This window comes from Coregonus lavaretus (genome assembly GCF_964263955.1).
Source record: "Coregonus lavaretus genome assembly, chromosome: 20".
NCBI classification, from domain to species: Eukaryota; Metazoa; Chordata; class Actinopteri; order Salmoniformes; family Salmonidae; genus Coregonus; species Coregonus lavaretus.
Window position 1 is genome coordinate 29,627,899 of NC_140007.1, and position 72,089 is coordinate 29,699,987.

Consider the following 72,089-nt stretch of genomic DNA (forward strand, 5'->3'; position numbering starts at 1 on the left):
CAAGTTGATTGTGATCGTTGTGCTTTCTGATATCTGTGCACTATGGATGCAATTATCATCACTTGTTATGATAAGCTGATTTGTTGATACTTCAAACAGCCAATGCAAAATAGATATTTAATTACATGACACACCGTAGTTTAATTTAATATTTATGCACAATGCAATGGTAGATTTTTTATGTTGTTGAAGAAGTTGACACACATAAGGCATCTAAAAGAGTAAAAAAAAAACAATGTAAGCCTACTGTGTTTTTTGGTGAACAATCAACCGTTTGATGGATAACTGAACTATAAAAGGAAGCAACAGAGATGACCTAAGGAATTCAAATACAAAAACAGTTTTGATAACAAAAACATGTCTTGATATTGGCCAAATTTTTCATTTTAACAGTCAATGTACAGTTTCATCCTCACATGATCTACACCTATAGGTTATTGTATGTTTAAGAAACACTAGACCTTTGGCTGTGGTCTGGAATCTGGAACACATGGACAAGAACAGAACAGATCAGGGTTTGGAATCATTTACATTTCACCACCATCATACTGTAGACAATGTTCTTGTTCACATGAAGAGACTGAAACATGGTATATACAGAATCCTGAGTCCCCACAGAAAGTACTTGCTCAAAGTAACCCAGAAATGTCTCTCTCTCTCTCTCTCTCGCAGAGTCTGTCTGTTTGCTGATACCAGAGAACGGAGAGCTGGGACAGTGGAGGCAGTAGATTCTCAGACGAATATCAGACGCAGTTCAGATGTGCTGTACATCCAAATGCAGTGTTCCATCAAATTACAAAATTGTGAAATCACTGGGTTTCCCATTGATATCCTTCAGCTGCATCATTCCTCAGTGCCCTTGAGCAGCAGTTTCTTTGATAATTCACACCTTTCTATACAGGAAAGTTCACACTTATAACTGTAAGGTAAACTGAATGTCTGTTGGGTCCTTGGATTGATCTGAAACAAATAAAAGGGAGAGCACTCAGATATTGCGATACAGTATATTGCAGTGCAGCTATAATGTTAGTCTTGATTATTAGATGGTTTATGATAAGATGGTATACAGTAACAGCTCCATGGAAGATGGAACATGTCAAAGCTGACCTTTGCAGTTGGTCCATCTAAAGTTAGAGGTATCCTTTGCTTGCAGGTTGTTGGGTGTTCTAAAAAAGAAAAGAGAAAGTATCGCTCATATTCTTGAGTCAAAACCTTGTGCCTTTGTCTGTCAATAAAACACTCTATATTGTTCTGTTGGTGCAAATCTCCCATGACTGTACCTATCCCTCCTCCAATATAACTCTGATTCAAATTGTAATGAGAGGTTATCTTACCCGGGTGGTTTTGATCTTGTTCCCAGCGTAACACATCCAGCCTGAGTTGTCAGGCAGCGTCTTGCACTCTTCTTCCTCCAGGCAGGGCTCCATCTCACACCACCACTTACCAATCACTATGGATGCTGCAGGCAACAAAACCATAATGTGACCTGAGTATTTCTTACCCAGTGGAAACTGAGGCAATATGAGATAGCAGTATATGACTTGAAGATGGATTGGTGACTAGCACTAAAGCAACCTTAGGTGTATTTAAAGCATTTCTTACATGCATTTTAAATCAAAGAGAAAGACAGATGTCTAGACATGTTAAGTGAAAGAGGGGGCATAGCTGTGACTAATGCAGACCGTATTCTTGCTCTGGGAAGAGAAAATTGCCTTAAATACAGGGTAAATGTCCACCACATCTTGAACATCTGACAGAGGAAAATACCCTGTCAGTCCTGACAGAAAAAAGAGACCTAAAATTCCCTCACTCTGTCTGTGTACTCTGCTCAGTAATTGTGGAAACATTTCCTAATGGTTAGAATCTAAAGAAGCATACAAGCAGGTGAGAAGTGATGTCTACTGTCAGGGCTGGCCCCAGGCATAAGCGACATAAGTGACCCCAAAAAAGAACAGTGTACAAAACATTAAGGACACCTTCCTAATATTGAGTTGCACCCCCCCCCCCTTTTGCCCTCAGAACGGCCTCAATTTGTCGGGCCATGGACTCTACAAGGTGTTGAAAGCGTTCCACAGGGATGCTGGCCCATGTTGACTCCAAATGCTTCCCACAGTTGTGTCAAATTGACTGGATGTCACTTGGGTGGTGGACCATTCTTGATACACACAGGAAACTGTTGAGCGTGAAAAACCTGGGTAGAAACCCTAGATTTGTGTCGGGACTATATCTCGTGGAAGGATGAAATAGTATCAAAATGACGTTTTTAATGAAAATATGTCAATCATCATTTGAATATGTTGGTAACCCATTGTATAAAAGTGATAATGCCCTCGAAGCTTGTGTTTGGAGGATATATTGGCACGGTTTGCCGGCCCGAGACGAAACAACACCCGTGCCGATATATCCTCCAAAACTGGCTTCTCGGGTGTTATCACTTAATTATAGTAATTATGGCCGAATACCGACTCGGTATGATTTTGTTAGTCACTCTCACTCAGATATCATTAACATGGCATAAGTCATGACAAAATGTGCAGAATTGCAAAAGATTAGCTTTAAAACTGCCAACATTTTTGCTTCACCCCATGTCAAAATGAGTAGAATTGCATGAAATTTGTTATAATATTGCAGCATTTTCTCTCTGCTGCACAGCATAGGAAGAAATACAGTATATAGTGAGTGACATAGGTTACTACTGTCTTCTGTTGGATCTCTACTAGAGATGGTAAAATTGTGCCTCATCTGTCAAAAAGCCAATACATACAATTCATAAAGCAACAGTACATTTCCACAGTACAAAATTAGGTAGTTGAGTATGGCCACAACTTCAGTAAATGTTTTGTTTGAGTGTTCTTGTCTGTCCTAGTCTAAGTGGTTTTCCAGCCATACATATTCAACACCCAAGAGGACCTCATTTTGACCTGTTCCTTACGGTAAAGAGGGTTACCGTGGTTTGTTGCCAGGAGTCGGATCGAACCAAGGTTATAGTGCATCTATTAAGCAACAACTCCTTAGGCTACTCTGCCTTAGACCTGACACGAATCAAAACAAACTGCATAATACATAAAGAACCATTGCTACTTCTCTAGGGAATGTATGCCATTGATGAATTGCGTATGTCTGCAGTGAGCTAATCAAAAGAAAGGGATGGGGCATCTCCATCTCTACTGGCCACCTGCTGTCCCAGATCTATTGGGAAAGGATGAAGCATCATATACAGTCAAAGTTATATATTGGATCACTTTTATGCAACCCTGAAAAAAAATATTCAAGAACTGGTGAATATGGGTTCTATAAGCAGCACCTGTGTGTGTGAGTCCAATCAGTGATAGGGCACACACTTCCCTTGCGCCTGCAATACCAATGGGGGTTGGGATGGTAGTCCTCCTCTACTCACCGTCGACACACGAGGGTCTGTTCCTGGTGGTCCCTGCCACCTTCCCTGGTAGACAGGAACACTTGACCGTCTGAGACCGCTCCTCAATCTTGTTCTTATTACAACATCTGTGAGCCGCAATCACCTCACACGTTCCTCCCTCTAGGAAAAGATAAACAACAGCAAACAAGTAAAAACTGTTCAGAATAACTTCTTAGGTTAGTCAATGGCAAAGTCAGCACAATCAACAATGATTTATGTAGCTATATTGGTAGACCCATTGTTGGCCTGTTAAATTCCTGTGTATGTTCTAGGCTGTATCTCTATATCAACATACTGTAGATGGTATCTCTTTATGCAAGATATCACAAGTGTATTACATGTGACAGCGATTAATATGTTTGCCTTAAACAAGAGTAATGGCTGTCGTGCGTTTTGTGCTTTGATTGAGTGAGGCCCCAGAGGCCCCTAATGTGTGTGATGGCTTGATGAAGATGCTGAAGAGAGAGTAGATAAAGCCATATCTATTAGCAGGATGAGAAGGCCTGCAGGGGCCCTCCCTCCGTCTCAGTCTGAATAATGTCCCTTCATGTAATTATCAGGAGGTTGGTTCACATTGCCTACAGGACACTGTCCCCCGCCATCAGGCTGGCTGTCTTACTCAGCCTACGGAACAGAGACTATCTCCTTATCAGGATGCCGCACCTGCTGTCCTCAACGGTCTGCCCTTACACCTAACAACACAACAAGTATGACCCATCCAGTAATTAGGCCTGTCTGTCGACCAAAGACAAGGAAAATGTATATGTGAATAAGGAGGAAAATATGAAATGTTTCCCATTTGGAGGAGTTTGTAGAGAGAAATGTATATGCCATTACGTTTTCAAAATGTGTTATGACTAGAGAATGTAATTGCAGAGCCGCAATGGTTATCACCTGCTGATGAAAGTAATACTATGGAACATATAGCCCATGAGACTTGGTTGAATAATAATGCTATCGCCTTACCCTGTGCAATATCCAAAGATTAATCAAATACAGCCAAAGGACTTTTTTCCAACTAGATAGAAATTAGATTTGTCTTCTAAGATTTCAAGTGAGACCCATATTCAGAGTCAAACCCAGATAGACATTTAAAAGAGTTTAAATTCAGGTTGGAGAGGAGTCGGTGTCAGCTTCATGCTATAATTCAGCCATCATGTTAAAGCCTGGAGAGATTATCTACCACGACCTCTCCTGAACGCTGGATGACCTCCTGACCCCTGATTGAAAGGAGACCACACAGCCCATACTCCTCTCCTACTGACTGACTCACTCATTCCACCACCTCATCTCATTAGCAAGAGGATTTCGTTTACACATTTTCAATACAACATGCAAAGAATTGTAGAGACTTTACCATTATTAGTTAGGGTTTAATTAGGACTTTTGATATACTTCACTCACACACTGCCTTTATGCATAACAATGTGTTTTTCAGAGTGTGCATTGTACATCACCCTGTCAGCTATCTGAAGTATTGTATGAGCCTAGCTCGACTGAGAAGTGACAGCAAATAACAGCAATAGAGATTGGAAGCTCCGTTGGAGACAGCCTAGAGGTTTAATTGGCAGAAATAATTGTAATAGAGTAATTAAACAATGGTAATTGACTAAGTTTAATTGAGGGGGAGGAAATAAATTAAAAACCATCGCTTTCCAAATCTCTCTGTCTGACCAGATTTCCCAGTGGTTTCAGTGGGGTTTTTGTGACTCAAGGCTGGTGGTTGAGAAAACATCAACAGCCTTTGGCAGGAGTTGAGGAGAGACATAAACTGTGTCTCTGAACCTGTATAACAACGGGACATGTTTGCACAATGATAATCCTGATTTTATTTAGCAGTGGAAGCAGTAGGCCATCAGTTAAAACATCAACAGCCCACAGGGCTTTGTTCTCTTTAATGCATCTTCTTAATTGCATAAAACAAGACCCAGATTAATCCTTTGATCTATTAAAAACCACACTACTCAACAGAATCCACTTTGTTCGTTGCTTACGTTGCTTGCTGAGATGAGCAGTAACGAGAACAGAAGAAGTTTGAGTCTGGATATACTCTATATTTGGAAATCGTCACCTATGAAGAATATATTAAAATCAAATAAAAATGCAAATAGGCTTGGTTATTTCCAGCAGGTAGGTGTATTCGGTGGCTTTAAACAAAAGTAATGTGAAACTGATGAGCGTTCTTTAAGCTCAGTCGGCGTGGCTCAGTTTGTGACTGCCACACTCTTAATGCTCCGAGATGCCATCTCTACACACACACACACACAGGCTGCATGCTCAGAGACCATATCTCTGCATCATGAATATATCAGGGAGAGATGGAGAATAACATGGCTGGAGATGAATAGTGCCTCATCAGGTGACGGCTGCTGGAGCCATGCCAGGATGTAATTGTTTTCTGTATTTCCATTCCCTTTTCCATTATCAATCACTGAGAACAAAGTCAGCTGTCCTAATGACAAATGGCTTCAGAACTTGTGTGTGTGTGTTTGTGTAGTTATATGGCTCATGGAATTGTATGAAGGTTGGGTGGGTTTGTGTGTTTTCTGAAAAGCACAATAATATCCTATCTCTCCCTGAAAAGCACATGGTGTTAAGCAGGTCATGAGCCAGTTCCTGATCTCTTTCCTCATTGTTTCTCCCTCTGTTCTGTTGACTGACAGAGAACAGGAATCCTACTGAGACAGTCGTTCCAGGGGGTCGGGGGTAATGCAGGCAGGAACAGGAGGGGCTCTGCTAGTAACGCACTATTTTAGTTGCCATGCCATGCCATGTTTCTGCCAGTGCCCTCTTCCTGTCTATACAGTCATCTAAACATTGGGTTTGTCATAGGTGCCAACACACAATCTGCCACCCAAACATTTATTTAGCTAGAGACATTGACCTTTTGAAAGCACCTGCAAGTTTGCTGAGGTTATAGACTATTTTTCACTGCATATTGAGGAAAGATAAGGTACTGTCCTGATATTTGACAATGTACTTTTTGTGGCATTCAGGGGAAATAGTTGTAACACTTCAAACCAGTGTAAAAGGGGCTTGGGAGCTCTGGTTTGTGGGAGCTGCAGAGAAAGGCGTTTGTGTGAGCTCTTAATATTTTAGGAACTCATGATTTGGACAGGTCACAACACCTGGTGTCCACAGTAAATTCGTTTCTGAGGCGTAACAGAGGAGTAAATCAGTTTCTGGGGAGTAACAGAGGAGTAAATCAGTTTCTGAAGAGTAACAGGGTAAATCAGTTTCTGAGGAGTAACAGGGTAAATCCGTTTCTGAGGAGTAACAGAGGAGTAAATACGTTTCTGAGGAGTAAATCAGATTCTGAGGAGTAACAGAGGAGTAAATCAGTTTCTGAGGAGTAACATAGGAGTACAACCCAGGGAAAGCCAGCAGAAATCAGAAATTAGGACTTATTACCCCTGCTATAGAGGTTCATACTGTATTGTCAACCCATGTATGATAATACACACAACACTGACATTCTACAATCTACATCTGATCATCTCTGTGCCTAATGGATGTGAACAGGGGCCATATGGGACCAATAAATGGCTATTCACCAGTGATGAAGCTGCTATTGCTCAGAGGCAAATGTTTGCTACATCTCACTAGAAATGTCACTATATGCCATAAGCATGCCATGATTTGCTGTCTACTGTATTAAACACGTGTGAAGTAGTCTCCGGAGGATCTGAACGCATGTATTCTATCTCAATGGGTAGTGGGTACACTCTTTCCCTCTCCAGCAATCTGTGCTGTGTGTGTGTGTGTTGTGGTGTGTGTGTGTGTGTGTGTGTGTGTGTGTGTGTGTGTGTGTGTGTGGTGGTGGTGTGTGTGTGTGTGTGGTGGTGTGTGTGTGCGTGTGTGTGTGTGTGTGTGTGTGTGTGGTGGTAGTGTGTGTGTGTGTGTGTGGTGGTGCGTGTGCATGCGTGCGTGCATGCGCTGTGCTTGTCTAAAACGAAACATGAAACTGCAATTGAATGTACTGTGCTATCTCTGCTGTGTTTCACACTGCCATCCACTGATATTTGGCAATGTACTTTCTGTGGCATTCAGGGAAGATGGTTGTAACACTTCAGACCAGTGTAAAAGGGACTTGGGAGCCTTGGTTCGTGGGGGCTGCAGAGAAAGATGTTTGTGTGAGCTCTTAATATTTTAGGAACCCATGATTTGGACAGGTCACAACACCAGGTTTCCACAGTAAATTAGTTTCTAAAAAGAAATATGAAACTGCAATTGAATGTAATGTGCTATCTCTGCTGTGTTTCACACTGTCATCCACTTGGAAAGCCTTAGATGCTCAATTTAGCAGGTAACATGGCTCTTTTGCGAGGTTCTGTGAATGCACACGTACTACGTTGTGAATGTATCCTTCCCATATACACACACATCTCCAAGAGTTCTGGCAAACCACAGCCCATGTTTGGAAGGGAAGTAGCCAGCCTGTCACCATTAAATAGAAGATTCGCTCAAGGTGACCTGTAATAGGCAGCTCTTATGGTTCATCCTCTGTGTCCATGCCAGCAGGCTACCACAGCCCTCTCAATGGCAGGAAATGACACAACCAGATTAGAAAATGTCAAATTAATGCAGATGGAAGACAGTGAGAGTCACAAAACATAAGCCTGCATGGTGTAAAATTGAAAGACTAGGTTTTTCCACCCAGTGAAGTCCTTGCAGTGCGGTATTCTGGTCTCAAATGCTTGGGGAAAACATGGAGACAAATATTGCATGATAAATTGTGTGCCGATCATGACAAATTTGTTTCTGCAAAAAAGAAAAACGGATGACAGTATGATATGATTGCCAATCATAACTTTGTCTTTTGCAATTCAAAAGACAAAATGACATCTAGATAAATCGTGTGAGTCAAGGGAGAGAAAACAAAAACTGAATAGCTGAATGTTATGAACAATGTAAAATCAACGTTTCCTTTTCTCTCTTAGAGCAAATAACATGGCTTTGAAAAGCACTGAGAAGTCCTGATAATGCACTGATCAAGAAGGCTAAACTTGGAATTGACAGTCCCTTCTTGAGTGTGTGTGTGGTGTGTAAGTGTGTGTGTGGTGTGCGGTGTGTAAGTGCGTGTGTGTTGTGTAAGTGTGTGTGTGGTGTGTAAGTGTGTGTGTGGTGTGTAAGTGTGTGTGTGTGTTTACTTTTACCCTCGCAGACCAGAAAGAATTACTCTCCCCTCTCCCGCTCTGAATTGGATTTAGCAAAGTCCTTTTTCACAGCATGCACAATTTACACATGGCTGAAGAAAAATATAAATTGCTACTCAGAAAAAGTACGGCCCATGAGAAAATTAATATAAGCAAGGACATTTATGAAATATATGACAGGCAGCACTGTCACATAAAACAGCAGCAGCAGCTCCCTCCTCTTAGTAGTTATTTTGCATTTTAATAAAGTATTGTCCATTCTCAGTGGCCCGTTGCACAGGACCATATCTTTCACCCTCCTGTGTTAAAGATCTATGAACACAGCATGGAAGAGAGGAATCAGAGAGAGGAAGGGAAGAGAAGAACCAGAGAGAGAAGGGGAGGAATCAGAGAGAGAAAGGGAAGAGAGGAACCAGAGAGAGGACGGGAGGAGAGGAACCAGAGAGAGAAAGGGAAGAGAGGAACCAGAGAGAGGAAGGGAGGAGAGGAATCTGAGAGAGAGGAAGGGAGGAGAGGAACCAGAGAGAGGAAGGGAGGAGAGGAATCCGAGAGAGGAAGGGAGGAGAGGAACCAGAGAGAGGAAGGGATGAGAGGAAACCGAGAGAGAGGACAGGGGGAGAGGAATCCGAGAGAGAAAGGGAAGAGAGGAACCAGAGAGAGGAAGGGAAGAGAGGAACCAGAGAGAGGAAGGGAGGAGAGGAACCAGAGAGAGAAAGGGAAGGGAGGAACCAGAGAGAGAAAGGGAATGGGTTTTTTCCATTTGCATCGGAGCCTCAAAACCTGTCTCCACAGCTGTCACACAGGGACTCAAAGGCTGCTGTAAAACTGGTATTGATCAAGGGCATGAAATCATATTCCCAGTCTTGAGGAGGAGGATCCTTATGTGACAAAATGTCCATGGTGATTTCGTTTTGCTGTGGATATACTATATGTGTTGTTGGGCGTGACAACAAACTACAGTAGCAACCATGCAATGAAACAAAAATCTGCCATTTGGTAAAAATAGGACAAGAAACATGGAACATTCTTCTTTATTCTCGTTTCAAAAATGTTATGTCAATGCTTTGTCTGCCTGTCTATCCATCTTGCCCTAGCTCTCTCTGTCTGCTACGTTTCCAGGTATTTAATATCAGTATGTAGCCTTCCCAGATGAAAGACTTTGTCTGCATGAAAAAGAAAGAGGGAAGATGAAAGGCGGGTACTATTCAAAGAGTCGTCAGAAAGCTGCTCAGCTTGGATCTGTAGCTACACTCTTAGAAAAAAGGTTCCAAAACGGTTCTTCGGCTGTCCCCATAGGAGAACCCTTTTTGGTTCCAGGTAAATCCTTCTGGGTTCCATGTAGAACCAATCTGTGGAAAGGGTTCTACATTGAACTAAAAAGGGTTCTTCAAAGTGTTCTCCTATGGGGACAGCCGAAGAACCCTTTTAGGTTCTTGATAGCACCTTTTTTGTATGAGTTTAGGTACTCTCCTCTCAGGGCTGGACGGACGGTGCAGGGTACGAGTGTGTCTGGCTTCCCTTCTACTGCACTCTGCTGCAACATGTGCTCTGTGTAAATAATGTACAGCATAATAGAATGCTTAAATTACCTATTATACAATAAGACATGTACTCTCCTGGGTTGGATAGCAATGATTACCTAAGTTTCGCAGGGTGACGGGGCTGGTAATGGGAGTTGAAGGAAATGGTTAATTACTAATCCAATATGCTTGTGTTGTGCAGAGATGTCTTAGGTAATAAGTACTTTCAATTATCTTAATTGTGCATTGAGAATAGACTAGATATGTGGGTGTTGGTGACGTATGTCGCCTATTGTATGAAAAGTACAATAATTGTACTCTTTACGCTTGCTATTAGTATACCACTTGGTTAGAGTGAGGGGACAGTACACCATTCATCATCCCTATTAACATTGTGTTGGTGTTTTCCTATCACATGTCCCATGTGAGAACAACACACACTACTCATTCTCTGCCCCAATTGATTCTCTCTAGGCTAACTCCATCACTCTTCCTATGATAGGGTTCTCGTTATTGCAACAGAGCAGTCATTTCTATCATACCACACCACTCTATCTCGGCATGCTGCATGCTTATCACCAACTCTGAACCTGCTGCTATTGGATCTGTGGTTTGAATATGCAAAGTTATTTGTGGCACACCAAGGAGGTATTAGAGGCATAAGAAGCTGAAATCTGCAATAGAGTCTGATACTCACAGTATTAATTACCTTGATTATTTATCATACCAACCCTCCCCCTTGGACCCAATTAGGAATTCAAGATGCTATTTTACTAGCTAATGAGGTTTAAGTCATGATAATGAATTGCATATCGCTGTCGAGCATTTGAAATAAATAAGAATGGAGGGTAACAACTCAGTAAGGGATCAACCTGCAGAAATACTGTAGGTGTACTGGACATATAGTTTCCTTTACTGACAAGTCATGAATTTTTATGAAAGGGTTAGGGTTATGTCTCGGGTTAGGGTTGAACCGTGGTGTGGACATGAAGCTAGGGTAAGAGTTAGGGTTAGGGTAATGGTTAGGGTTGTGGCTAGGTTTACGGTTGAACCTTGGTGTGGACATGAAGCTAGGGTTAGGGTTAGGGTAAGGGTAAGGGTGTCAAGGGGTGCTGAAGGTGGGTGTGGTGCATGAATCAAGCGCAGGACGCAGAAGCTCAGTCCAAAAGACTTTAGTGCAATATTCACGTAGAAAATAAGCACAATAAGCCCGAAGGCGAAATAACGGCGCACACAGGCGTCAATCAAACGGCGCACTAACATGTGCGAAAAACCTCTCCAAAACACTGGAGGGAAGTACGTAGCTCCAACACGAAACAGAAGAGCAATCACACACAAAGACAAACACACACAACGAGAACTAAATAGGACACTAACGAGGACTAACAAGACACAGGTGTACAACATCAAGACAAAACCAAACGAACATGAAACATAGATCGGTGGCAGCTAGTACTCCGGGGACGACGACCGCCGAAGCCTGCCCGAACCAGGAGGAGGAGCAGCCTCGGCCGAAACCGTGACAGTACCCCCCCCTTGACGCGCGGCTCCAGCCGTGCGCCGACCCCGGCCTCGGGGACGACCAGGAGGACGCGGAGCAGGGCGCGCGGGATGGTCCCGGTGGAACTCCGACAGGAGAGATGGGTCTAGGATGTCCCTCCGCGGCACCCAGCACCGCTCCTCCGGGCCGTACCCCTCCCACTCCACGAGATACTGGAGACCCCCCATCCGGCGTCTTGAGTCCAAGATGGACCGAACGGTGTACGCCGGAGCCCCCTCGATGTCCAGTGGGGGCGGAGGAGTCTCCCCTATCTCATTGTCCTGGAGTGGACCAGCTACCACCGGCCTGAGAAGAGACACATGGAACGAGGGGTTAATATTCTTATACTCAGCAGGTAGATATAACCTATAACACACCTCGTTCAATCTTCTCAGGACTTTAAAGGGCCCCACAAACCGCCGACCCAGCTTCCGGCAGGGCAGGCGGAGGGGTAGGTTTCTGGTAGAGAGCCAGACTCGATCTCCGGGTGCGTACACCGGCCCCTCACTGCGGTGGAGATCGGCGCTCGCCTTGTGACGAAGGACGGCCCGCTGCAGGTGGACGTGGGCAGCGTTCCACGTCTCTTCCGAGCGCCTCATCCAATCATCCACCGCAGGGGCCTCGATCTGGCTCTGCTGCCAAGGTGCCAGAACCGGCTGGTAACCTAACACACATTGGAAGGGGGTTAGGTTGGTAGAGGAGTGGCGGAGAGAATTCTGGGCCATCTCGGCCCAGGGAATGTACCGTGCCCACTCCTCCGGCCGGCCCTGGCAATACGACCTCAGAAACCTACCCACATCCTGGTTGACACGTTCTACCTGCCCGTTACTCTCCGGGTGGTACCCTAAGGTAAGGCTAACCGAGACCCCCAAACGCTCCATGAACGCTCTCCAAACACGGGAGGTAAACTGGGGGCCTCGATCAGACACTATATCCTCGGGTACCCCGTAATGCCGGAAGACGTGGGTAAATAGGGCCTCAGCGGTCTGTAGGGCAGTAGGAAGACCCGACATAGGGAGAAGACGACAGGCCTTAGAGAACCGGTCCACAACGACCAGGATGGTGGTATTCCCCTGAGAGAGGGGAAGGTCTGTCACAAAATCCACCGAGAGGCGGGACCATGGTCGTTGTGGAACGGGCAGGGGTTGTAACTTACCCCTGGGCAGATGTTGGGGCGCCTTACACTGGGCGCACACCGAGCAGGAGGAGACATAAACCCTCACATCCCTAGCCAAAGTGGGCCACCAGTATTTAGTGCTAAGGCAATGCACTGTCCAGCCAATACCCGGATGTCCAGAGGAGGGTGACGTGTGAGCCCAGTAAATGAGTCGATCCCGAATCTCGAGCGGAACGTACTTCCGACCCTCAGGACACTGTGGAGGGCTGGGGTCGGTACGCAATGCTCGCTCGATTTCGGCATCGACCTCCCACACCACCGGTGCCACAAGGCAAGACTCCGGTAGTATGGGAGTAGGCTCAACGGACCTCTCCTCCGTGTCATACCGCCGGGACAGCGCATCTGCCTTACCATTCTGGGACCCAGGGATGTACGTGATTTTAAATACGAACCTGGTGAGAAACATACTCCATCGAGCCTGGCGAGGGTTCAGTCTCCTCACTGCCCGGATGTACTCCAGGTTCCGATAGTCAGTCAAAATGAGGAAAGGGTGTTGAGCCCCCTCAAGCCAATGCCTCCACACCTTAAGGGCTTGAACTACAGCTAACAGCTCCCTGTCCCCAACGTCATAGTTACGCTCCGCCGGGCTGAGCTTTTTTGAGTAAAAAGCACAGGGGCGGAGTTTAGGTGGCGTGCCGGACCGTTGAGAGAGAACGGCCCCTATACCAGCCTCAGACGCGTCTACCTCAACCTGAAAGGGTAATGCGGGATCCGGATGCGCCAGCACCGGAGCCGACGTAAACAGGTCCTTCAGTCTCCTAAAGGCCCTGTCCGCATCAGCTGACCACTGCAGGCGCACCGGACCCCCTTTCAGAAGGGACGTGATGGGAGCTGCCACCTGTCCAAAACCCCGGATAAACCTCCGGTAGTAATTCGCAAAGCCCAAGAACTGCTGCACCTCTTTTACAGTGGTTGGAGTTTGCCAATTACGCACAGCGGACACACGATCCACCTCCATTCTCACCCCTGACGCGGACAACCGATAACCCAAAAAGGAGACCGACTCCTGGAAAAACAGACATTTCTCTGGCTTGACATATAGGTCGTGCTCCAACAGCCTCCTCAATACACGACGCACCAGGGTTATATGCTCGGCTCGGGTAGACGAGTACACCAGAATGTCATCAATGTACACGACCACCCCTTGTCCCTGCATATCCCGGAAAATGTCATCTACGAAGGATTGGAAGACTGATGGAGCATTCATCAACCCATATGGCATGACGAGATATTCGAAATGACCTGGTGTGGTACTAAACGCTGTCTTCCATTCGTCGCCCTCCCTAATGTGCACCAAGTTATACGCGCTCCTGAGATCCAATTTTGTGAAAAACCGCGCTCCATGCAATGACTCTGTCATGGTCGCAATCAGAGGGAGTGGATAACTGTATTTCACAGTAATCTGATTGAGACCACGGTAATCAATGCACGGGCGCAACCCTCCATCTTTCTTCTTCACAAAAAAGAAACTTGAGGAGGCGGGAGAAGTGGAGGGCCGAATGTATCCCTGTCTCAAAGATTCGGCTATGTAAGTCTCCATAGCTTTTCTCTCCTCTTGAGACAAAGGATACACGTGGCTCCGTGGGAGCGCTGCTCCTGCCTGGAGATCAATCGCACAATCCCCCTGTCTATGAGGAGGCAACTGCGTCGCCCTAGTTTTACTAAACACGAGAGCTAAATCCCCATATTCAGGCGGAATGTGCAGTGCGGGCACTTGGTTTGGACTTTCCACCGAAGTCGCCCCCACAGAAACACCCAGACATCGCCCCTCGCACTGAGCAGACCACCCATCGAGAGCCCTCTGTTGCCACGAAATAGCAGGGTTATGGGTGCTTAACCAGGGAATTCCCAGCACCACTGGGTACGCAGGAGAGTCGATCAGATACAGCTGTATAGTCTCTTCATGACCCCCCTGCGCACACATCCTAAGTGGTGCTGTGATCTCCCTAATCAACCCCGACCCCAACGGGCGGCTATCTAAGGCATGAACGGGAAAAGGTTTGTCAACAGGTAGGAGAGGGATCCCTAAATCTAAACAAAACTTCCGATCAACAAAATTCCCAGCTGCGCCTGAATCTACTAGCGCCTTATGCTGGGAATGAGGTGCAACCTGTGGAAAACACACAGGTTTACAAAAGTGCGCAACAGAAAGCTCTGGGTAAGTGGGACGTCTACTCACCTGGGAGGCCCCCCCAGTGCGTGGCCTGTTGTCTTCTCCCCCGGAGAACCCTCCCCAGCACCTGGCCGCAGTGTGCCCTCCACGACCGCACTTGGTGCAGGAGACAGGCCCCCTCGGGCTCCTCCTCCTCCTTTCTCTAGCGCCGGCACCCCCGAGCTCCATAGGGCTCGGCTCGGAGGTGCCGGAGGGCGGAATGGACGGACCCCCCTCGGGACGTCCACGGGTGGCCAGCAGGGTGTCCAGACGGATGGACATATCGACCAACTGGTCGAAGGTGAGATGGGTATCCCTGCAGGCCAACTCACGTTGAACGTCCTCCCGTAGGCTACATCGAAAATGGTCGATGAGGGCCCGTTCATTCCACCCTGCGTCCGCCGCTAGAGTCCGGAACTCTAGAGCAAACGCCTGTGCGCTCCTCCTCCCCTGTCTCAGGTGGACTAGACGCTCCCCCGAGAACTCGGCGTAGGAGATGGTGTTGGCGTCCATCTTCCTCCACTCGGCGTTAGCCCACTCCAACGCCTTGCCCGTGAGACAGGAGATGAGGGCGGAAACGCTCTCATGTCCCGAGGGCACCGGGTGTACAGTGACCAGGTAGAGCTCCACCTGCAGGAGGAACCCCTGACACCCGGCAGCTGTTCCGTCATACGCCCTCGGGAGCGAGAGCCGAATCCCCCTGGGTTCCAGACCTGGGACTGGTGGACCGGCCGATGGGGTTGGCAGGGTAGGTGGAGGTGTGGGTACCCCGCTGGCCTCCCATCGGTGCAGGGTGTTGATGACGTCCTGTAGAGCGGTCCCCAGTTGTCGTATCTGGTCATCTTGGCCGCGAACATGCTCCTCGAGCGACTCAGGCGTAACTGCAGATCCTGCTGATTCCATTTTGGTGTGTGATTCTGTCAAGGGGTGCTGAAGGTGGGTGTGGTGCATGAATCAAGCGCAGGACGCAGAAGCTCAGTCCAAAAGACTTTAGTGCAATATTCACGTAGAAAATAAGCACAATAAGCCCGAAGGCGAAATAACGGCGCACACAGGCGTCAATCAAACGGCGCACTAACATGTGCGAAAAACCTCTCCAAAACACTGGAGGGAAGTACGTAGCTCCAACACGAAACAGAAGAGCAATCACACACAAAGACAAACATACACAACGAGAACTAAATAGGACACTAACGAGGACTAACAAGACACAGGTGTACAACATCAAGACAAAACCAAACGAACATGAAACATAGATCGGTGGCAGCTAGTACTCCGGGGACGACGACCGCCGAAGCCTGCCCGAACCAGGAGGAGGAGCAGCCTCGGCCGAAACCGTGACAAAGGGTCACATGCTGACACCTCATGTGTCGCGTGCGCGAGCGTTGCAAAATAAATGTACACATGTTATTCAATCATTGCACCCACACTGCTCGCGCGCGTCAACGAGCGTCTGTGTGGCCAGGCGCTAAAATAGAACTTGGTTCTATTTGTGACGCTTAACACGCTGCAAGTCCTTCCTCTCCCATCTCCTCATTGGTTTTTAGGAGCATCTACCCACGTGGGTGATTGAAAGATGAACTAAGGTCTACGCTCCAGTCCAGTTGGTTGTGGTAATGCACCATAAAGTTGGTTGCCAACCGCCATATAAAGTCCAGGAGTCCAAGCCTGAAGGAGGAGAGATTACTAGAAAACTAACTTTTACCGTTTTATCTGTGGATTAATTGTCGGAGTACAGGACCTTGTGCATTTCAGGTAAAATAACAACCCAATGTTTATATCCCAGGACAAATTAACTAGCAACAGCAAGCTAGCTAGCTAAATTGCCATAAATGTTTAATGCTTTTCGACCTGTCCCGAAATTAATATAATTGGTTCAGAGTTTGTTTTGATATTTCAACCTGCGTGTCCTGATTGTGTCTGGTGTGTGGGGACAAAATCAACTTGCGCCCGATGGCGCATGCGCGCGTGCGGTCTGGGTAGCATGTTAGGGTTATGTCTAGGGTTAGGGTTGAACCGTGGTGTGGACATGAAGCAAGGGTAAGAGTTAGGGTCAGGTTTACGGTTAGGGTTAGGGTTATGGCCATGGTTGGGGTTGAGCCGGGGTCTGGACATGAAGCTAGGTTACGGTTGGGGTTAGGGTTAAATGGCTTAACACCTTTTTTGCAATGGATAGGCATCATTAACTAGGACAAGAAAATACACTGCAGATTAAAAATTATATAAGAAAATCCCAAATTCATTTGTTTTGGGGTTGTTACAGCTATATCCCAAACATAATCTGATGGGGGGGATCTTTTTTGAGGAAGGCCTAAGAGTCCTGACTTCTCACTGAGATACACACCAGACTCACAACATTAAAATTGGAATACTGATTAGAGCCACCCCCAGGTGGTGAGGGTGGGCATCAACACATCCGCAACGCTGACTCTCAACACGGGGGTCCTCATGGGTGCGTGTTTAGTCTCCTCCTATCATTAAGTTTGCAGACGAGGCCTCCCGAGTGACGCAGCGGTCTAAGGGACTACATCGCAGTGCTTGAGGCGTCAGATCCGGGTTCGATCCTAGTCTGTGTCACAACCGGCCGTGACCGGGTGTCCCATAGGGCGGCACACAATTGGCCCAGTGTCGTCCGGGTTAGGGGAGGGTTTGGCCAGAGGGGCTTTACTTGGCTCATCGCGCTCTAGCGACTCCTTGTGGCGGGCCAGGTGCCTACAGGCTGACTTCGGTCGTCAGTTTCCTCCGACACATTGGTCTCCTTCCCGGATTCAGATCAGGTTGTAGGCACTCCTCAGGTCCAACTTGGTAAAGTACCAGTCCCTTGTAGCTGCTCGATGGCCGACGGAACCAGAGGGAGGGGGTATCGGTACTTGGTGACTGCGTTCAACCCCCTGTAGTCAATGCATGGTCTCAGTCCTCCATCTTTTTTAGCCACGAAGAAGAAGCTGGCAGAGGCAGGAGAGGTAGAGCATCTGATGAACCTGTGTCAGGGTCTCCGCCACATACTTCTCCATGGCCTCAGTCTCCGCCATGGAAAGGGGGTAAATGCGACTCTTTGAGGGGTGTTGTCCCTCCAGCAGGTCAATGGCGCAGTCCCAGGGCCTGTGAGGAGGGAGACACATAGCCTTAGATGAAGAGAAGATATCGGAGAGATCTGCGTACTCACGTGGAATGTTGGGCTGGAGGGCGGACTCTGGACTCTCCACTGACGTGGAACAACAAACCACCAGCAGGCAGGTCTTCCGGCATGAGGTGGACCAGGCTGTGATCCTCTTGGTGATCCAATTGATGGTGGGGTTGTGTAGTCTGAGCCAGGGCAATCCCAAGACGATCCGGTGAAGGGGTGACGTGACGATGTGGAATGACAGTGTGACGTCATCTCCTATCACAACATGGTTAAAACTATACTGTACATTCGATATAATGGACGGTCAGTCCTTGCATCCATAGCATTGTCTATGGATTTGAGAGTGGTTGCATTTCTCCAGCCCCATTCCTCAGCTTTTTACCGCAACTGTGGCGGGGAGGCCACTTTGTTAATGTTTCAATTAAGGATTGCCGCTTTAAACACCTTTAATAGAGTAATAGTGTTATTATATGCTGCAATCCTCTAGTGAGTGAGTTACTGTTGTGCCATTAATATCCAGCATAACTTTGAGAATGAAAATCTTAGCATTACTAACAAAAAGAATGAAATTGAAAGCAAAACATAGACTCAAAAGTAGTAGAAAACCCAAATATTGCAAGGAAATATTTTTTTTATGTGAGAGCAAATTAATTGTAAATTGACTTTTCAGAGATTTTTTTTTTCCTGCAATTTTCCCTATATTTTTTTATGTTACCCTGGACTTTGCTTTCACTACCTTTTTCCAGGTGCAAGTTTTGGCACATTCATCCCAAATCATTTTCTTTTTTTTAATGTCACATGGTTCGTAAACAATTGGTGTGGACTAACAGTGAAATGCTTACTTACGGGCACTTCCCAACAATATACAGAAATAATTGAAAAGTAAAACACGGAATAATAAAAGTAATAATAAATACACAATGAGTAACGATAACTTGACCATATACATGGGGTACCAGTACCGAGTCGATGTGCAGGGGTACGAGGTAATTGAGGTAGTGTGACACTCTGGCTCTAGGACTTGTATATGTGAGCCAGGGTGTATCTCATTTGGTGGTGTTGGGGATGGGTGAGTTTCATTTTGTTTGTATTTAGTGGTGATTGGTTAATGACTCCCAATCGGAGGTAACGAGTGTCAGCTGTCGGCTCGTTATCTCTGATTGGGAGCCATATATATTCTGTGTGTTTTCACCTTTGTTTTGTGGGTTATTGTTTCCGTGTTGCTGTTAGTCTGTATCAGTATTTTGAACTTCACGTATCGTCTTTTGTTTTGTTTTCGTGAGTACGTTATTTAATAAATATCATGTTCACTCGCAACGCTGCGCATTGGTCTCCTCCTTCAGACGATCGTGACAGAATAACCCACCAAACAAGGACCAAGCAGCGCGTCCAGGAGCAAAGGGTCTGGACACAGGAGTTATGGACGCCTCCTAAGGATTTTTGGACATGGGAGGAGATTCGGGCTGGAAAGGGTCCTTGGGCACAACCGGAGGAATATCACCGCCCTCGTGAAGAGCTGGAGGCAGCCAAAGCCGAGAGGAGGTGGTACGAGGAGGCAGCGCGAAGGCGAGGCTGGAAGCCCGTGGAAGAGAGGCAACCCCAATAAATTTTTGGGGGGGGGCACATGGCTTGGGCGACGGAGCAGCAGGAGGCTGCCACAGGGAGAAAAGGAGAGAAGGCTAACGGAGTACGGGAGTCATTGGCGAGTAGAAGGAGGGAAGTTGTTGTGGCACGGCATGAGAGACTGAAGTGTGTTACCAGTCCGGTCCGGCCCGTTCCTGATCCCCAGTTAAGGCCAGTGGTGTGTGTTCCCGGTACGGACCGGCCTGTTCCTACTCCACGCACCAGGTCCACGATGTGCGTCGCCAGCCCGGCCCGGCCTGTTCCGGCCACTCGCACCAGGGATACGGTGCGCGTCGCCAGCCCAGCCCGGCCTGTTCCTGCTCCACGCACGAATCCTACGGGGTGCGTCACCAGTCGGCCAGAGTCTGCCGTCTGCCCAACGGCGCCTGAACTGGCCGTCTGCCCAACGGCGCCTGAACTGGCCGTCTGCCCAACGGCGCCTGAACTGCCCGTCGGCCCTATGGCGTCTGAACTGCCCGTCTGTCAAGCGCTGCATAAGCCGCCCGTCTGTACTGAGCCTGCAAAGCCGCCCGTCTGCCATGAGCCTTCAGAGCCGTCCGCCAGATCGGAGCCGCTAGAGCCTTCCGCCAGACAGGAGCCGCTAGAGCCTTCCGCCAGACAGAATCATACACCTGCTATGGAATCAGCAGGAGCCGACGCAACCCATACTAGACTGGAAGCTCAGGTTCGGGACCAGAAAGAGCAGCTCCTGCAGATGGGAGCCGCCCTGCTGGAGGTGATGACTGCAATCCGAGGCTGGGGTCCGCCTCCACCGCCAGCCTCCCAGCCAGCACCATCAGCCAGCCATGAGCAGCCAGATCTGTCAACCAGCCATGAGCAGCCAGATCCGTCAGCCAGCCATGAGCAGCCAGATCCGTCAGCCGGCCATGAGCAGCCAGATCCGTCAGCCAGCCATGAGCAGCCAGATCCGTCAGCCAGCCATGAGCAGCCAGATCCGTCAGCCAGCCATGAGCAGCCAGATCCGTCAGCCAGCCATGAGCAGCCAGATCCGTCAGCCAGCCATGAGCAGCCAGATCCGTCAGCCAGCCATGAGCAGCCAGACCCGTCAGCCAGCCATGAGCAGCCAGACCCGTCAGCCAGCCATGAGCAGCCAGATCCGTCAGCCAGCCATGAGCAGCCAGATCCGTCAGCCAGCCATGAGCAGCCAGATCCGTCAGCCAGCCATGAGCAGCCAGATCCGTCAGCCAGCCATGAGCAGCCAGATCCGTCAGCCAGCCAGGATCCGCCAGAGCCGTCCAGCCAGGATCCGCCAGAGTCGTCCAGCCAGGATCCGCCAGAGCCGTCTAGCCAGGATCCACCAGAGCCGTCCAGCCAGGATCCGCCAGAGCCGTCCAGCCAGGATCCGCCAGAGCCGTCCAGCCAGGATCCGCCAGAGCCGTCCAGCCAGGATCCGCCAGAGCCGTCCAGCCAGGATCCGCCAGAGCCGTCCAGCCTGGATCCGCCAGAGCCGTCCCGCCGGGATCCGCCAGAGCCGTCCCGCCGGGATCCGCCAGAGCCGTCCCGCCAGGATCCGCCAGAGCCGTCCCGCCAGGATCCGCCAGAGCCGTCCCGCCAGGATCCGCCAGAGCCGTCCCGCCAGGATCCGCCAGAGCCGTCCCGCCAGGATCCGCGAGAGCCAGCCAGCCAGGATCCGCCATCTAGTCAGGTGCTGCCCCTTAGCCCGGTGCTGCCCCTTAGTCCGGTGCTGCCCCTTAGCCCGGTGCGGCCCCTTAGTCCGGTGCTGCCCCTTAGCCCGGTGCTGCCCCTTGTTCCGGTGCTGCCCCTTATCCCGGTGCTGCCCCTTATCCCGGTGCTGCCCCTTAGGCCGATGCTGCCCCTTAGTCCGGTGTTGCCCCTTAGTCCAGGTGGGGTTAGTTGGAGGGTGGTCATTGGGAGGAGGCTACCGAAGCAGGTTGTGACTGTGGTGGGGTGGGGATCACGACCGGGGCCAGAACCGCCACCATGGACAGACGCCCACCCAGACCCTCCCCTAGTCCTGATGTTGGTGCGCCCGGAGTTCGCACCTTTAGGGGGGGGTACTGTGACACTCTGGCTCTAGGACTTGTATATGTGAGCCAGGGTGTATCTCATTTGGTGGTGTTGGGGATGGGTGAGTTTCATTTTGTTTGTATTTAGTGGTGATTGGTTAATGACTCCCAATCGGAGGTAACGAGTGTCAGCTGTCGGCTCGTTATCTCTGATTGGGAGCCATATATATTCTGTGTGTTTTCACCTTTGTTTTGTGGGTTATTGTTTCCGTGTTGCTGTTAGTCTGTATCAGTATTTTGAACTTCACGTATCGTCTTTTGTTTTGTTTTCGTGAGTACGTTATTTAATAAATATCATGTTCACTCGCAACGCTGCGCATTGGTCTCCTCCTTCAGACGATCGTGACAGGTAGATACACTACATGACCAAAAGTATGTGGACACCTGCTCATCAAATATCTAATTCCTAAATCATGGGCATTAATATGGAGTTGGTCCCCCATTTGCTGCTACAACAGCCTCCACTCTTCTGGGAAGGCTTTCCACTAGATGTTGGAACATTGCTGCGGGGACTTCCATTTAGCCAGAAGAGGTTAGGCCTGGCTCGCAGTCAACGTTCCAATTCATCGCAAATGTGTTTGACGGGGTTGAGGTCAGGGCTCTGTGTAGGCCAGTCAGGTTCTTCCACACCGATCTCGACAAACAATTTCTGTATGGACCTCGCTTTGTGCATGGGGGCATTGTCATACTGAAACAGGGAACGGCCTTCCCTAAACTGTTGCCACAAAGTTGGAAGCACACAATCGTCTAGAATGTCATTGTATGCTGTAGCGTTACGATTTCCCTTCACTGGAACTAAGGGCCTAGCCCGAACCATGAGAAACAGCCCCAGACCATTGTTCCTCCTACAGTTGGCACTATGCATTTGGGCAGGTAGCATTCTCCTGGCATCCGCCAAACCCAGATTTGTCTGTTGGACTGCCAGATGGAAAAGCATGATTCATCACTCCAGAGAACGCATTTCCACTGCTCTAGAGTCCAAGCTTCACACCACTCCAGCCGACGCTTGGCATTGTGCATGGTGATCTTAGGCTTGTGTACGGCTGCTCGGCCATGGAAAACCCATTTCATGAAGCTCCCGACAAACACTTATTGTGCTGACGTTGCTTCCAGAGGCAGTTTGGAACACGGTAGTGAGTATTGCAACCGAGGACAGACAATTTTTACGCGCTACAGCACTCGGCGGTCCCATTCTGTGAGATTGTGTGGCCTACCACTTCGCGGCTGAGCCGTTGTTGCTCCTAGATGTTTCCACTTCACAATAACAGCACTTCCTGTTGACCGGGGCAGCTCTAGCAGGGCAGAAATTTGACGAACTGACTTGTTGGAAAGGTGGCATCCTATTACGGTGCCACATTGAAAGTCACTAAGCTCTTCAGTAAGGCCATTCTACAGCCAATGTTTGTCTATGGAGATTGCATGGCGGTGTGCTCAATATTATACACCTGTCAGCAACGGGTGTGGCTGAAATAGCAAAATCTACTAATTTAAACCCCTACAACTTATCCAGAACGCTGCAGCCCGTCTGGTGTTCAACCTTCCCAAGTTCTCTCATGTCAACCCGCTCCTCCGCACACTCCACTGGCTTCCAGTTGAGGCTCGCATCTACTACAAGACCATGGTGCTTGCCGACGGAGCTGTGAGGGGAACGGCACCTCCTTACCTTCAGGCTCTGATCCTACTCCCAAACGAGGGCACTACGTTCATCCACCTCTGGCCTGCTAGCTCCCCTACCTCTACGGAAGCACAGTTCCCGCTCAGCCCAGTCAAAGCTATTCGCTGCTCTGGCACCCCAATGGTGGAACAAGCTCCCCCACGACGCCAGGACAGCGGAGTCACTGACCACCTTCCGGAGACACTTGAATCCCTACCTCTTTAAGGAATACCTGGAATAGTATAAAGTAATCCTTCTACCCCCCCCCCCCCCCCCACCCCCCCATAAAAAAAGAAGAAAAGTGGTTGTCCCACTGGCTATCATAAGTTGAATGCACCAATTTGTAAGTCGCTCTGGATAAGAGCGTCTGCTAAATAATGTAAATGTAAATGTAAAGTGTGTCCACATACTTTGTATATATAGTGTATGTACATATAACTAGGAATAAAGTGAGATAATGAACAGTCGCAGAAGCGTATGAGTTATAAAATTTAGTGCAAAAAGGGTCAATGCAGATAGTCCGGGCAGCGCCTTGTGAGCTAAAGGGTAGAGCTGCCGCCTTCAAGGAGCGGGACTCTAACCCGGACGCTTATAAGAAATCCCCCTATGCTCTCCGACGAGCCATCAAACAGGCAAAGAGTCAATACAGGACTAAGATTGAATCGTACTACACCGGCTCTGACGCTCGTCGGATGTGACAGGGCTTGAAAACTATTACAGACTACAAAGGGAGAACACTAAGATAACCTCTCTAAATGACTACCGACCCGTAGCACTCACTTCTGTAGCCATGAAGTGCTTTGAAAGGCTGGTCATGGCTCACATCAACACCATTATCCCAGAAACCCTAGACCCACTCCAATTTGCTTACCGCCCCAACAGATCCACAAATGATGCAATCTCTATTGCACTCCACACTGCCCTTTCCCACCTGGACAAGAGGAACACCTATGTGAGAATGCTATTCATTGACTACAGCTCAGCGTTCAACACCATAGTGCCCTCAAAGCTCATCACTAAGCTAAGGATCCTGGGACTAAACACCTCCCTCTGCAACTGGATCCTGGACTTCCTGACGGGCCGCCCCCAGGTGGTAAGGGTAGGTAACAACACATCTGCCACACTGATCCTCAACACGGGGGCCCCTCAGGGGTGCGTGCTCAGTCCCCTCCTGTACTCCCTGTTCACCCATGACTGCATGGCCAGGCACAACTCCAATACCATCATTAAGTTTGCAGACGATACTACAGTGGTAGGCCTGATCACCGACAATGATGAGACAGCCTATAGGGAGGAGGTCAGAGACCTGGCCGTGTGGTACCAGGATTACAACCGCTCCCTCAACGTGCTCAAGACAAAGGAGATGATTGTGGACTACAGGGAAAAAAAAGAGGACTGAGCACGGCCCCATTCTCATCGACAGGGCTGTAGTGGAACAGGTTGAGAGCTTCAAGTTCCTTGGTGTCCACATCACCAACAAATTATCATGGTCCAAACACACCAAGACAGTTGTGAAGAGGGCACGACAAAGCCTATTCCCCCTCAGGAGACTGAAAAGATTTGGCATGGGTCATCAGATCCTCAAAAGTTATACAGCTGCACCATCGAGAGCATCCTGACTGGTTGCGTCACCGTCTGGTATGGCAACTGCTCGTCCTCCGACCGCAAGGCACTACAGAGGGTAGTGCGTACGGCCCAGTACATCACTGGGGCCAAGCTTCCTGCCATTCAGGACCTCTATACCAGGCGGTGTCGGAGGAAGGCCCTAAAAATTATCAAAGACTCCTGCCACCCTAGTCATAGACTGTTCTCTCTGCTACCGCACGGCAAGCGGTACCGGAGCACCAAGTCTAGGTCCAAAAGGCTTCTTAACAGCTTCTACCCCCAAGCCATAAGACTCCTGAACAGCTTATCATGGCTACCCGGACTATTTGGGGGGGACATACAGACGTTTTCATGAGAAGACCGATTTCTGGGATGTCTCATGGTCTGACAAACACCGCTGTAGCTCGCCCACCTTCCACCGCAGATGCGGAAGGCCAACATAGGCGGCGGATGAGGTGGATTGAGTCGCAGCCCATGCAAAACACCTGATATCTCTAGCTTAAACTGACGGTATTTGATGGTGATTTTTTTATTATGTTACTTAGATTGACGCACGGGTGACTCTCAAGGACTTTGAAACACTTCTACATTAATGTGGATGCTACCATGATTACAGATAGTCCTGAATTAATCGTGAATAATTATGAGTGAGAATGTTACAGATGCACAAATATCCTACCCCCAAGACATGCTAACCTCTCACCATTACAATAACGGGGGAGGTTAGCATTTTTGGGGGGGTATGAAGTTTATACCTCTGTAACTTTCTCCCTCATCATTATTCAAGATTCATTCAGGATTATCCGTAATCATGGTAGCATCCACATTAATGTAGAAGTGTTTACAAACACATTCTATTCTTTTTTACAATAAAAGTGACTCCAAAATGACACAATACATTATTTACCATGAATTTCTATTGGGCACAAAATAATCTCAAACACAACCAAAACAAACAGCAAATGCATCCAACACGTTTATAGAGTCACAAGCTTGATGTAATCATTGCGTGCTATGAATATGGGACCAATTACTTTACTTTTTACTACTTTAATGCACAAATAAATGGATTTGTCCCAATACTTTTGCTCCCCTAAAATGGGGGGACTATGTACAAAAAGTGCAGTAATTTCTAAATGGTTCACCTGATATGGATGAAAATATACTCAAATTATAACGACACAGGATGAGACCCAGATGCAGACACAGGGGGCAGATGGTTCGATTCTCTGATATTTATTAAAATACAAGGGGCAGGCAAGAGGTAGTTCGAGGACAGGCAGAAGTTCGTAAACCAGGTCTGAGTCCGAAAGGTACAGGGCGGCAGGCAGGCTCGAGGTCAGGGCAGGCTGAATGGTATGGCAGGCGGGCTCAGTGTCAGGGCAGGCTGAATGGTATGGCAGGCGGGCTCAGTGTCAGGGCAGGCAGAAAAGGTCGGAACCGGGAGGACTAGAAAACAGGAACTAGGAAAAAAAACAGGAGTACGGAACACCACGCTGGTAGACTTGACGAGACAAGACGAACTGGCAACAGGCAGAATAAAACACCGGGGGATAATGGGAACAAATGGGAGACACCTGGTGGGGGGTGGAGACAAGCACAAGACAGGTGAAAAAGATCAGGGTGTAACACAAATTAAAGCTGACAATCTGCACTTTAACCTCATAGTCATTGTATAATTTCAAATCCAAAGTGCTAGAGTACAGAGCCAAAACAACAACAAAATGTGTCACTGTCCCAATACTTTTGGAGCTCACTGTAGGTGTTCCTCTTGTCCAGGTGAGAGAGGGCAGTATGGAGTCCAATAGAGATTACGTCATCTGTGGATCTGTTGGGGCGGTGTGCGAATTGGAGTGGGTCCAGGGTTTCTGGGATGATGGTGTTGATGTGAGCCATGACCAGCCTTTCAAAGGATTTCATGGCTACAGATGTGAGTGCTATGGGGCGATAGTAATGTAGACAGGTTCCCTTGGCGTTATTGGGTACAAGGACTATGGTGGTCTGCTTGAAACATGTAGGTATTACAGACTGGGTCAGGGACAGGTTGAAAATGTCAGTGAAGACACTTACCAGCTGGTCAGCGCATGTTCTGAGTATGCGTCCTGGTAATCCGTCTGGCCCTGCGGCCTTGTGAATGTTAACCTGTTTAAACACCTACTCATTCCAGGGTTTTTCTTAATTTTTACTATTTTCTACATTGTAGAATAATAGTGAAGACATCAAAACTATGAAAAAACACATATGAGATCATGTAGTAACCAAAAAAGTGTTAAACAAATCAAAATATATTTTATATTTGAGATTCTTCAAGTAGCCACCATTTGCCTTGATGACAGCTTTGCACACTCTTGGCATTCTCTCAACCAGCTTCACCTGGAATGCTTTTCCAACAGTCCACATATGCTGAGCACTTGTTGACTACTTTTCCTTCACTCTGCCCAAACCATCTCAATTGGTTTGAGGTCGGGTGATTGAGAGGCCAAGTAATCTGATGCAGCACTCCATCACTCTCCTTCTTGGTCAAATAGCCCTTATACGGCCTGCAGGTGTGTTGGGTCATTGTCCTGTTGAAAAACAAATGATAGTCCCACTAAGTGCAAACCAGATGGGATGGCGTATCACTGCAGAACGCTGTGGTAGCCATGCTGGTTAAGTGTGCCTTGAATGCTAAATAAATTACAGCCAGTGTCACCAGCAAAGCACCCCCACACCATCACACCTCCTCCTCCATGCTTCACAGTGGGAACCACACATGCAGAGATCATCCGTTCACCTACACTGCCTCTCACAAAGACACGGCAGTTGGAACCCAAAATCTCCAATTTGGACTCATCAGACTAAAGGACAGATTTCTACCAGTCTAATGTCCATTGCTCGTGTTTCTTGGCCCAAGCAAGTATCTTCTTCTTATTGGTGTCCTTTAGTAGTGGTTTCTTTGCAGCAATTCGACCATGAAGGCCTGATTCATGCAGTCTCCTCTGAACAGTTGATGTTGAGATATGTCTGTTACTTGAACTATGTGAAGCATATATTTGGGCTGCAATTTCTGCGGCTGGTAACTCTAATGAACTTCTCCTTTGCAGCAGAGGTAACTATGGGTCTTCCTTTCCTGTGGCGGTCCTCATGAGAGCCACTTTCATCATAGTGCTTGCTGGTTTTTGCAAATGCACTTGAAGAAACTTTAAAAGTTATTGAAATTGACTGACCTTCATGTCTTAAAGTAATGATGGACTGTTGTTTCTCTTTGCTTATTTGAGCTGTTCTTGCCATAATATGGACTTGGTCTTTTACCAAATAGGGCTATCTTCTGTATACCACCCCTACCTTGTCACAACACAACTGATTGGCTCAAACGCATTAAGAATGTGCTGGGGTGGTGTTGAAGGAGTCAGGCGCAGGAGAGTAAATCACAGAATAACAGGCTTTAATCCGCAAAATACAGGTTTACGCAGAAATGCGTCAACCATACTCCAGGGCAAAAAACAGACGCACTGGAAAATACAAGGCACACGGGAAAATACTCCCGTCGATACAAAATACACGAGCTCCACCGAGCTTCACTAACCTCCATAATAAACAATCACCCACACAGACAAGGAAGCAGAGGAAACACTTATACAATGACTAATGAGGGAATAAGGACCAGGTGTGTGTGATTGAAGACAAGACAAATGGAGTGATGATAAATGGATCGGCAGTAGCTAGTAAGCCGGTGACGCCGAACACCAAAACCTGCCCAAACAAGGAGGGGAGGCAGCCTCGGCGGAAGTCGTGACAAAGAAGGAAAGAAATTCCACAAATTAACTTTTAACAAGGCACACCTGTTAATTGAAATGCATTCCAGGTGACTACCTCATGAAGCTGGTTGAGAGAATGCCAAGAGTGGGCAAAGCTGTCATCAAGGCAAAGGGTGGCTACTTTGAAGAATCTCAAAAATAAAATATATTTTGACTTGTTTAACACTTTTTTTGGTTACTACATGATTCCATATGTGTTATTTCATAGTTTTGATGTCTTCACTATTATTATACAATGTAAACAATAAAGAAAAACCCTGGAATGAGTAGGTGTGTCCACACTTTTGACTGGTACTGTATATATTTATATACAGTATAAAAAAAATTTTGGGTGAAATTTCATGTGATTTAAGTTCACACGTGTCTGAAAACCACGTTTTTTTTCACGTGATTTTTTCATGTGTTTTATTGTTGTTGTAAGGGCTGCATCCCTTTTTACCCAACCACATCAACCACTGTGTAGTGAATTTGCTATGGCTGACAACATATTTTTGTTGTTGACATGTCATGTGGATGTTGTGGCTAATGGATATCGCAACACAAAGCCATTTGCCTGTGGGTCAACTTGCCCCGTCAGTCACTGAGGCATGATCTCATCCAAGGTTAGGATGAACAGCATTCTTCTGCCCTTCATCCTCACACAGTGTGTTGTGGAGAAGAAATTGTGAAAAGTGAATAGAGGATGATCAAATTGAATGTGGGGGCTGTTTGACACTGTGTTGATGGTGGCCTTGACTCCAACATGCAAAACAAAACAATTCCCCTCCACTCTACACTTTGTGTGTGTTTGTGTATGTGTGTGTTTGTGTATGTATGTGTGTGTGTGTGTGTGCACGTGTGTGTTCTTGGAGAACCCCCTGTGCTAGTAGCCACTGAGTCTGGTGGGAGTGATGTAGCATGGTTATTAATGCATGAGGATCCTCGTACAGAGTATCTAAGGCTGCTAACAGCTGGCAGAGGAGAGTGAGTGCTGGGTAATTAATTAAGCTTTAGGCCTCCGAAATTCATTTTGCACACACACGTTATGACCACAAACCATAGCCCATTGCACAATGCTGCTGCATGTACGTTTTCTATTAACATGCTGTATAAACCAATATCTACAAGCACTAAGCACACTTGGTCCAAGAGAGAACATGTAGTATTGAGTATTGTAAAATCCAATATCGCGCCTATACTGAACATAATCAGGCATGTGTAAAGTGTTGTATCCAAATATGATTACTCTTCACACAAAATAACTGACAAAATGTAGCCCAGATCCAAAATCCAAAACTGGCACATCAGTTCTCCCCTGAAAGAGACCTCGGTGTCTTGTCAGAAACCCATTATCATGAATGTGGCATGTGGCAAACGATATGGAAATATTACTTTATAGACTGGCATTAGTCTAAGAACGTTCCCTCATAGCATAATGGCAGTGGTGTAAAGTACTTAGGTAAAAATACTTTAAAGTACTACTTAAGCGGTTTATTTTAGTATCTGTACTTTACTTTACTATTTATATTTTTGACAACCTTTACTTTTACTTTATTACATTCCTGAAGAAAATAATGTACTTTTTACTCCATACATTCCCTGACACCCAAAAGTACTTGTTACATTTTGAATGATTAGCAGCACAGGAAAATGGTCCAATTCACACACTTATCAAGAGAACATCCCTGGTCATCTCTACTGCCTCTGATCTGGCGGACTCACTAAACACAAATGCTTTATTTGTAAATGATTTCTGAGTGTTGGAGTGTGCCCCTAGCTATCCATAAATTTAAAAAACAAGAAAATTGTGCCGTCTGGTTGGCTTATACTTTTACTTTTACTTTTGATACTTAAGTATATTTTAGTAATTACATTTACTTTTGATACTTAAGTACATTTAAAACTAAATACTTTTAGACTTTTACTCAAGTAGTATTTTACAGGGTGACTTTCACTTTTACTTGAGTCATTTTCTATGAAGATATCTTTACTTTTACTCAAGTATGACAATTGAGTACTTTTTCCATCACTGCATAATGGAGTTGTATGGAATGTTGGTCCCCTGGGGTCACACTGTTGCATGTATGGAGAATATTGGGACAAAGTGGGCTTGGCAGGTACCAGATGTAGCAGGGCCTGAGGCTCAGGCTGCATGCCACTTCCCGTAGACACTGCAGGTAGGCTGGGATGAGACTGGTGAGAGCATGGCTTCCTGGCTCAGAGGCAGACCTGGGTTCAAATACTATTATAATTTTTTTCAAATATTGTACCTGTGCTTGATTAAGCTTTCCTGTTGCAATGCAAAGTCTCAAAAGTGTAAACCTCTCACACCTGGTGCTCCATGCAGACTGAATCAAACGCTCAAAGTATATGAAAGATTTCAAATAGTATTTGAACCCAAGCCTCCTTAGAGGTCTGAGGGGAGGATGAGGGACATGTAAGTCAAAAGAATGTGCCTGCAGGAGGCATTATGTAAGGCTATTAAACTGTCACTGTCTAGAAGGATGTAACCTTTGTTTGCGACTGCTGACAATCAATTTTTCATGTTTGTTTCTGGCGAGGAGGTAGCGCTGTACTATGTCTCTCCTTTGTTAGAGAGCATGGGGAAATGTTTTTGCTCCTTCTTTTTTTTATCTCACTCTCTTTTACAGAGAGATACACAATGAAAAACATGTTGCTTGCAAGCAACATTAACATGGTATAGCCTACCTATAACCACTGCCTCTAATCTAAATATTATACGTTGACGAGTGTGGTTTCAGTTCTGATTTCTATATAATTTGGGGTGTAATGTTTGGGTGTCTGTCAGTTTAAGTATGTATTTGTATTGAGAATAAACATACTGGGAGTCCAGTACACAAAAAAGATGTTGATGTATTTTCAGGGCTATTAGGAAAGAACCATTCAGCCGAGTGAAGTTCAACCCAGTACTGTCTGAGTTCAAACCCTGCCAGCCGTAGTGTAGGTGAGAGGGAGTTTATGAGTGAGACCACCTCAGGCTTCTGTCTCCTCCTAACTCCTCTTTGTTGTCTCTCTGTTCACACCCAGTGCCGCCTCTAGCATTTTGGGGGCCCTAAGCAAGATTTGGTTGGGGGCCCCCCCTACCTCGCAGGCAAAACATTTTAGTGCCCCCACCCCTCTTGGCAGTGGACTTTTTTTGGTTCAGTGTTAAAGGGCCATGTACATATCATATCTGTGTGAGAGTGACTAACAAATGCAATGGGGGGGTCCCTGAACACATGCCCTGCGTGCCCGGTTGGTAATTTGGTGATGATTAGGCCTAATTCAAGATTTAGATAGCTGGTTAGACTACCTTACCTAGCAATCCCCCAAAAATGTAACTGCCCAGGGATAATTGAGGGACTGACATAACAAGTGGAAAACTGCTGATGAACTACCAAATTTCGAAATTGCACCTTGTGTATTCTACTTTTCTAACTCTCAACAGTAAGTTGAGACCCTAACTGAATTCCTTTTTTTGGGGGGGGGGGGGGGGGGGGGGGGCTAGAGTGTGTGGAGCCGTACACGCAACGCGTAGTCTGTGTATAGGAAGAGGCGGCTCTGTTGACACCTTCAGATGGAACTGAAATTTAGGCCAACCACTCAATAGAATTCTTCCCATTTAAAAACAAATCTTTCCTCCTATTTCAAAATTACAACACAATCACTCCAGATTAATTTAAGATAGCATTATGTTTCCCTCTTCTCTATATACATCACTCTTAAGTGCACACACACCACATGGGGAAATGGACTGTCTGACAGATAGCATTAAGCATTTTAAATATTAAACTAAGTCCCTGTCAACACACCCCTTTCATACAATTAAATACTGTATAACCATATCATTTATATATAACCATATCACTACAGATTAATTGTAGGTGGCGTTGTTTGTTTGTTTGTTTTGAGCAATATGGTTCAGTTTGTAAAGTAAGTTCAAACCATAGGACAAATCCTTATGTATGAGTTCTAGAGATAAAGTGTGATCAGAAAAACACAATAAAACTTTGTAACAGTGGCAAGAGTGCTTTATGTGTGAGTGTTCTAGTGTGTTTCCTATGGTCCCTGTTGGGGGTGGATGGTTGCATGTCAACTCATGACCCTAAAAACAGAACCGATGCCCCTTATGCATGCACGACAACCACAATCGGTTCCCGCTGCTGTTCACGCTCCTTGCACGGAATAAATATGGCACCTTGTGAATCATGTGACCGTAGCTCAGCAAACTGCTCCGTTTTCACCAGAGGAGCGTAAAACAGCCCACAGCACGTCTGAGAGTGAAGCTCCAGCTGCTGCTGCATCCTATAAGTACAGCTGCAGGGTGGAGAGGAGTACACTACCTCCTCCTGATTCACTGGACATACATAATCATCTATTCAGGAATCCTACCTCCAGCTAGAGTTAGCGTGTGCTGGCCCTGGGACCCTTGGGATGCTTTGTGTTGTTTTTGCAATACATATTTCAAAATTGGCTCAAGCAATTATACACGTAGACCAACCTTTGTTCAAGGCTTTCAAAATCAATGTCTGTTGTTTGGAATTAGGTGTTGTTCGTGTTCATATTGGACCATGTGAGTTGCATTTAGCCGTAATCAGGATATTAAGAATCACAACCTTTCATTGCACTATGCCTACCATTTATCATACTTAGAAACCTGTTTACCCCTACAGCCCAACACTTTTCATTGGCAAGGAAACAACTGATCTCCAGCCCCTTGTGATCTCAATTTCCTGTGGTAGTACCAGTCACTGTGAACTTAAGACATGTCACCGGCTTCAATGATTGGTCTACAGCCAATGGCCTTCCTGCCACCAATTCATGACCCGTCAACCCCAATACTGCTACCAATCCAACAGCCACACAACACACAACACATAACAAATGCCCTGATGTCACAGTCAATCCAGGCATCCCATTCTGTTTCTCTTAACACTGGCATTCCATTTATCCTAGCATGAGGACAAGCCAAATTATGGTATTCAGGAATAGCAAGGTTTGTACTCTTTCCCCTGATCCAGAAAATTAAGGTTTGAATGCTTTCTACAAGATTAACTAACCGGTATTCAAATTTTTGGTTGAATTTGTAATCTCTCTCAAATGCTTGTCTGAAATGTGTGTTTGTAGAGTGTATTGTCTTTACAGCTGTATGCCAACATCCCAAGTGATTGATTCTTCAATGGGAGAATGTAATTATGGTCTGTACCATCACAAAGCTCATAGAACAGCAATAAGCACTGATGTCTCAGAGGAGATTTCATAAGGTAATTACTTGGTAGCTAGGGCCCTCGAGCTCAGCAAACATATTCTCCTTCATTGTTGTTTAGAAATGTTTATGGGACAGACACGCAACTGAAACATTCAGCATTAGAGTCCTATATTAGTCCCATCTAATCTGTGTCTCTATGCATTATGTATCTGTGTACAAGGCCATCCCATTAAACTGGGTTTTGTGTAGTTTTAAATTGCACTCTAATTTTAAATAGTGCCCTGTTTAGTTTTAAATGGCGATCTGTGTAGTTTTAAATAGTGCCCTGTTTAGTTTTAAATGGTGCCCTGTTTAGTTTTAAATGGTGCTCTGTTTAGTTTTAAATGGTGCTCTGTTTAGTTTTAAATGGTGCCCTGTTTAGTTTTAAATAGTGCCCTGTGTAGTTTTAAATGGTGCCCTGTTTAGTTTTAAATGGTGCCCTGTTTAGTTTTAAATGGTGCCCTGTTTAGTTTTAAATAGTGCTCTGTGTAGTTTTTACTCTCAAGGACTAGAGCTACTAATATGGCATCCATGTTGTGTTACTCATCCGTCATTGCTTTATGATTGGAGCAGCTAGGCTAATTAGCTGCTTTCAGTACCGGCACAATCAATCTTTTCAGGAAAGCTTATGATCAGGGGCGTCTAAACAACAAAGACTCACAAGAGAGCAGTAACTCCAATCAGGCTCACAGCGTTCTCCAAATAAATCTCACTAAAGCGGAGATTTGACATGGAAAAGAACAGAACCCAATAAGCATTTAGTCTACTGTATGTTGTGCTGACATTACATTCACCCAAGAAAAAGTTTGAATTAACACACAAAATGTACTTTTAGTAGTCAAAAAATACTGTAGGAAGATCTGTAAAACCTTTGAAATTGTGCATTTGAGGCTATATTGTGACACAGTGTCTTTTGAACCAGTCCTTATTGCTGCCTCAGTAGCCTCTGTAGGCATCAGGACACGAACATGGAATATTATAATGCCCTGGGATTTGGCTTGGCCTGTATTTGTCTGCATTTGATAGCACACTCACGTGTGACTGAGCGATGAAACAAAGGTGGTGTAGTGAGAATTACTGTCCTAACCACTGACATTAAATGTTGAATACAAGGATCAGTTGACATGCTTTACCACTACTAGGGCGTTGGAAATATAACAACCACTGAGGAGTGCTGCACGCTCAGTTAAAAGCATTGGCACAGCTATCTGTGCAAAGCCTTGACAAGATTCACTATACAGCTTGGAAATGCTTCTCTCTTATGTATACTTCCATTCACAATATCCATAACTCTCATCAGGCCTCCTGAAAACAAAAGTACCAGTAGTCCAATTTCAATTCAGCTCAATTTCATAGAGATTGTAATCACCCGAACCAGAAGGAGGAGAATCGTTTGTTGGTAAATTAACTCATATATCAGCATGGGAGTTATTGGGGCTGAGGTGGACCCAAGAGTAAATATTTCTGTCAGATCCTGCAAACTGTAGCTCAAAATGACTAAACACACAATCTTGCCACGTTTGTTTGGACTTTTGAAGCAAAACCTCTGTGCACAAAAGACAAATGTAACACAGTGCAAAGTGCATGCTACTTGTAACGCCAGGGTAGTGGGTTCGATCCCCGGGACCACCCATACGTAAAAATGTATGCACACATGACTGTAAGTCGCTTTGGATAAAAGCGTCTGCTAAATGGCATGTTATTATTATATTATTAGTCCTAGCTTATTAGCCTGTCATCCATTAGAAAATAATGGCTTTGTCAAAAGACGCCCCCACAGACACCACACACACCATAACCTTTTCTAAAGCGGTTAGCAGGTTGACGTTTATTGGGATGACTCTTGTCCTTTAGGCAGAGCTGAGCGACTTCCGCTAGATGGGCCAGCTGCAAAGTCAAAATTGGCTATATTGTAAGAATGTATGAATACAGAAATTCACTTTTTGGCCTTATTTTAAGGTTAGGGTTAGGTATAAGGGTTAGCAGTGTGGTTAAGGTTAGGGTTAAGGTTAGGGTTAGGTTTAAAATCAGATTGTATGACTTTGTGGCTGTGCCAGCTAGTGACCACTCTGCAGAGCTGCCTCCAGAACAAGATTCATGACGAAAAACACTAACCTGCAAGATGTTAGGGAAAGTGACTATTTACAAAGAACACACAACGTTCTACATAGAATATATGTATATTGCCCAAGCCCTTCTCCCTATCCGGTCTTGTTCCAGTAAACAACCAGTACTCTGTACTGCAATTATCCATACAAAGGCTATAAACAGGGACAAAACCTTTTGCAATGTCCATTAGACTTACATTCACACATCTCAAAGGTGGAACAAAGCAGAGGTAGAAGTGGAGGAGGGTGTTGTTGATGACTCACCAATCATGTGAATGGAAGTCCTTCCAGACCGTGTCACATGGTGCTGCTGTAGCTGTATGGTCTCATAGAAGGTGGCCTGGCAGAGCTGGATGGCCATCCCACTGACCCAGAGGGCCAGGCAAAGCAGCCAGGACATGACAGCACACATCTGCTATAGCGGGGGGAGAGCACAGTCAATGGCATAGGTCATCATCTCACACACAGAAACACACACGCAAGCACAGATGCACTCATGACCAAATGAAAGCACACGCGCGCACGCACACACAGGAACACACAGAGAAAACCGTGTCCTGGCACATTGACCCAGATGAACTTCCACATAATCATCATAATAAACAGTGTATCATTCAGCGTGATTATCAACTGCTCATTTGTGTTATTTTTATTCCTGCCCTATCTTGTCCCTGAGCCACAGCGCAGCAGCAAATGTGGAATGGTCCCTGGGGACTTTTTCCATGCAGCTGAGATTTACCCTGACAGGCTGAATCCCTCTCTTCAACTCCTGACTATCTCTTCTTGCTTGCCTTTAAACCAAAATTAGAAATAAAAAAGATACGATTTCTCTCCTGGCAGTTAGCTGCCAACTCTTTTCTATGGGTGTCTTTTGGATGTCACAAGACTGTGACAGTGAGAACCATAATGGGAATCAACAATCAAATAATGTCTCTCACAAAGCTGTTTAAATAAGGGGGCTTCAAGACACATGCAGATCCCAGGTTAAGGTTAGGGTTGGGTTGAGAATTATTCAATATTTTAAATAATTGCCTCTGTAAAAATATCTTTACATCAACAAACATTGTGGTGATAGCATTAAATTGTGATTGTGTTCAACAGATTACAAAATTATTCATTTTTAGTGAAGCGTGTAATAAGATTTTTATTATATTCAGTTTCAGTGTTGTTTTTTTCTCAGTGATAATCGAAATAATGACCTCTGTCAAAATATCTTTACATCAACAAACTAGAGTTGTTGCCTGCAAGCAGTGTTTCTGTTCAACAAATTATAAAATGTGAATTTTTTCAAGGAGCATGTCAAAGGAAAATTAGCATTTAAGCAGATGTCTTTTATAGGTAATGAGATGTTGTATTAGATTAGGTTTCAGATATTTTTTTGAATGTAGCCTACTGTGTCTGTGTGACATTTGACTACAGTGTGCTTCTACCTTGGATTGGCTTTCAAGGATACCACTTCCAAGAAAAAAATGTAGCTGGCCTTTTCTCATTCATTCCACATATCCTACAGTACAGATGTAGGATCTTCATTTGAGGCAGTTTGCTACAGCAAGAAATGTGAATTATTATGTGGATTATAATTAATTTTTCGTAACAGAAATTACAAACTTCAGAAGCCTTTTTAAACCTCAAATACGTTACAAGTGTTACATTTTCTGAAGATCCTATAGTAGTTCAGCCTAGATATTAATCTCTCTGTTTTCCTTGTTTAAAGGATCTTATGTCTGTAAAAAGGTGGCATAGTCTGCAAAACACATTACATTTATTTTCTTTCTGATGCTCTATCAATGTTCTCATGTGTGTTCATGTACAGTAAAGTACTGTACATAGCATAAATGGTCCAGAAAACCTCAATAAACTGTCAGTACATTTGATAGTTCAATGCATTATATATTTGAACAGGCTGGATGTAATCTTTGGAATAAATCAGCAACATGAAATCCACAAGATTATGCAAACAGTAAATATTATTTATGTAAAAGTAATGTTACTACAAATAGCAAGCAAAAGTATGTAATAAAAACAGAGCACAGCACCTCTAAGGAATTTGCTTAATGCAGTAACTATGTACAAACTCACTTAATTCTTTATGAACATGTTAAACATTTAAGTGATGCCGATTTTATAAAACTGTCTCCATATTAGTTCATTTGAAGTCCCTTCGGTACAGTTTTACTTCTACTACCCTCCAAACACTAAACATCTCTTTCTCCTTTAGACAGTAAATATCTTACCTGAGTAAAGATCCTGGTAATCCTGGTAGAATAAAGAATTATTCTATCACATTATCTTAAATCGATCCATCCCGAGGCTGATGTGGAATCCCCCTACAACTCTGTCCTTGATTTAGGTGTAGAGACTCCCAAACTCCTCTGACTCTTCAAACCTTGCCCTTCTTCACTTTGTCTGAGGACAACCAACAGCAATGAGCACAGAGACTGAAACAGATTTCGAGACTTGACATTTCCTCCTTTGAAATATCACTGTATTCCCTCGAGGAGACTCTGGCACTGACACAGAATAGATTTGTCTCTTCGCGTTTACAGGCACATACAGAGCGATCCTTAATTAACTGCTGTAGAATCTCCCATTTCGCTCTCTCTTTCTCTCTCTCTCGCTCTGTCTGTCTGCGTCCTCCTCCCATTGACAGGCAGCCTCTGAGCACACGTTCTAGCTCTGTCCCCCTCAGCGAGCACTAAGTAATGACTGTTCTTCTACAGCCTGCCTGAGTGTAAAGACTGTATCACGTCTTAAAGCAAGATTGCCCCAGTATCACACTGAAACGGCATGGTACCTTATGGTCAGACCTGATTATCAGCCTCTTACCATTGCAAATCTACACAGGTGGTCTTACATAGGAACACCCACTTAAGAACACCTATAGACACTAACATAGATTATATTTACCTAGTACATCTTACATAGATTTTTGGATGCACTTCTCTCCACAGCGTTAGATATAACATGGTAATTACCTAGTCCTGTGTAGCTCAGTTAGTAGAGCATGGCGCTTGCAACGCCAGGGTTGTGGTTTCGATTCCCATGGGGGACTAGTATGAAAAAAGTATGAAAATGTATGTAAGTCGCTCTGGATAAGGGCGTCTGCTAAATGACGTAAATGTAGGGGTGTAACGATCCATCTACTACATCGATGTATCGATTTATATTCCTATGATCCAACTACATCGATCTGTGCTCGGCGAGTTGGCCTTTTGGACAACATATATCAATCTAACATCGTTTTAAAATGTAATAAATCGATTGTATCGATACTAGGAAATAACCCATTGGATTTAAGCACGTCAGACTTTATATGGATGTTTTTTCTTAGCACTTTTAATGATAAAGGCTTTAAACATTACTCGATTCAGTCTGCCTATCCGTGACGTCATCGCCCCGCGCCAGCAGCAGCGCAAAGGCGCAAAGACAACAAAACATAGCATGGCGGACGACAGAGGAGAAGCCGACGAGCGAGAAATTATCAAGCCACCATTGCGGTCCTTACAAGAAACAGGAATCTAGGAAACTTCACCTGCACTGTCCAGTATCCAGGTATTTATTTCAGTCACACTGGTTGAATTCTTGGCTAAAAGGTTACTGAATCGATTTCAAGTCACTGAATCGTTTCAGATCGGATCGTTCTAAATGAACCAATATCGTCCTTGAATCGTATCGACAACCACGAATCGTGATACAAATCGAATCGTTGTTAAAACGAATCGTTACACCCCTACGTAAATGTAAATGTAATATGACATGCAAGTGAGTGCAATCAAACTAGGCTACATTTCATGTAGGGAAATTCCACGGTAAGGGAGTGATTTTACAAAAACACATTTACTTGAAAAACAGTGCAGATGCAACGTTGTGCTGTGACGTTTTGTACTGTTGTTGTGTCGTCATTCCGTCACCAAACTTTGCATCTGCATAGAGTTGTATGTTTTTGTTTAACTTTGTAATCATTGGTTTTTGTTTGGCAGTCTCAGTATCACCCCGTTAACATCTAATTGCCCTGTACATTTCATATGCTTGATCCTCTTCATGGTGACTGCAGATCATACATATTCATAACCAAATCGCCACCCATTGGAAATAAGACGTTTGAAGAAGAGAGCTGAAACCAACCTTCTGGTGAAGGATCATTAACCATAGGTTGTTCATAGACTGGACTGCTAAGGGGCATATTCAAATAGTCAAGTTCATCAGTCACATGATGGAGGTTTAATGGCTCCCATAGGAAATAAGGGAGAGGTAAGTGCCATTACAGGGAGTAAGTCAGCCTTGATCAGTATGTGTGGGAGACAGCAAGGCTGAGAGAGGCTGTCCTCCCTCCTCTATACCCATGGTATGACTGAAAGCCAGCTCCACTCCTCCACTGCATTGTTTCTAGGCTTTATCGCTGGTATACAGAACACTCCTCCAGCACCTGAAATCCCACTGCTCTGAAAGTGGTGAAAAAAATGTCAGCTTGATTGGAAAGGTGAGGTTCATTCTCATAGAGGCCAAGGAGTGAATAAAAACTTGGAGCAAGAGGAGAAAGTGTGACACACTCCTCTCAGGGGTTATAGGCATAATGTCACTTTGAATGAGCATCTCTGCTGTTAGGCTATGGAATAATCAACACTGATGGGGATGGAGGAGACACGATGTGAAGGAGAGGATAACACAGAAACAAATAGAGACAACTTAAATATCTTAGAGCAGAATCAGAGTTAGACAATCATTCCCAGCCTCAGACATCTTCAGCATGCAGCCCACAACAGGGCTGTTTTACCATTGAATGAATGAGATTTGTCTTTGACAGCGTTAGGAGCGAACGATATGCTTCAAAGCTCCATTGGATTAAGCTACTTTGTCAAAGCAGTGAAACGATGCAAGGAGCTCATTGAAAAACAATAAGCCCTGGCATCAACAAAGCACACGTTAAGTTTCTGCAGCTCTGAATGCTCAGTCTCCAGGGTAGTAAATTCTCTAATCTCTGAGGGACTATTTTTCTTTATTGTGACTATATGACTTATATGACTATATCTTTATGATATACAGGGAACTGACCAAATAAAGGAAACAACTGTCTGTAACTCTACTGGAGAGATATGACACCCCTCTTGCACAAGAAATTCCACAATTTTGTGTTTTGTTGATGGTGGTGGAAAACGCAGTCTCAGGCACCGTTGCAGAAAGTGTTCAATTGGGTTGAGATCTGGTGACTGAGACACACACACACACACACACACACACATTTTAAACCCCCTATGCTCCTATGAGACCCCTCTTGCAAAGTCACTGAGATCTCTTCTTCTAGCCATGGTAGCCAAAATAATGGGCAACTGGGCATTTTTATACATGACCCTAAGCATGACGGGATGTTAATTGCTTAATTAACTCAGGAACCACACCAGTGTGGAAGCATCTGCTTTCAATATACTTTGTATCCCTCATTTACTCAAGTGTTTCCATTATTTTGGCAGTTAACCTCTATCTCAAAACCTCTCCGTGAGATGGTGGCAGTAATGTACGTGTGTCTAAAGGGAAAAGTGCATATACAGAGATACAATTGTGAGCTGCAGTATGCCAAACTAGTTCATATTTTCCTCTCAGCAACAGTAATGTCTACCGCTGTCGTGAGTGACCAAAATTCTGAAAGGTTTTGGTGTTCCAAAAACCGCACATGACATTTGGAAATTATATTAATGCTGACATTGACATTTACTCCTGAAGGCTCATTGTTTTAAGACTTCATGGAGTGTGTCAAAATTCTTAATTATACCAGTACTGTTGTTCATTCAGAATAATACAACATGTTGAACCTACTACAAAGAGTTCATAGCTCATACTAAATGCATTGCTTTACACATGTGTAGCTCAGTGAGGGGCATAGGTGTGGCTGAACAGCTCCTGTTTCAGCACCATTGACAGGTCTACTCACTACAGCACTATCAAGATGCCCTAGTTCAGTTCCATGGACAGCTCTGTTCACTGCATCACAATGAAGAAAACCAATTTCTGCACCCTGGACAGCTACAGCCCCAATCACTACAGCACCATGCTGGCCAAGGACAGCCCCTTGTCACTCAACACACCTGTATAGCATTAATAATCAACACACCTGCAAGGCATTCTCTAATCAACACAGTGGCATTAAGGCTCCACACCAGTGGTGCAATTGGAAGGACACAGCAACCGCAGACCCACTTATCCTCAGAAGGATAACTTATTTTAACCCTTCCGGAGAAGCCAAGACGCTGTCTTAGTAAGGGAAGCCAAGCAGTTAGGATCTTCAGCCACCACTCACCTGAGGGATCTGTGAACTTGTTTCTTTGAGAGCCTTGGTTGTGTGCTTTACTCATTGTCACCTGTGTATTCAGGCACACCCAACTTTTCCCAACCTCATGGTGTATGTAGAAAGAGGAGGAAGGGAAGCGCTACTAAGGTACACAATAGTAAATGTTGGTAGACAGGTGGTGTATGTGTTTTGTTTTTGCAACAGGAATGGGCATTCATTTCTCTGTCTTTCCCGAGACAGATGGAGTGGGTTCGATTAATCTTGCCCTGAGTACCTGTGTAGGCGTGTTGTGCATCATCTGAAAGTTGATTGCATTCGATTTGGAAACGTTCTGCCTCCCGGGCGTGAGACAGGTGCCCCATTCAAACCCCAAGGTGAAGTCAGCTCAAAACAAAAGTGATGTAATTAAGCACGTTTAGGATTCGGTGTTTTCCCATGCAAAGGAGATAAATGATAAAAACGCTTTATCTGCCTTCCCAATGTAAAATAGTTAGAAAATTCAAACATGTATTTCATGGAAATTAATGTTTTTGTATGTTTCTGGACGATGCACCATGCTGCCTTGTTGACAAAATGACAGAGCGGCACAGATTACTGTTCGATTTGAGAAGGGAGCTCTTCCCTCCCCGCTTTCGCCCGATGACGTAACGGGCCATAGAACAGTTCGACGCGGTTTAGCATAATCAAATCTGCCCATGGAGACAGACAGATACAGATTCAGAGACTAAAACAGAGACAGACACAGAGACGGAGACAGACGTGTTTGCAGTCTTGAGCTGTGAATGTGCCGGCCACCCCACCAGGCTCTGTTGTTCATAATCTAATTATAATTTCCTCAACTGACATTAATAAAGAGTATCATTTAAAACCCATTTTAGTGCTGAGAAAACACTCTTAAGACTTTTTAAAGAGGAGGAAAAGCCTTCCCTTTATTGTTGGGTCTAAATGCATTTAAACCACACTGGGAAGACAGCATGAGACGATGAGGGATTATCTTCAACTTCCAAACATTAGCATTTTCATTGAGTGCTTCTGTTTTAAGCAGCAATCGTGGCTTGTTCCTTTTAAAGGTCAATGGTAAACAGTTAGGGGCTGGTCCATCTGCATGAGCCACCTTGCGGGTTCAGCCAAGTAAGAAATTTGATTGATCTTTAAAGGGAGACCTAGTCTAAATGTCTGAAAGCCAAGGCCTTGAATCTTATATTGTGTTGCGTTAATGTTTGGTAGGATCCCATCAAGCCACTATTAGAATAACTGAGGTCTCGATCTGAGGAAGCTGGGTATTTGTCAATTTACTGACTTCTCGTGTTTAATGGAAATTGAGTGTCTCCACATTTTACACCTGATGATCTTAACATTTAATAGATATTTGTTATGGATGAGAGTGAGACACAGTTGGAATCTTTCCCCCAGGAAACACTTCATTAATTTACCAGGCACAAACTTCACTATTCTTACCCCGATGTGACATCAGTTGGAAACTGAGACAGCAGTTTAAAGGGGAACTGCACCTGCTGATTTGGCCTCGTTTTTTGGCTTGCTCCTCAATAAATGCTGGTGGCCATGACAGCAACAAAACGTGTGTTGGCTTGGGGGTGTGGTTTGATGTGGGTGTTTCTTGGGTGTGTCCTTACCACCACCAAGACACACCCATCTGTCAGAACCTTGCCCGCAGCTGTTTCCCCACACTCAATCACAACAACCAAACCTCCTGCAGGTTGAGTTCAATTGCTACAGGCAGATAGATGTATGGTGAGATGCCGGAGGAAGCTTTGAATAGGTCAATACCCTACAGAGTAATATGAGATTGCTGAATTTATGTAGATATTATAAACTAAGTGTTTTGATAACTTTCAAATGTAGTAACAGGTCCATGTAGAATAAACAACCCTTTACATAATACCATAGAATCAGTGCTCTGCTAAATAACAATGTGTACCTTTCACCTTTCATTGTCATTCCCAGCCGATACAGATACTGTGCCTATCGACATTTTGTCTGGTGGTAATGGGGCTAACCTGGCAAACATGTCAGAGTGGTCATACCTTCCTGTGTGGTGTCCCGTATACAACCGGAGTTCCCTGATCCTGGTGCAGAATACATAGGGTTTCTCCCTCCCCATATTGACTAACACCATTTAATTCAATAATAGAACAAATACAATATAAGTAAAAGTTGTGTCTAGTAAAAGTGTAATGCCGAGTGCCAGGTCTCTCTCCATTTAGAGACATCAGTATCAAGCCCGTCAGTCTGGAGTTCATCACATCATCTTGCAAGTCTCCAAGTGCTGGCTCCATAGATCTGTGAACACATACACAGTCAATGTTCTATTACCAATGGCAGTTAGGATAGGTGATATCTGACAAACAATCATATACTATGTCGAAGTTTGAACAGGTCAGACTAAACCTACCTAATTCTGGTCTACCCATCGACGACCGTTGTTGAGCAGGCGAGAGGTGAGGCTGGAGGTAAGGTCTTTGCCAGTGCCCCATTTATGGGCATGACAGCGTAGATACTAGTTGGTCAAACACACACACACACACACAGAGCACTGATTACTTTATCAATGGTGGTTATGATTAGCATGGTGGAACCAATCTGATCACTGCATTCACCTTTCTAGTTCACGACAGATATCATGATATGTGAAGTGAAATAGAATGGTAAACACAGCAATCAGGCTGATTCCACCAGGCTAGGTTATGAAGGTGAATTGGGACAAAACTCAAAACGATTTTTACCTTTGACTAGGTTAAATGTCACCAACCTGATTAAAGTGTACTCCCTGTTTCATTTATAGGAATGCTCACAGCGAGGGCATGTCTGTGTGATGCAGACGGTCCCCTTGCTGGTCTTCTCTATGTTGCATGTTCAGCTGCAAAATTGACATCTCACTTTAATAATATTTACATATCTTGCACTACTCATCTCATATGTACAGTGAGGGAAAAAAGTATTTGATCCCCTGCTGATTTTGTATGTTTGCCCACTGACAAAGAAATTATCAGTCTATAATTTTAATGGTAGGTTTATTTGAACAGTGAGAGACAGAATAACAACAAAAAAATCCAGAAAAACGCATGTCAAAAATGTTATAAATTGATTTGCATTTTAATGAGGGAAATAAGTATTTGACCCCTCTGCAAAACATGACTTAGTACTTGGTGGCAAAACCCTTGTTGGCAATCACAGAGGTCAGACGTTTCTTGTAGTTGGCCCCCTGGTTTGCACACATCTCAGGAGGGATTTTTTCCCACTCCTCTTTGCAGATCTTCTCCAAGTCATTAAGGTTTCGAGGCTGACGTTTGGCAACTCGAACCTTCAGCTCCCTCCACAGATTCTCTATGGGATTAAGGTCTGGAGACTGGCTAGGCCAGTCCAGGACCTTAATGTGCTTCTTCTTGAGCCATTCCTTTGTTGCCTTGGCCGTGTGTTTTGGGTCATTGTCATGCTGGAATACCCATCCATGACCCATTTTCAATGCCCTGGCTGAGGGAAGGAGGTTCTCACCCAAGATTTGACAGTACATGGCCCCGTCCATCGTCCCTTTGATGCGGTGAAGTTGTCCTGTCCCCTTAGCAGAAAAACAACCCCAAAGCAACCCCAAAGCATCTGACCACAACACTTTCACCCAGTTCTCCTCTGAATCATTCAGATGTTCATTGGCAAACTTCAGACGGGCCTGTATATGTGCTTTCTTGAGCAGGGGGACCTTGCGGGCGCTGCAGGATTTCAGTCCTTCATGGCGTAGTGTGTTACCAATTGTTTTCTTGGTGACTATGGTCCCAGCTGCCTTGAGATCATTGACAATATCCTCCAGTGTAGTTCTGGGCTGATTCCTCACCGTTCTCATGATCATTGCAACTCCGCAAGGTGAGATCTTGCATGGAGCCCCAGGCCGAGGAAGATTGACAGTTATTTTGTGTTTCTTCCATTTGCGTCACCTTCTCACCAAGCTGCTTGGCGATGGTCTTGTAGCCCATTCCAGCCTTGTGTAGGTCTACAATCTTGTCCCTGACATCCTTGGAGAGCTCTTTGGTCTTGGCCATGGTGGAGAGTTTGGAATCTGATTGATTGATTGCTTCTGTGGACAGGTGTCTTTTATACAGGTAACAAACTGAGATTAGGAGCACTCCCTTTAAGAGTGTGCTCCTAATCTCAGCTCGTTACCTGTATAAAAGACACCTGGGAGCCAGAAATCTTTCTGATTGAGAGGGGGTCAAATACTTATTTCCCTCATTAAAATGCAAATCAATTTATAACATTTTGACATGCGATTTTCTGGATGTTTTTGTTGTTATTCTGTCTCTCACTGTTCAAATAAACCTACCATTAAAATTATAGACTGATCATTTCTTTGTCATTGGGCAAACGTACAAAATCAGCAGGGGATCAAATACTTTTTTCCCTCACTGTATATACTGTATTCTATAATATTCTACTGTATCTTAGACCATGCCGCTCTGTCATTGCTTGTCCATATACGTATATTTTCTTAAATTCCATTCCTGTGTTTATTGGGTATATTTTGTGAAATTGTTAGATATTACTTGTTAGATATTACTGCACTGTCGTTTATACAACTTTTCACATTACACACATTACCGTTGTTGATGAAGCCATCTGTGTCGTCAGGTCAGTAACTCGGGTCAAGCCTAATTCTAGGTTGTCACTAGTTATCACAGCCACAAAGTCATACAGAATACACTTGTATGAGCTACGAACTAACTTGCAAATCCGACTTGTAGGCTAACCTTAGCAAGCCTGTAGCTAGCTAGCCTGCCTTTCTAGCATTATCAAATGATAACATTACATAACCAGCAATATCTAGACAATACAGAATAAACTTGTATGAGCTACGACCTAACTAAGTTGTAATGAGGTAGCTAGCTTGCTAGTTATCTAGCTAGCAATCTAGCTATGCTAATGTTAGCTAGCATGGCTCGTTAGCTAACGTTAGCTAGCCTGCCTCGCTTTATCAAAGATAGCTACCTACATAACCAGCAATAAAGTTATCTAACATCGTTAGCTAAGTTATACCAGAGAGGTCATTATGTTCCAGTATCTCTGATTATACTCACCACCACCGTTTATTGCACACCAAGCTAACATGCAGACTTGGAGACCAACAAACTCCAAGCACCTATTTCGACCGCAAACTAGGGTCCTTCGGCCCATGATCCTTTGAATGCATTTGGGGCCGATGAAACAACGGAGCCCCATTCAATGAAGGGAAGTGAAGTGGGCGGAGGGGCGATTTGCACGTGGAGCTTGGCCAAAGGGGTCATTATTTGTTGACATAATTGTAATCCAAACCCAACCTTCATTTACTCCTTGTGAAGCACTGAGGTTCCAAACTCTGTTTTAGACGAGACTGACTTTATGTCCAAAATTATCCTATTTACACTTTTCAATTTTCACATTAGAATAAATGTTTCTGACTCATATCGATGCCACATAGGCCGTTTTCAAACGAATTCGTTGTTCTATAGGGGGAGTCACTTTTTAAGATGTTTACATAATGTATGTTCTGGTTTTTGGTTTCTAGTAGGCGCTGGTCTAAAAAAAGACTGTGCAATATGCAAAGCCTCTCTGGATAAGTCGTCTTTTTGAGATCATTGTGGGACAATTACCCCCATTTTTACGTTTTTACGCTTTTACAGCTAAGTAGTAACATCAATGCATGCACATGCAATTTAGAAAGTGATGAATACAGTAGTGCAATCTTAGGCAGAAAATAAAGGACATACAGATGCAATTGTTCATAACTCACCATTCTTTTATCCCAAACTGCTGATGACAGTCTCTTGGGAGAGCAGATGCTTTGCCTTCTGGCCCAGGGCCTCACTGTTCCATCTCAGTAAGTGCCTCTGCTTCTCCCCAGATCTACTAAAACAACTCTCTATTATTCCCTTCCTGCAACCAGGTGCGGAAAAGATTCAATTATACAGACAGTATATTATTTTCTTGCTTTTAACAATGTCTCTGTAGCTCTGTTGGCCTAACTTTTATAGATAACTTTGACACCTTTAGGAAACAGAAGATGCTCTACAGGAATGACGTAGTCCATCCAAATCATATTGGCTCCTGGACCCTGTCATTCATTTCAAGGCTGCGTTAAGACAATGACTTATCAGTGACCCAAGACCTGCTCAGATAATCCCTACCATTGTGTCCCAGAGGCGTTGGCAGTCACAATGTAAGTAACCTAATTTATGTCCCTCTAACCCCCCTGAATGCCTCTGTCAATCCTACAGCTATTGTATACAGTAATCATGTGCTTATGAACCAGAGTTATACTGTTAGCACTGAGGCAGTTGGCCCTAGTAGGAAGACCACTGTGTGCAGCTCACCCTGCACTATCAGCTCAAACATAAATATCACTGTCATGTCTACCTCTGATAAGCCTCCCAGTAAAGCAATAAAAACAAAACAATCAAGAATCCCAGAAAAGTGCTAATAATAGCCCACATTAATATATATAGCTAAGATTCATGAAATCGATATCTTGCTAGTAACAGATAACATTCATATACTGACTATCTCTGAAACTCACTTTGATGATACAGTGGTAGCAATACATGGTTTCAATATCTTCAGAAGAGACAGGAATGCCAATGGTGGAGGTGTTGCCATTTATGTTCAGCGTCATATTCCTGTAAAAATTAGAGAGGATCTCATGTCAAATGCTGTTGAAGTAATATGGCTACAGGTTCACCTGCCTCACCTAAAGCCCATTCATGATGGAAGCTGCTATAGACCACCATGTGCTAACAGTCAGTATCTGGATAATATGTGTGAAATGCATGATAATGTAAGTGATATCAACAGAGAGGTATATTTTCTGGGTGACCTAAATATTGACTGGCTTTCATTAAGCAGCCCACTCAAGAAAATCTTCAAACTATAACCAGTGCCTGTAACCTGGTTCAGATTATCAGTCAACCTACCAGGGTATTTACAAACAGCACAGGAATGAAATCATCCACATGTATTGATCACATCTTTACCAATGCTGCAGAAATCTGCTCTAAAGCACTATCCAAATCCATCAGATGTAGTGATCATAATATAGCAGCCATATCTAGGAAAACCAAAGTTCTAAAGGCTGGGCCTAATATAGTGTATAAGAGGTCATACAATATGTTTTGTAGTTATTCCTATGTTGCAGATGTAAATAATATTTGCTGGTCTGTGGTGTGTAGTGAGGAGCAGCCAGACGCTGCACTTGACACATTTATGAAATTGCTTAATCATCCATTAAGAAAAACTGTTAAATCCCCAGGGATTGATGAGGAATTTCAAAATTGTATGAGTGAGGGGGATGAGGCAAAAGGAATGGCAAATAAGTCTGGCTGCACAGCCGATTGGCAAACGTACTGTAAATTGAGAAATCATGTGACTAAACTGAACAAAAATAAGAAGAAACTGTACTATGAAACAATGATAAATGACATAAAGAATGATAGTAAAAAGCTTTGGAGCACCTTACAGTGAGGGAAAAAAGTATTTGATCCCCTGCTGATTTTGTACGTTTGCCCACTGACAAAGAAATGATCAGTCTATAATTTTAATGGTAGGTTTATTTGAACAGTGAGAGACAGAATAACAACAAAAAAATCCAGAAAAATGCATGTAAAAAATGTTATAAATTGATTTGCATTTTAATGAGGGAAATAAGTATTTGACCCCCTCTCAATCAGAAAGATTTCTGGCTCCCAGGTGTCTTTTATACAGGTAACGAGCTGAGATTAGGAGCACACTCTTAAAGGGAGTGCTCCTAATCTCAGTTTGTTACCTGTATAAAAGACACCTGTCCACAGAAGCAATCAATCAATCAGATTCCAAACTCTCCACCATGGCCAAGACCAAAGAGCTCTCCAAGGATGTCAGGGACAAGATTGTAGACCTACACAAGGCTGGAATGGGCTACAAGACCATCGCCAAGCAGCTTGGTGAGAAGGTGACAACAGTTGGTGCGATTATTCGCAAATGGAAGAAACACAAAATAACTGTCAATCTCCCTCGGCCTGGGGCTCCATGCAAGATCTCACCTCGTGGAGTTGCAATGATCATGAGAACGGTGAGGAATCAGCCCAGAACTACACGGGAGGATCTTGTCAATGATCTCAAGGCAGCTAGGACCATAGTCACCAAGAAAACAATTGGTAACACACTACGCCGTGAAGGACTGAAATCCTGCAGTGCCCGCAAGGTCCCCCTGCTCAAAAAAGCACATATACAGGCCCGTCTGAAGTTTGCCAATGAACATCTGAATGATTCAGAGGAGAACTGGGTGAAAGTGTTGTGGTCAGATGAGACCAAAATCGAGCTCTTTGGCATCAACTCAACTCGCCGTGTTTGGAGGAGGAGGAATGCTACCTATGACCCCAAGAACACCATCCCCACCGTCAAACATGGAGGTGGAAACATTATGCTTTGGGGGTGTTTTTCTGCTAAGGGGACAGGACACCTTCACCGCATCAAAGGGACGATAGACGGGGCCATGTACCGTCAAATCTTGGGTGAGAACCTCCTTCCCTCAGCCAGGGCATTGAAAATGGGTCGTGGATGGGTATTCCAGCATGACAATGACCCAAAACACACGGCCAAGGCAACAAAGGAGAGCTCAAGAAGAAGCACATTTAGGTCCTGGAGTGGCCTAGCCATTCTCCAGACCTTAATCCCATAGAGAATCTGTGGAGGGAGCTGAAGGTTCGAGTTGCCAAACGTCAGGCTCGAAACCTTAATGACTTGGAGAAGATCTGCAAAGAGGAGTGGGACAAAATCCCTCCTAAGATGTGTGCAAACCTGGTGGCCAACTACAAGAAATGTCTGACCTCTGTGATTGCCAACAAGGGTTTTGCCACCAAGTACTAAGTCATGTTTTGCAGAGGGGTCAAATACTTATTTCCCTCATTAAAATGCAAATCAATTCATAAAATTTTTTACATGCGTTTTTCTGGATTTTTTTGTTGTTATTCTGTCTCTCACTGTTCAAATAAACCTAACATTAAAATTATAGACTGATCATGTCTTTGTCACTGGGCAAACGTACAAAATCAGCAGGGGTCAAATACTTTTTTCCCTCACTGTAAATGAAATGTTTGGCAAAAAGTCAAACTCGGCTCCATCATTCATTGAATCAGATGGCTCATTCAGCACAAAACCCACTGATATTGCCAACTACTTTAATTATTTTTTCATTGGCAAGATTAGCAAACTTAGGCCTGACATGCCAACAACAAATTCTGAACCAACACATCCATGCATAACTGACCAAATTATGAAAGACATGCATTGTAATTTTGAATTCCGTAATGTGAGTGTGGAAGAGGTGAATTTTGCTGTTGTTGTCTATCAGCAATGACAAGCCACCTGGGTCTGACAACTTCAATGGAAAATTACTGAGGATGATAGTGTACGATATTGCCACTCCTATTTGCCATCTCTTCAATCTAAGCCTACAGGAAAGTGTGTTCCCTCAGGACTGGAGGGAAGCAAAAGTAATTCTGGCTCAAACAGCCTTTACTGGCTCAAACAGTCGACCAATCAACCTGTTACCAACCCTTAGTAAACTTTTGGGGAAAATTGTGTTTGACCAGATACAATGCTGTTTCACAGTAAACAAATTAACAACAGATTTTCAGCACACTTGTAGGGAAGGGTATTCAACATTACACAAATGACTGATGATTGGCTGAGAGAAATCGATAATACAAATATTCTGGGAGCTGTTTTGGTAGACTTTAGTGCAGCTTTTGACATTATTGATCATAATTTGCTGCTGAAAAAACATATGTGTTATGGCTTTACATCCCCTGTTATATTGTGGATCGAGAGTTACCTGTCTAACAGAGCACAGAGGGTGTTCTTTAATGGAAGCCTCTCCAACATAATCCAGATAGAGTTAGGCATTCCCCAGGGCAGCTGTCTATGCCCCTTAATTTCTTCAATATTTACTAATGACATGCCACTGGCTCTGAGTAAAGCCTGTGTGTCTATGCAGTGGCGGCTCCTGAAAAAATTCTCAGGGGGGGCAATTTTTCTGATGATTTAGGTGACCTACACACATTTTAAAAAAGATATGTCCAGCAACAACATGAAGACAGGGGCAGCATATAAGTCAATACCAGAAGCATTTATTGACTGATCTCAAAAGTGTTGGCTTACAAAAGCAAAATAAGTTATCACAGTAAAAATAATCAAGGGTGTTCTTTCACATTCCTCAACACTGCATAAACAATATGCATTTCCATAAACAAATGAAATATCAGCTGAAAATACAGCATCTTGGTATTTGTTCAGATTGCAGGTAAAAGAGCTTTTACCACATTTACAACATTTCAATGGTAGTGCAGCCAAATAATGTTTAAGAGTAAAAGAGAAATCCACACTTACACAATAAATAGTAACAGCATGGCAATAACAAGTAGACAAATTGTTGAGAGAAGTGGATCAGTGTTGCCAAGTCCGCTTATTATAAGCGACTTTGGGCTTGTTTTTCTGTAAAGTCGCTTACAAATATTGGTAGTCGCAGGTCGCGTTTTTTTGGGGCTTGTTTCTAAAGTGTAGTTGCTTATTTGGGCTTGTTCCCAGCTCCATAGTAAGTTGTCAAGCAGTCTTGAGCCTTTGTGTCTCACATAGCCTGGATGTTCAGCACAGTATACAGTGGTGCTCATAAGCTTATGAGCCCATGCTAAAGTTGACTAAAAAGAGGAATAAAAAAGTTAAAAGAAAATTGGTGTCCTTAAAGGTTGGATTTTCCAACTTTTTTAATTAAGTCATTAAGATCAATTTCCAAAAGATGATTTTTTTATTTTTGTATTCCTCTTTTTAGCCAACTTTAGAATGTGTTCATACACTTATGAGCACCACTGTATAGTACACATAGTATATAAAATAAGCTAGATTACACCACTGGCCATATATAATGAGAATAATGTAATTTCAAACACAAATGCAGTCTCCTTTCATGCATACATTTTCAAATAAAGCTCTGCTTTGAGAAAGATTGAATGATATTGTTTAATCTTACCTTATGGCCTGCACACTGCTTGTGAAGCTGTCGAGGGCACGTTTGATGAAGACAGCATCGATGTCCTTCTTCTGTAGCTTCTGGTACAGAATGTCGACGTGGGGCATGATTTTGTGAAAAAGCCCCAGGAAAAAAAAAAAATCTTCATCATGTAGCATTTAAAGTTGACAAGTCCAAGAAAAATACCAGGGTTGGTGGAGCCCTCAGTTTCATCTTTGCCTCGCAAAGCTAACTCAAACACTCCGCAAAACTTCACACACTGGATTAGCCGGCTGAGGATGTGGCGGTTCTTGCTAACCTCATCGTTGTGGCGGCGGACAGCTAGCCTGTATCCCTCATCCAGTTGAGTGGCAATGTTCACTCTCCCCAAAGCAGACAATCTCAAACAGCTATCCATGTGGGTCTTTGACAGCTCATGTTTCTTAATCTTTTCTGAAAGATGGTGCATGTCCGTTACACCAGTCGCTGTCCAAGCGGTGCTGTCTGCCGTGCCGCCTTCAGGGTGAAAGAGTAAGCAGGGGTAGCAGAAGACTGCATTAGCTACATCGCAGCCTGCTAGCCAGGTTTTTCGTTCGTACCAATTTTTGGAAAATCCTCGGGTGTAGGACTTTCCCCCTTTAGTAGAAACCTATTGAATTATTAAATTTGGTCTGGGAGGTCCTAATTGTTTCGTTGCCAATTTATCTTGATTTGTTCGCCGACAAAAAGGAACTTCTTTCAAAGAGACAATCGAGTTGCACTGAACGCTAGCCATCTTGACAGTAGTACGTGAATTGATTGATGCTGCTACCCGCTCTTTTCTTAGTTACGTTCATGGTTATGTTACGTATGACGAAAGCGCGTAAGTGCAAGCCCACCCGGAACCCATAGAGATTGTATTGAAAGCTCTGATATTTTGAAAAAAAAAGATTTTACATGAGAGTCTATGAGAGACTTCTGGGGCGATTTTCAACCTGACTGAAATCGCCCCAAAAGGGGCGGGGCCATTTGAAGCACGACTTTAGCCTGATTGGACATTTAGTGGCAGATCAGACGTCTAGATTAGAACACTGATAACTACTGTTGCCGTGATATAATTGATTAGAAAAAAAATCCCTTCCTTTTCCCGTTTGGCAGTGCGTCGCCCATATCGCCCTAATGAACACACCACCCCTGTGTCTATGTATGCTGATGACTCAACACTATACACGTCAGCTACCACAGCAAGTGAAATCACTGCAACCAAATTCATATAGAAATGTGAGCTATAGATCTGTCATTCTCATTGAAAGCAAGTCTAAGAAGCGGTAGATCTGTTCTATGTGCACTGTGTATATGCTTCCTGTTCTTAAGTTTCGTTTTTGTGTCTTTTACTTTCGGTTTTGTACACCCGCTTCAAACAGCTGAAAATACATATTTTTGGTTATGGAAAATATATTTCACAGCGGTTTAGATGATACAATGACTCTCTACACTATACTTTCTTGTTTTGTAACATAAACAAAAATTAGGCAAACTATTAGAATTTTAGCAACCAGGAAATAGTGGAGCGATTTCTACATAGTGCATCTTTAACAAAGAGCAGCAGTCAGTTTCAGAATGGGTGGCAAGAAATTTCAAAAACTAAAAGCATTGTATTTGGGACAAATAATTCACCTTTTACTGCAGTGGGCTCAATCAGGGTCACATAGAGTGTTTCTTGGTAGTCTTAATTAAATCTACTTTTAACAAAAGTATACACCTCACACACATGGTTATGGGCTTAGAAAAAATAAGACACCTGTACCATGTCAGATATAGAGTTTAAATGTATTTAATTTTGAGTTTGCATCCCAATATTACAGGTTATATACATCACAGAAGTCTGAAAAATAACAAAACTGTTTGACATAGAAACACCGGATTTCCGGCTTTAAAAAAAGAATAATGTTTATTAATTATGAAATTATGAAGAATATTAATAACGTTCCACCCATGAGGCCACTAAGTCATTTGACTTAAATATTGTAATGAATAATGTGGAAATTGTGCAAGTTGAGGAGACTAAACTGCTTGGAGTAACCCTGGATTGTAAACTGTCATGGTCAAAACATATTGATGCAACAATAGCTAAGATGAGGAGAGGTCGGTCCATAATAAAGCGCTGCTCTGCCTTCTTAACAACGCTATCAACAAGGCAGGTCCTACAGGCCCTAGTTTTGTCACACCTGGACTACTGTCCAGTCATGTGGTCAGGTGCCACAAAGAGGAACTTAGGAAAATTACAATTGGCCCTGAACAGGGTGTCAAGGATGTTGTAAGTGGGTGTGGTGGTGGAATCAGGCGCAGGACGCAGAAGTATAGTTCCAAAGACTTTAGTGAAATCTCTAACCGTGCAAGCACTAAATAGCCCGAAGGCGAAACTCCGCGCGCAGGCGAAACAAAACGGGCGCACAGACAGGTGCGACAAAACTCTCCAAACTATGGAGGACAGCTCTACCGAGCAAATAGTCAAAACATCCAGCAACAAAGTACGACAGTGAAAACAATCACACACAACACTAACACAAACCCAAGGAGAACTTATAGGACACTAATTCACTAAACGAAAACAGGTGTGACAACAATTAGACAAAAGCAAACGAACATAGAAACATGCAACGGTGGCAGCTAGTATTCCGGAGACAACGAACGCCGAAGCCTGCCCGAGCAAGGATGAGAGGCAGCCTCGGCCGAAACCGTGACACAGGGCAGCACGGCTGGCCCTTAAATGTACACGGAGAGCTAACATTAATAATATGCATGTCAATCTCGCCTGGTTCAAAGTAGAGGAGAGATTGACTTCATCACTACTTGTTTGTGTGAGAAGTATTGACATGTTGAATGCACTGAGCTATCCACTTAAACTACTAGACACCCATTCATACTGCACAAGACATGCCACCAGAGGTCTCTTCACAGTCCCCAAGTCCAGAACAGACTATGGGAGGTGCATAGTACTACATAGAGCCATGACTACATGGAACTTTATTCCACATCAAGTAACTCATGCAAGCAGTAAAATCAGATTTCAAAATCAGATAAAAATACACCTTACGGAACAGCGGGGACTGTGAAGAGACACACACACAGGCACAGACACACGCATACACACACACATGATAACATACGCAGTATACACACACGGACACATGGATTCTGTGTTGTAGATATGTGGTAGTAGAGAAATGGCCTGAGGGCACACACTTAACGTGTTGTGAAATCTGTTGTGTAATGTAATGTTTTTTTTAAATTGTATATAACTGCCTTAATTTTGCTGGACCCCAGGAAGAGTAGCTACTGCCTTGTCAGGAACTAACTGGGATCCTTAATAAATACAAATACTAATACAAATTGTCACTGAGCACTTGTCAAAACAAACTAAAAATAAATAAGTGCAGATGTCAACTCTGATGTGTCTTTACTCTATTAAATGTGGTTGTAAATGTGGTTGTTCTACATGGAACCCAAAAAAGTTCTACCTGGAACCAAAAAGGGTTCTCCTATGGGGACAGCCGAAAAACCCTTTGAGTGTACAAAACACAAATACATACATACTGAAACTATGCATTGACAACATCAGTACTGTTATTTTTCAACTCTAAGGTCAGACTTTCTAACACACTTTATATGTCTTGTGATAGCACTCAGCAGACCAAATATCTAAATTGTTGTCACCTGTCATTGTTTTGATACCTGTCACCACACTCTCCACTCTGCTCTGCCTTTCAAGATAGTTCTTCCAAGCTAATTATGCCAGCCTGGTCTGAGCTTGTGAGATCATCATGTGCATTATGCAGCAGTCTCACCCACTAAACTAAAGTGTCTGTTTGTGAATAGGACTTCTTGAGCAGCTGGCTGGAAGTAGTTCACTGGCTGGGGCAGCAGTGGACTCTGGAGACTCCCTCTGAGTGATGATGATACACTTGGTATCTTACTTCTAGTTACATCATACTGTTCAGAGATGGCAGGCAGTGGGTCAATGGACAAAGAAGAGGAAGAGTTAAGCTGACATCATTTTACTGGACAACAGGCACTTGGAGCAGCTGGGTGATTATCCGGAGGTGCTGTGATATAGTAGACTGAGAACTGAGAACCACTCATGGCACTGCTGCTTAGGGATGGTTTCTCACATTTTAACACAGCATTGAGCAGCCATTGCCTAAATCATTGTGGTATGAATACGATCGAATGCCTTGACATGCTGTTAGTTCAGTAGAGTACAGTGTAGTGCAGTTCTGTTCTGTTCAGTAAAAAGCTTTATTATCCAGACAATACACATGGACCAATACAATGTAAATACAACCATCCCAGCTCTGCAGAATTTTCTGTGAAGAGACAGAATCATTAGATCACTTGTTTTGGTACTTCCCATATGTAGATTGTTTCTGGTCGCAGGTTCAGGAATGGCTGAAGAATTGCAACATTTACCCGGATCTAACTCTGCAAATAGCACTGCTGGGTGACTTGAAAACCCATAGTCAATCAATCAATAATATAATAATACTCTTAGTAAAAATGCAATCTTTAATTTACAATCTGTAGAAACTATGAGAATAGAAAGTGAAACATCACAGCAGAGTTGAAAAATATATGGCAATTAGAAATTAAAACTGGATGCTCTTCAGAGATAGATGGGAAGAGTTGAGTGTAGCTGAAGGATAAAACATTTTTTTTTTGAAAAAGATAACTAATGTAAAATATACCGTGTCCGTAAAATGCATATAGTATGTCAAAGCTGGAAGTAGAAGCCTGAATATTTTTGTCCATTAATTTACTCAAATTAGGAGGATTAGAAATTATGCAGACAATTACATTGATATAACCCACAATATGTCTGCAGTATTAAAGCTGATCTACCCCTAAAAAAATACAATAAAAAAATACAATGTAAAAACACACAATAAACAGATATTACAATATATACAATCATACATAGATATGTGTATTTGTTTGCTTGAAGGGGCAGCATACATTTTTCCTGACAAAAAAGAGAACCTTCAAAACAGCTGAAAAGGATAATACCTGTCACGACTTCCGCCGAGGCTGTCTCCCCTCCTTGTTCGGGCAGGCTTCGGCGTTCATCGTCACCGGAGTACTAACCGCTGCCACCCCAATCATCATCACAATTGTCTTGTCAATCACACACACCTGGTTCTATTCCCCTAATTAGTATGTGTATAAGTATTCCCTCTACCCCCTTGTCCTTGTGGGTGATTGTTTATTGTGGAGGTTAGTGAAGCTCGGTGGAGCTCGTGTATTTTGTATCGACAGGAGTAATTTCCCGTGTGCCTTGTATTTTCCAGTGCACCTGTTTTGTGCCCTGGAGTGTGTTTGACGTATTTCTGCGTAAACCTGTATTTTGCAGATTAAAGCCTGTTATTCTGTGATTTACCCTCCTGCGCCTGACTCCTTCAACACCACCTTATCACAATACCTTTTCTACAGAGTTGTTGGAAAGGATGGAAATTAAACATCATGCTTTGTGTCAACTGGACTGAGGGAACATGTGAAGTATTTGTAAAAAGAGAGACTCCTGTGAGGTTGGAGAGGGACCTTTCTTTTGCCGCCAATGGAGGACTGAGCAAGGTTTAATACTTTAGAGAGTGGGGGGTGGCCTTTATTCCCTGTGAAGAATCATTATTATTACCCTGCAAATGTATGGGTGGCTCCTAGAGAGAAACTACACTGTCATTTATCTAGCTGTGCCATGCATTGTTGATAGGTCTATGGTCCTATCATCTACTGTGCTCCATTGATATAGATCACTACTACAGCAGCAAACAGCAGAGGGCATTTTAGAGACACGTTTGAGTCTCTGCTCTGGTCTCTAAGACATTCCCAGACTATCTTGTCCAACTGTTAATCAAGAACTGTCAAACATTTTATAGAAATTATTGCATCAAACATTTTCCTGTAGTCAAAATTCATTTTGAGTCTTGTCCTGGAGGCAGAACTGAGCGATTTCCGCTGGATAGGCCAGCTCAGCTGCAAAAGTAAAAATGTGCCATATTGTAAAAATTCATGAAAACTAAAATTTGATTTTTGGTCTTCATTTAAGGTTAGTGTTAGGCATTAGGGTTAGCAGTGTGGTTGAGGTTAGGGTTAAGGTTATGACTGTGGCTGTGCCAGCTAGTGATAACCCTGCAGAGCTGCCTCCAGAACAAGATTCATGATGAAAAACGCTAACCTGTGTTGTAACCGCCATAATATTGTTGTAATTATCCCAATTCTCATATTTTGACCAATTACTGGCAAATGAGCAGATCTGATTGGTCAAAATACCAATTAGTGAAAAAATTATCCGAATTAGACTGCCTGTGTAAACGCAGCCTATGAGCTCTGGATCATTATGTCACATATTTCATAAAACAATTACATATTCATTTTTCCACTACAAATACTATTACAGCCTCCTACGCTTGGAGAAAGGGAGCCGTAAGCTTTGCAGCTTTGTCATAAACCACTGTCTTACATTCACAGTTTTGGGTTCATGTTGCGGTTCATAGAACTGACAAAGAGGAATACTATAATTGGAGACAGAATGTCAGAATGAGTCTGGTGACCAATAAGAATATGAATCCATTGTAGTAATTGTATCATACACTGGGGACAAGAGTGATTTATTTTCTGAGCTGAACTTAATAGAGTAATAGGCTTATTCATTATATGCCACCTCCTTCTCATAGGATTTAAACAACACACCTACACCGAGTGTACAAAACATAAGGAACACCTGCTGTTTCCATGACATAGACTGACCAGGTGAATCCAGGTGAAAGCTATGATCCCTTATTGATGTCACTTGTTAAATCCACTTCAATCAGCTTAGATGAAGGGGAGGAGACAGGTTAAAGAAGGATGTTTAAGCCTTGAGACAATTGAGACATGGATTGTGTATGTGTGCCATTCAGAGGGTGAATGGGCAAGACAAAAGATTGAAGTGCCTTTGAACGGGGTATGGTAGTAGGTGCCAGGTGCACTGGTTTGAGTGTGTTAAGAACTCCAACGCTGCTGGGTTTTTTACACTCAACAGTTTCCCGTATGTATCAAGAAGGGTTCACCACCCAAAGGACATCCAGCCAACTTGACACAACTGTGGGAAGCATTGAAGTCAACATGGGCCAGCATCCCAACGAACTGAGGCTGTTCTGAGGACAAAGGGGGGTGCAACTCAACATTAGGAAGGTGTTCATAATGTTTGGTACACTCTGTGTATAAGACTAATATCCTTAGAACGATTGTCATAAATTATAATCCTAGCTTTCATCAGCTAAAAGTCTGTAACAAATGCTTTGAGAAGGCAACAGCTGCATCCACTTGGCTACATGGTAGATCCAGCCCTGGAGGCAGAACTGAGCAGTTTCCACTAGATGGGCCAGCTGCAAAGTAAACATTTACCATATCTTACAAATGTATGAAAACAAAAATGTGCTTTTTGGTCTTCATTTAAGGTTAGGGTAAGGCATTAGGGTTAGTAGTGTGGTTCTGGTTAGGTTTAAGATCAGATTTTATGACTGTGACTGTGCCAGCTGGTGACCACTCTGCAGAGCTGTCTCCAGTACATGAGTAATCTCAATAAATGTCAAGAATAGAGCCATTTCCCATTCTGACAACAGCTCTTGAACAAGAGATAAAGAGTGCTAGATTATGGAGCATTTGTTTGATCGTCTAAGGGTGCCTCCATTACCTTGTAGAGCTATTAGTAGATGAATGCTAGTAATTTCTTCCTAATTAGCCAATTACAGTGCCTTCAGAAAGTATTCGCACACCTGAATTTTAAATGGATTTAGATTTTTTTATCACTCGCTTACCCACAATACCCCATAATGTCAAAGTGGAATTATGTTTTTAGACATTTTTACAAACGAATAAACAATGAAAAGCTGAAATGCATTCAACACCTTTTTTTATGGCAAGCCTAAATAAGTTCAAGAGTAAAAATCACATAATAAGTTTCATGGACTCTGTGTGCAATAACAGTGTTTAACATGATTTTTGAATGAATACCTCATCTCTGTACCCCACACATACAATTATCTGTAAGGTCCCTCAGTCGAGCAGTGAATTTCAAACACAGATTCAAACACAAAGACCAGAGAGGTTTTCCAATGCCTCGCAAAGAAGGGCACCTATTGGTACAGTGCCTTGCAAAAGTATTCACCCCCCTTGGTGTTTTTCCAATTTTGTTGCATTACAAACTGTAATTTAAATGGATTTATATTTGGATTTCATGTAATGGACTTACACAAAATAGTCATCACCCCGAGTTTTTCATCAGCAGGGACTGGGAAATTGATCAGAATTGAAGGAATGATGGATGGCGCTAAATACAGGGAAATTCTTGAGGGAAACCTGTTTCAGTCTTCCAGACATTTGAGACTGGGACGGAGGTTCACCTTCCAGCAGGACAATGACCCTAAGCATACTGCTAAAGTTTTTTTAGGATAAAAAGAAATTGAATACAATTCTAGAGGAAAACCTGGTTCAGTCTGCTTTCCAACAGACAGTGGGAGACAAATTCACCATTCAGCAGGACAATTACCTAAAACACAAGGCCAAATATACACTGGAGTTGCTTACCAAGACGACATTGCATGTTCCTGAGTGGCCTAGTTATAGTTTTGACTTAAATCATTTTGAAAATCTATGGCAAGACTTGAAAATGGCTGTCTAGCAATGATCAACAACCAACTTGACAGTGCTTGAAATTTTTTTTAAGAATAATCCAAGTGTTCAAAACTCTTAGAGATTTACCCAGAAAGGTAATTCTAACATATTGACTCAGGGGGTTGAATACTTATCTAATTAATATAACTTTTTTCTTTTTTTTCCTTCTTTTTTTTACAAATGTTAGAATTTTTCCACTTTGACATTACAGAGTATTTTGTGTAGATCATTGACCAAAAAAATCAATTTGAATCCCACTTTGTAACACAACAAAATGTGGGAAAAGTCAAGCGGTGTGAATACTTTCTGAAGGCACTGTATATGAGGGGATAATTAGATTGTCTGATTGTGAAATGCTTGATAAGTGCAAGAATGCCCATTCAAAACCACTGAGGGCTACAACCATTGTACTAAAGAAGTTATCCTAGCTTCCAGACTCTCCTTACTGTGGCTTGACTATTTTCACTGGTTTACTGGAGTTAGTATAGCCTCAGCTAGAACATGAACAACATCTCCAGCTGGTACCTGTGGGAGTGTACTCTTTTCTATTTTGTCAGAATGAGAATGAGTGCGCAATGGAGGGTCTTCCCACCTTCATCATTATTTTGCACCACTGCAACAATTCCCAGGCTATTGTTGCAAATGAGAATGGGTTTTCAATAAACACACTGAACTGGGTAAAATGAATAGGTAGATAGAATATATCTGAGAGTGGTTGGTGAATACAACACACACACACACACATCCACACACACACACACACACACACACACGCACACACACACACACACACACAGGCACGTACAGTGCCTTGCAAAAGTATTCATCCCCCTTGGCGTTTTTCCTATTTTTTTGCATTACAACCTGTAATTTAAATGGATTTTTATTTGGATTTCATGTCATGGACATACACAAAATAGTCAAAATTAGTGAAGTGAAATGAAAAAAATTATTTGTTTCAAATAATTCTAAAAAATAAATAACGGAAAATTGGTGCGTGCATATGTATTCACCCCCTTTGCTATGAAGCCCCTAAATAAGATCTGGTGCAACCAATTACCTTCAGACGTCACATAATTAGTTAAATAAAGTCCACCTGTGTGCAATCTAAGTGTCACATGATCTTTCACATGATCTCAGTATATATACAGTGGGGAGAACAAGTATTTGATACACTGCCGATTTTGCAGGTTTTCCTACTTACAAAGCATGTAGAGGTCTGTAATTTTTATCATAGGTACACTTCAACTGTGAGAGACGGAATCTAAAACAAAAATCCAGAAAATCACATTGTATGATTTTTAAGTAATTAATTTGCATTTTATTGCATGACATAAGTATTTGATCACCTACCAACCAGTAAGAATTCCGGCTCTCATAGACCTGTTAGTTTTTCTTTAAGAAGCCCTCCTGTTCTCCACTCATTACCTGTATTAACTGCACCTGTTTGAACTCGTTACCTGTATAAAAGACACCTGTCCACACACTCAATCAAACATACGCCAACCTCTCCACAATGGCAAAGACCAGAGAGCTGTGTAAGGACATCAGGGATAAAATTGTAGACCTGCACAAGGCTGGGATGGGCTACAGGACAATAGGCAAGCAGCTTGGTGAGAAGGCAACAACTGTTGGCGCAATTATTAGAAAATGGAAGAAGTTCAAGATGACGGTCAATCACCCTCGGTCTGGGACTCCATGCATGATCTCACCTCGTGGGGCATCAATGATCATGAGGAAGGTGAGGGATCAGCCCAGAACTACACGGCAGGTCCTGGTCAATGACCTGAAGAGAGCTGGGACCACAGTCTCAAAGAAAACCATTAGTAACACACTACGCCGTCATGGATTAAAATCCTGCAGCACACGCAAGGTCCCCCTGCTCAAGCCAGCGCATGTCCAGGCCCGTCTGAAGTTTGCCAATGACCATCTGGATGATCCAGAGGAGGAATGGGAGAAGGTCATGTGGTCTGATGAGACAAAAATAGAGCTTTTTGGTCTAAACTCCACTCGCCGTGTTTGGAGGAAGAAGAAGGATGAGTACAACCCCAAGAACACCATCCCAACCGTGAAGCATGGAGGTGGAAAGATCATTCTTTGGGGATGCTTTTCTGCAAAGGGGACAGGACGACTGCACCGTATTGAGGGGAGGATGGATGGGGCCATGTATTGCGAGATCTTGGCCAACAACCTCCTTCCCTCAGTAAGAGCATTGAAGATGGGTCGTGGCTGGGTCTTTCAGCATGACAACGACCCGAAACACACAGCCAGGGCATCTAAGGAGTGGCTCCGTAAGAAGCATAGAAGACCTAGCCAGTCTCCAGACCTGAACCCAATAGAAAATCTTTGGAGGGAGCTGAAAGTCCGTATTGCCCAGCGACAGCCCCGAAACCTGAAGGATCTGGAGAAGGTCTGTATGGAGGAGTGGGCCAAAATCCCTGCTGCAGTGTGTGCAAACCTGGTCAAGACCTACAGGAAACGTATGATCTCTGTAATTGCAAACAAAGGTTTCTGTACCAAATATTAAGTTCTGCTTTTCTGATGTATCAAATAGTTACAGTGGGGAAAAAAAGTATTTAGTCAGCCACCAATTGTGCAAGTTCTCCCACTTAAAAAGATGAGAGAGGCCTGTAATTTTCATCATAGGTACACGTCAACTATGACAGACAAATTGAGAGAAAAAAATCCAGAAAATCACATTGTAGGATTTTTAATGAATTTATTTGCAAATTATGGTGGAAAATAAGTATTTGGTCACCTACAAACAAGCAAGATTTCTGGCTCTCACAGACCTGTAACTTCTTCTTTAAGAGGCTCCTCTGTCCTCCACTCGTTACCTGTATTAATGACACCTGTTTGAACTTGTTTTCAGTATAAAAGACACCTGTCCACAACCTCAAACAGTCACACTCCAAACTCCACTATGGCCAAGACCAAAGAGCTGTCAAAGGACACCAGGAACAAAATTGTAGACCTGCACCAGGCTGGGAAGACTGAATCTGCAATAGGTAAGCAGCTTGGTTTGAAGAAATCAACTGTGGGAGCAATTATTAGGAAATGGAAGACATACAAGACCACTGATAATCTCCCTCGATCTGGGGCTCCACGCAAGATCTCACCCCGTGGGGTCAAAATGATCACAAGAACGGTGAGCAAAAATCCCAGAACCACACGGGGGGACCTAGTGAATGACCTACAGAGAGCTGGGACCAAAGTAACAAAGCCTACCATCAGTAACACACTACGCCGCCAGGGACTCAAATACTGCAGTGCCAGACGTGTCCCCCTGCTTAAGCCAGTACATGTCCAGGCCCGTCTAAAGTTTGCTAGAGTGCATTTGGATGATCCAGAAGATCTGCATGGAGGAATGGGCCAAAATACCAGCAACAGCGTGTGAAAACCTTGCGAAGACTTACAGAAAACGTTTGACCTGTGTCATTGCCAACAAAGGGTATATAACAAAGTATTGAGGAACTTTTGTTATTGACCAAATACTTATTTTCCACCATATTTTGCAAATAAATTCATAACAAATCCTACAATGTGATTTTCTGGATTTTTTTTCTCTCATTTTGTCTGTCATAGTTGACGTGTACCTATGATGAAAATTGCAGGCCTCTCTCATCTTTTTAAGTGGGATAACTTGCACAATTGGTGACTGACTAAATACTTTTTTCCCCACTGTATGTCATGCAATAAAATGCAAATGAATTACTTAAAAATCATACAATGTGATTTTCTGGATTTTTGTTTTAGATTCCGTCTCTCACAGTTGAAGTGTACCTATGATAAAAATTACAGACCTCTACATGCTTTGTAAGTAGGAAAACCTGCAAAATCGGCAGTGTATCAAATACTTGTTCTCCCCACTGTACCTGTTCTGAAAGGCCCCAGAGTCTGCAACACCACCAAGCAAGGGCACCACCAAGTAAGCGGCACCATGAAGACCAAGGAGCTCTCCAAACAGGTCAGGGACAAAGTTGTGGAGAAGTACAGATCAGGGTTGGGTTACAAATAAATATCTGAAACTTTGAACATCCCACAGAGCACCATTAAATCCATTATTAAAACATTTAAAGAATATGGCATCACAACAAACCTGCCAAGAGAGGGCCGCCCACCAAAACTCACGGACCAGGCAAGGAGGGTATTAATCAGAGAGGCAACAAAGAGACCAAAGATAACCCTGAAGGAGCAGCAAAGCTCCACAGTGGAGATTGGAGTATCTGTCCATAGGACCACGACCACTTTAAGCCGTACACTCCACAGAGCTGGGCTTTACGGAAGAGTGGCCAGAAAAAAGCCATTGCTTAAAAAAATTAATAAGCAAACATGTTTGGTGTTCGCCAAAAGCCATGGGGAGACTCCCCAAACATATGGAAGAAGGTACTCTGGTCAGATGAGACTAAAATTTAGCTTTTTGGCCATCAAGGAAAACGCTATGTCTGGCGCAAACCCAACACCTCTCATCACCCCGAGAACACCATCAACGGTAGGGACTGGGAAACTGGTCAGAATTGAAGGAATGATGGATGGTGCTAAATACAGGGAAATTCTTGAGGGAAACCTGTTTTAGTCTTCCAGAGATTTGAGACTGGGACAGAGGTTCACCTTCCAGCAGGACAATGACCCTAAGCATACTGCTAAAGCCACACTTGAATGGTTTAAGGGGAAACATTTAAATGTCTTGAAATGGCCTAGTCAAAGCCCAGACCTCAATCCAATTGAGAATCTGTGGTATGACTTAAAGATTGCTGTACACCAGCGGAACCTATCCAACTTGAAGGAGCTGGAGCAGTTTTGCCTTGAAGAATGGGCAAAAATCTCAGTGGCTAGATGTGCCAAGCTTATAGAGACATACCCCAAGAGACTTGCAGCTGTAATTGCTGCAAAAGGTGTCTCTACAAAGTATTGACTTTGGGCGGGTGAATAGTTATACACGCTCAAGTTTTGTTTTTTTGTCTTATTTCTTGTTTGTTTCACAAAAACATGTATTTTGCATCTTCAAAGTGGTAGGCATGTTGTGTAAATCAAATGATACAAACCCCCCCAAAAAAATCCATTTTAATTCCAGGTTGTAAGGCAACAAAATAGGAAAAATGCGAAGGGGGGTGGATACTTTCGCAAGCCACTGTACGCACACCCTTGCTCACTCTGTGTGTGTGTGTGTTCTGACTCAGTGTCAGGTGTAGAGGGCCAAGGTGTGGGATAAGTCCTCCCAGGTTATTCATGGCTGCTCACACCAGGTTCAGCCCCGCCCACATGTGTGTGATAATCTGTTCCCTCTCTTACCAAAGCTTCTCGCTCTGAAGGACCTTTCAAATCCGCTGTAGTCATCCTATTGAGACAGCTGAACAGAGTGCTTTGTGTAATAGGGTTCTTTGCAAGATTTGTATTTCCAAAGCCTGCAATTATTACCAGAAACGATAAGGTGGATTTTAATGTTTGCAGTTGTCTGATTCGATCTTTGGGTTTGTTTGCATCAGCTGTCTATACTTACTATTAAGTATATTTTACCTAAGTCATTACTACACTTGACCTGAATGTCATACATGTATGTAACACTTACATTTCAAAGTTAGTGATGCCATATTTCAGGAAGGACCCATGTTTTTCCTGGAAAGACTGCCTTCACAATATCTTTATCAGAGAGACTGATCAAAACAAAGAGGAAACAAAAAAACTAAACAGGTGCCCTTCTCATGGCTCATTGGCTTCTTAGATAAGATCCTTTTCAGAGTCAGAATGATTTCTTTACTACTGACCCACCTTCGGAATACATTACAATAAATTACAGTTGATTGGCTGTGTGGAGTCATGAAGGGAGATGAGTGGTTTGTATTCAGAGCTAGTTTGTTGCATCAAGTCCCTGAGGTGATTATGCATACTATTCTGTGGTAATAGGAACTTTTGCTCATTTCAAAATGGCAGCTAGTGTCTACTGCAAATGCTTGCATGAAATTCATTGATTTTAAGTGGAGTGGAAAGATAGTGTCTTCTCAAAAATCATTTAAATTATGCTAAACTAAGCCCTCGACCCGGGAATGAAAAGTTTCACATTGTTGAGTGATTAGAAAATAAATGGGATTGGGAAAAGTGAGCAGGTATATAGCATTATTGTACAGTAAGGATGTAAATTAGTTTGCAATTCTTCATTTTTAATTCTTTGTTAAGTCTTCATTATAAATTAATATAACCATATAAATGTATAAACGTAATTCATTTGAGTAAATCTTACCCACAAACCTTTACCATTCCAGTAGTATAACATAAATCTGAAGGATACGGTCCATTTTCAGGAAATGAGGCTCCTCTTCTATTCAATATGGTTGACTACTACACAATGTTTGAAATAAAAATAATATGTATGATAATAAACATATACCCTTTGTAGAGGCATGACTATTTAGTGAGAGTGCACACCAGAGAGTAATATTTCCTAACAAACCCTGAAGCATAATGGCCATTTGCACGAGGGAAGCACTCCCACTACATCAGTGATCCGGTCATATTTATAGATAGCAGTGAGGTTGTTGAAGCAGGTTGAAACCAAAGCTGCTGAGTCTAAGAGTACACTATTCCCTATATAGTGCACTACTTTTGACCAGAGCGCTATGGGCCCTGGTGAAAGGTAATGCACTGTAAAGGGAATATAGGGTGCCATTTGGGACAGACAGAGGCTCTCTCCAGGGCAGGGCCTTTATGCCGAGACATCCCTGCTAATGATCTCCGTATACTATCTACTGTATGTATGCCTCAGCCCTGCCTCCAGCTTTGATGAATCCTTTATGATGGGAGATTGTTTATTAGATTAGGAAACAAATACTTATTTGGTGATGTACTGTGTACTGTATGTGGAAGGCAAGATGCCTGTACCATGGCTGTACTGTTTTTTACATTACCCTTTCTCCTCTCTATATGTTTTGTTAATGTATGAACCAAAAAAAATGCTTTTAGATGTCAAGCTAGCATAAATGCAACATTGCACAAACACATGTTCCTGTGAGGGATAGTAGCTTCGTCTAGGGAAGTATCGTCGTCTAGGGCCTCGGGAACAGTCTGTAGGGACAGACCAGCCAACTTCTCCAAGAGGTGATGAAGACATTTTATTGTCTTGGCCATATGGCTTGTGGAAAATGTGTTGCTTCTCCTTGGGAGGAGAATAAGAGTCTTAATCACACATCTATATGGCGGCCAAACCTCAAAAGGCAGCTGTCACCGTTAAGAACCTCATCATGCCTGTCATAGAGAGACACACTGCCATTGAAACTGAAAGAACCACTGATCCGCTTTGAGTAACTTCACCAGACCATTGCTAGTCGACCTATATAGAAACACTTTTTGTTTACATTGAGATTGTGGTCCAGAGCTTTGTAAAGTTGCAACAGAGACCCATCTACAGTATGGGTATCATAAGTAGTCACCCCCCTTGGATTCTTTCACATTTTGTTGCGTTACATAGTGGGATTTAAATAGATTTAATTGTGCTTTTTGTCATTGATCTACACAAGATACTCTATAATGTCAAAGTGAAAATAATTAATGAAAATTAAATGACAAAAATAGTCGTTGCATAAGTATTCACCCCCTTTATTTAGGCAAGCCTAAATTAGTTCAGGAGTAAAATCATTGGTGATTTTAATACAGCAACAGAGTTCAGCTGAGGATAGATCAACAACATTGTAATGACTCCACAATAATGACCTAAATGACAAGAGTGAAAAGAAGAACACAAATATACAGAATACAAATATTCCAAAACATGCATCCTGTATGCAACAAGGCACTAAAGTAATACTGAAAGAAGAAAAAAACACGTCAAAGAAATACACTTCTTGGCATGAACGCAAAGCCTTATGTTTGGAGCAAATTCAACACAACACATCACTGAGTAACTGCCTCCTTATTTTTTGAAGCATGGTGATGGCTGCATCATGGTATGGGTAAGATTGACATCGGCAAAGACTAGGGTGTTTTTCAGGCAAAATCCTAGAGGAAAACCTGTTTCAGACTGGGAGAGGAATTCACCTTTCAGCAGGACAATAACCTACAACACAAGGCCAAATCTACACTGGAGTTGCTTACCAAGAAGACAGTGAATGTTCCTGAGTGGCCAAGTTACAATTTTGACTTAAATCTGCTTGAAAATCTATGGCAAGACTTGAAAATTACTGTCTAGCTATGATCCCCACCACCTTGACAGAGCTTGAAGAATTGTTTTAAGAATAATGGGCAAATATTGAACAATCCAGGTGTGCAAAGCTCTTAGACTTACCCAAGAAGACACAGCTATAATTGCTACCAAAGGTGTTTCTAACAATAGTGTTTTATTTTAGTGTTTTATATTAGTGTTTCTTTATAATTAATCTTTTAAAAATGTAGGAATTTTTCTTCCACTTTGACATTAGAGTGTTTTGTACAGATCGTCAACCAAAAAAATTACAATGAAATCCATTTTAATCCCACTTTGTAACAAAATAAAATGTGAATAAATCCAATGGGGGTGAATACTTATGATTCACACTGTATCCATCAGAGTTGGGTTTGACATGTAATCTGATTACAAAAATGAAACGTTATCAGCTACGTTACCAGCAACAAAACAAAAAATCAGATTACAGATACTTTTGAAAAACTTGATGGTTACTTCTTGGATTACTTTTAAATTCAGAAAGGATGTTTGGGAAAAAATACATTATGACACCTTTCTGTTTTCTCAATGACATTCATTTCAGCACTGAAAAAAGGTGCAAGTATAAGTTTGTTCCACCTGAGCAAGTCTGAACACAAGTCAGAGACCACTGTGATGACACACCAAGTGTGTTTGATGGATCATTTTTGTCTTCTTCTTCTAATGCCTCTTAAGGGGACAGTAATCAAAAAGTAACTGAGAGTAATCAGATTACCTTACTGAGTTTGGGTTATCCAAAAGATACGTTACTGATTACAATTTTGGACAGGTAACTAGTAACTGTAACAGATTACATTTAGAAAGTAACCTACCCAACCCTGGTATCCATCATACATTTCCATACAGTGTTGTATCCACTGGCACATTGACTCATCACAACAGATAAGCCAGTCTACAATTCAGAGAAAATTGTATATGTCAGAATGTACCAGCAGCAGTCCAGACATTACAATGGTTCTTGATATGTAATGACAGAGATGTTAGGTCTGAGATGGGTGTATGGAGCTCATCATACCTCATCCTGCTTTTCACTTTGGGGCAAGGACAAACCATCATGCCTCAGTTGGTCTGGTAATTATTTCTGCTCCTCTCTCTTTTCCATGCCCAATCCCAACCCTCCACGGGGTGTGTCCCAAATGACACCCAATTCCCTATATAGTGCACTTATTTTTTACCAGAACCCTATGGGCCCTGGTGTAAAGTAGTGCATTTTAAAGGGAATAGACAATGGTAGCTCAGGCCTGATTCTCTCACAGAGGACATGACACTGCTACGAACAGCTACATATCTATATCTGTGCAAAATGGGGATTGGGTACTACCGTCTTAGATTGGATACAATTTCTACAAATTAAGAATAACAAATTAAATGAAATAGTACAATGTTGTCTCTCAGGTCGAATTGCCCCTCACGATTGTGTTCCCCTGATAAACGTCATGGCGCCTCAAATACAGTAGTTGGACCATGCTATGTTTCAGATTAGATCTCCCTCTCTCCATTATCTTTCTCTATCACTCTCTACTCTCTGGTTTGTGTGTGAGAGAGAGAAAGAGAAAGAGAGGGGAGTATACAGTGCATTCGGAAAGTATTCAGACCCCTTCCCTTTTTCCACATTTTGTTACGTTACAGCCTTCTTCTAAAATGGATTAAATGCATTTTTTTCCCTCATCAATCTACACACAATACCCAATAATGACAAAGCGAAAACAGGTTTTTAGACATTTTTGCAAATCAAAAAAAAAAAAGTGTTTCTAC

The 72,089-nt window shown here is 43.5% G+C and overlaps 1 protein-coding gene across 1 annotated transcript; it reads right to left on the minus strand.

Moving 5' to 3' along the window:
* Nucleotides 1-445: 445 nt before the first annotated feature.
* LOC311148107 (chemokine-like protein TAFA-1) lies at nt 446-36,564 on the minus strand (the record flags this gene model as incomplete). The annotated part of the gene is made up of 4 exons (XM_084185013.1): nt 446-481; nt 1,335-1,459; nt 3,398-3,538; nt 36,417-36,564. The coding sequence occupies 4 exons, from the start codon at nt 36,562-36,564 to the stop codon at nt 446-448; spliced, it is 450 nt and encodes a 149-aa protein (XP_084041139.1).
* Nucleotides 36,565-72,089: the final 35,525 nt, after the last annotated feature.